General features: G+C 38.6%; 1 protein-coding gene and 1 long non-coding RNA gene across 2 annotated transcripts; one reads left to right on the top strand and one right to left on the bottom strand.

The window, feature by feature from the left end:
- Window positions 1-1774: 1774 nt before the first annotated feature.
- Window positions 1775-53666, bottom strand: CUL1 (cullin 1). Its single transcript, XM_041425200.1, has 22 exons — window positions 53561-53666; window positions 38773-39065; window positions 26308-26482; window positions 25465-25632; window positions 24371-24421; window positions 23328-23418; window positions 22465-22628; window positions 19032-19194; window positions 15282-15412; window positions 12466-12573; window positions 12259-12365; window positions 11071-11119; window positions 10549-10680; window positions 9894-10011; window positions 8872-8948; window positions 7975-8106; window positions 7058-7150; window positions 5856-5903; window positions 5682-5764; window positions 4115-4220; window positions 3250-3363; window positions 1775-2316 (listed from the first exon to the last, which is right to left on the bottom strand). The coding sequence occupies exons 2-22, from the start codon at window positions 38910-38912 to the stop codon at window positions 2236-2238; spliced, it is 2331 nt and encodes a 776-aa protein (XP_041281134.1). The 5' UTR covers window positions 38913-39065; window positions 53561-53666; the 3' UTR covers window positions 1775-2235.
- Window positions 53667-53704: 38 nt separating this feature from the next.
- LOC121346993 lies at window positions 53705-54859 on the top strand. Its single transcript, XR_005954149.1, has 2 exons — window positions 53705-54348; window positions 54583-54859. It is a non-coding gene; the product is annotated as an uncharacterized LOC121346993 (long non-coding RNA).
- Window positions 54860-57554: the final 2695 nt, after the last annotated feature.

Here is a 57554-nt window from a genome sequence, read left to right as displayed (position 1 = left end):
TGGAGTAATGGCTGCAGCCCAGAAACTCCTCCAATTGCCAGAGTAGCTGTACTTTCCGTGACAAACACTACTTTCAAGACAAAGCTGTGGCACAAGGTGCCCTTGCTGTGGCTTCTATGAAGCACCAAACTGAATGATAAATACAACAGTAACTACACCTATATTAAAAACTTAAGAGATGCAAAAGAGAAATGCACAGTTTTCCTTCAGAAACATTTAGACAGCAGGTAGATGTCTGTACAGGACTACCACATTTATTTTTTACTTGCTGGTGGATGTGGACTCTGCAGCCTTTTGTGAAGTAGAACACAATGCTCTGGTCAAACCAGCTGGAGTGGGAGGACAGGCACAGGGTGGCATTACTGCAAAACTGAGTCCATGAAATCCTGTCCATGATGACCAGTTACCTGCTGCACTGAGGGGGCTCCAAGCCTGGGCCTGAGTTCAGCTTTTCTGCTTCCACACTCCATGTACAGCAGGCAGCTGCCACATGCCCTCCACTGTGGTGGTGGCCCAAGTAAGAATTAAGAGCTCATGAGGAAAAGAACAGTCCAAAAGTAAAAACCTGATTTTCTCCCTCCTCAGGTAGAGCACAGCTCCTAGTCTGAAGGATGCACAGTACATAAAGCACTGCTTTAACCAGCGAAGGGCTTTGAAAGGAAGCTCAGAGCAGCTGATTTCTGGCCTTCCAACTAAGAAAGGAGTTCAGGCTGCTTCTTTGTTATCATAGCACATATACCCTGCTGAAGAAATCTATTACCCCTGAACTTTCTGCAAGAAGGTTTTACAAAAACAAAACAGCATCTTAGGAAAAAAAAAATTAAGAGGCATCACTAGGTCCCCCATTCTAAATTTCCAAAAGCAACTTTGAGCAGCAAGATGCTTCTATTGCCCCTAATGGCAGTCTTTAGCCCTTTCAGAACAGAAATAGCAAGCGTACAAAATCTCAAGTGCAGATGACACCCCTCCCTTCTAGTAGTGCTCAGGTTTTTTTTTTAACCCAGAGTTCAACTGTAACCATTTCCCTCAAGAGAGAAACATTAGCAACACAAAACCTGGCTCCTTTCCTGCCAGAAGAAACAAAATCACAGTTTGTATAAAGGGTAAAATGGCTACAGAAGTTAAATTCTTTTCAGGATCAAGATTAGAAAATATAGATTACCAATAGTGAGACCTGTGAGGATGGCAGCATTTTGCTTGTAGCATATGGAAAGCCAATACTCATTTCATAAAATGTTGCGAGAAGAATGGAATGAAGCCTGGTCAATCAAGGCAGGTGTATTAACACTTTTAAAGTATTTTAATTCCCATTCACAGGTTGCATTTAATGGGAATTGTTCTTCAGGAACACACTCAATTTTCTGCTCCAGTCAAAGAAATGGGCAGCCTAAACCTCCTTTATTCTAGGCAGCATTTATGCAAGTGTGATGCACTTTATAGCACAATGAGCAATATTAAAACCAGCTCCAAGTTCAGATGACCAAGCACTGCTATATATTCTGAGCATTTTCTATTCTGCATATCTTGTGAAATCATCACAAATTTCTTTTATTTTCAAAGTGCAGACATTTCCTCTTCAAAAAGAAATAACATGCACATATAATGACAGATGACAATATCTTCAGAGAACAAAATGTTTTTAAAGCACCAGAAAATGGGGAGGAAAAGCAAAACGAATTTCTAATAGCTTTCATAACCATTATACCTTTTATTTACATTTAGAAAGATAAGTCATGAAACAAAACAATAAAACCAAATGCAACTTGTACAGAAATCTTTTAAAATGTTTTTATTATTTATCACACATTAAAAAATGAAACACACTATACAAATGGTTTTTCATAGCAGATTACACATGGGTCCATTCGGACTCGCTCTCCAAGTGCTGCCAACATGTATAAGTGCTGCCTGTGATGGCAGCTGTTTATCATATAGCCAATGTATTGATTTAAATGCAGTAGCATGCAACCCTTAAACGAGAAGGGTCTGATTCCTTTCTGTTCTTAAATTAGGTTAAATGGCATTGGTGTCCATATTTACATACTTGAAATGTATCAATCCTGAGCAGTTCTGATGTAAATCTGAGACTGGCTGATGGAGTCCTGGTCTCAGTCATTAAAAAGGGAGGTCCAAATGGCAGCAGGGTGGCTGCTATGAAGTTCTGTCGCTTTCATTCTTTCCATCACATACCTACTTGCTGAGTGTCACACAGTCAGGTAATTGCTAATAAAAATGCTAAGCCAAGTAACTGTAGGTGTCCTTCTCACCATCTACACGTTCCAAGTACTCCTTCTCAATGAGGATGTCAATGCATTTCTGTGGGAGGAACAGAACAGAGGTAAGCTGTGGGACACAGGCATAAAAGCCCTCTCTGAGGTTTCTCCAAACATTGATTTTGTCCCCTGAGGGAGTTCCCTGCCAAGCAGAGGACGGCAATAGGCAAAGGACACACACCACAGCAGTTCACTCTCCTCTTTCTGACCACATCCAAGCAGAAGGCTCTGCTAATCCACTAAACTGAATTGCACTTACTGCATGCCATTCCAGGGGTGTGACTGGGAGACCATCAGTATGCTGAGCAACTTCACAGCATGACAGCAAATAAAGAATTAACCAAGAGGCAGAGAGCTTATGTAAGGTTACAAAAGACAGCAGCAGCAATGAGGGGATGTCTGTGTAACTGCCCTGCACTGGTGCCAGTTTATGCAACTGCTCTCACCGCCTTTGCCTCACCTACCCCTTGGTTGTGGATATAAAAACTGCTGGTGAGCACACTTAGACAAACTGATGAAGAAATTAGTATACATAAATCAATAATTAATATAATCAATACAATTATGAGTAAATAATTAAATACAATGCCCCCCATCCCACCATTTTTACTGTAAAGGAAAGCAGGAAACTCTTTTATCAAGCTAACCCCAAGGTTGACTGTTGTCCCACAACTGGGACAGCAGGAACAAAAGGTAAGCCTGGATCAAGGGCTATGGTAAGGTGACACTGATGTGAAAAAATGCAATCCAGTTACTATTTTACCACCACTGACAACAATGCGAAACATGGATATTGCCCTAAGAGAAAAGAAGTATTTCTGGTTAAAGTATTTCCTACTTGCAACTCTAAAAGATCTGTCCTTGCCCATCCCATCCCCTTAGCTTTCCTTTTTAATTCAGAAGCATGTATTTTTGTCTGTGTCTGTATCCTCCTCACCTCCTGGAATCCAGGCTCAGAGATGTGGGTCTCACATACCTTAATTACAGGAACTCGTGGCTTGAACCTTGAGGACAGCTGTGTTAGCACTTCTCCAAGCAGTTGCTGGTGTTTTAGAACCTTCCTCATTTTCATGATTCTCACAATAGCAGCCTGCATAGCAAATTTGGGAAGGTGTGTTTAGGAGCAAAGTACTTGTCCTCTGTGTAAAGCCATTTAACTCCCCTAGATCATGTCTGCCCATGTAGAAGCACCACCACAACCAACTCGAGCACCAGACAGGGAGAAGCTTTGCCCACGAGTGTCAGCTACTCACACAGACCAAGAACTCAGTCTCCACAGCACACAGTCATCAGAAGTGGTTTCGACACATGAATTTTTAGAACTGTGCTTACAGTCAGTCAGTCAGTCATAATAATAATAGCACCAACTGGTAACAAGAGCCACACAAAACTACTTGTGTAGCAAAAAGCTTTCTTTATATATTTAACCTTACTGTGACACTGTCTTAGTGGTACATCTGTATTTCCATCCCCTGCCTCTCAAGTGAATTCCAAATGAATTGATATAAAATCACTGTTGATTTCATACTACAAGGGTATTACTATTTTTTAGTTATTCAGTTTTCACCCAGGGCAAGTTCTGGTGAACGTGTATTCAAGGAACCCAAACGCTCATCAACATCAGGTTAGAACAATGTGAATGAACACATCCTGTCTGTAGAAGTGCCTTCCTCCAGTTTCTAGTACAGACTCAAATCACCTTTAAGAATATTTTAAATACATTTTTTGAACTCTAATGTAATTAGAGCATGTTCTCTTCTAGTAAAAATTAGGAAAACCCTACAATAAGCTTCATTAAGTGATTACAAAGATTTGTGACAGCATTCTGCAATAAAACTCACCTGAATCAGTAGTTTCCTGTCTTCCTCTATATTTTTGTGTGTAGTTTCTTGCTCCTGCTTCTGTTCAGTCTTCATTGGCACATTGATGTTTACCCTTAATTTTTTGCTGTAAAGTAAAGCAGAAGTTAATTAACAATTAGATTGTTTAAAAACCGAAGAAATACAGAAAAAACTCCGAACAAAACCCAACTCCAAAATAAAAACCACAGCACCATAATTACTTTACAACAACACAGGACTTTGGCTCCTCTCAAAACTTTAGATGCACTTATTCAAGTTAAAACAAAATTAGAATAAAAATAAAGAATGCCCACAACCAATCAGCGAAACAAAATACCTTTCTGGTGGGTGTCTGTGTATCTCACGGTTTACTGAATCCATCCTAGCGATCTGTGTAACTAGCACTGTACAGTTACATTGTATTCAAAATATTTCTGTGTGTAGTAAGAAGCTTAGAGTCAGTGAAGGGGACAAAGGAAGTCAATGGAAACAGAATCACCCTTCTGATTTACAGACTGGATTCTGACCATAATGGGGAGAATATCTTTGTTCTGTGGAACTGAGCTCTGCCTTTCTTTCACAAGCTCCCTGGCACTGACAGCTGTGCTGAGGTGAGCCCACTGCCACATGAGGCCACTCAAGACAAGGTCCTGTGTCACAAGTGGGGAGCAAACCTCAGCATCAGAGCACCAGGGAGCAGAGGGCTCTCCTCAGACCTGTTAGCTGCCCTGGGGAGAGGATTGTTATTTATTTACCACAGTGCTCTCCATCACAAATTGCGAACCAACAGCTGCACAATGCAGCAACACTGAGCTGTTTCTATCACTGCATTAATGCAACAGATCATGAATTCTCAAACCTTTAATTTGGTAAAGGGGGACAGAAAGCAGATAAAGGGTGAGGTACAAGGAATGGTTTTAAAATGTTTCTTTCACCTGTGATCTTATCTTTGGGAAGTTCTGAACTCCTCACTGAATTTGTGTGTGCTTATATCTATGCTCTGATAAGCATGATAAAAATACCACAGTGCTGTAAACAGCTTAAAATACACAACTGTTTAAAGTAAGTAATAAAACGTACTGAAAATTGTGTTTATTAAGTCTTCAAATCACTCTATACACCGTGGTTATAAAATGAGCCTGATCTTCTCATGTTAGCAGTAGTGGATGAACATTTCTGCCTTTGACCTTTGCTGGTCACTGGACACTTCTGTAACCTTATAAAATATCATGGATTTGCCGAGTGCACACGAGTAACACCTTGGCGAAACAGCAGCACTTGAATCAGTTATCCAAGAATTAGACAGGAATCAAGGAACAAAAAGGACATATGGAAATATATCAGGCCTTGACTTTATTTTATGACAAAGCCAGAGTCAAAGAGCTGAAATCACACCCATTCCCCACAACTCGCCAGCCCTTTCCTTTAATGCTGGTACACATTGGATCTACATTTGAATTGGCACTTGAACCGTGAGGCTTTCATCCCAAGTATATTAGGTTTCACCCAGATTTTGAAAGCAGAGAAGGATGCTACCCATTACATCTAAGTGATGCATGCTGCTTACTTTTTGTAACCAAGATACAGTTTTATTAAAGTATCTGGTTTTAACTCCACTTCATCAACATTTGCATTTTCATCTTCCAAAACCTGCAATAAATAAACAAACAAACAAATTAATTAATAGTCTAACATATTTCCCTGTATGTTAAGCAGGTCATAACAAAGCAAGAGTACTTACAAGCAATTTTGATTTCAACAGTATCTGTAGAACTTGTGCCAAGATATCCTACAAATTTATAGAAAACATTATCAGTGCAGATAGACAGCACCTTTGTCTAATTTAAAAACTTGAACAAGAATGCACATGTTTAGTGTCAGAACACTGCAAAATGAGGGGGCAAGAAAAAGCAGTAAAAACATAGTTCACAGAAATAAAACAATGTTCTTTTTGGGTGTTATACATATCCCCCTTGTGGCTGGTGAAATACAAAATTCTTGAGAAATACTAATTCCAAAGAAGAGATCTTCCCAGTTGCTGCTTTAGGTAATATTTTGCAAGCAGATTTATATGCCTAAGAAATAATTTTTCCTGAACCATGCAAATATATATATACCACGGCAAGCTTAAACTTCAGAAAGCAAGCACTCTGTGCTCTGATTAACATCTTTTGTTTTAACAGGGATCCCTTCTGGTTGCTGTTGCTGGTTGCTCACCCAGAAGGCTACTGGCAATATTCTGTGCAGGCCTGCAAAGCTGCTCTTTTACCACAGTCTGTAATAAATGGCAACCCCTAAGACTTCTGGGTTTGCTGTAATCCATCAGCAACAATAACCTTCTAGGTAGGCATTTCTAAAAGTAAAGATCCTACTGAATAGGAACACCTAACTTTCCAGAAGTCAGAGCAGACTTGATTCAAACCTACTGCTAAAGGTCAAATAAATGTCAAATTGTGGGCCATAAAGCCTGCTTGGGAAGAAAAGGAGGGAACCTTTTCCACAGGAGAGAGTTAGCCAACAAACTGCAGATTTACTATGTTCATGTAAAAAGGCCTTGAGATATAAAAGAATGACAGATGCATAGATCAATCATTTAAGGAAAATGCTGGTTTTGCTAGAATGTTGTCTTTTAACATTAAAATGTATGCATTGAAACACTGAAAACTTCTACCCAGAGCTCAGCAGGAAGCTAGACAATTCACTCCAGTCATGAACAGGAATATACATGCATTAAGACTCTTCAGAAGACCAGGCAGTTATGATTACAGGAAAGTAAACCAGGAAAGTGACTTGACCAAGAATAGAGCACATCTGTCTCCTTTGGGACAGAAACTGGTTCTGGCTCCAAGCATGCGTAATCCAAATTTCTTATGATAGCAGGGAGAGCCCTGAAGACCAGAACACTTGCTCACTAGAGTGTGGTAAAACGTGCAAAGTCACTACCATTTTTATTTGGGTACTGTCTGTCAGCTGCTGCACGGTATAGGCATCTTCTGTGTTGTACTGCAGTAAAATGGCCATCTGGAATGTGGATGCCTGACAGATCCAAAAACAGAGAACAGAGGGGATGGGGGGAAATTAGAAAATGAGAACTTACAAACACTTCCTGAATTTGAACAGCCTGAAACTCATCATTTAAACACATACACTGGAATATTTGGACAACAGAGAATACCCAAGTGGTGCTAATAAAAAAAAAATAAAAATCAAATGTTGCTTTTACAACCAGAACTCCCTCTTCCAGAATTACCTAAACATAAGACCCCAGGATTAAACCCCCAGTTTGGCTTGCTTCAGACACTGATCAAATTTTCTATTATGGCATCAAAACATTATCCTTCTATTTGCTAATATAGTTTTAAATTGTTTTCCTCTGTCACTCCAACTCTTGCCCATTTAATCTTCATTACACCCAATACAGACTTCTGAATTCATCCTCACAACCCTCCCAACTCCAGCAGAATAATGAAACCAAATTTATGCACCAAGCAGCTATCGGTGGCTTATCCATGGCTATCACCACAGTGTTAACATATGTTGATGACAAGGTCAAACTCTGACATTATCTTGTTTCTTCTTGCTGTTGTTCATTTATTTTTTGAAACAAAGCAGACCATAAAGTATAAGCAGCATGAGATCCTAGGCAAAGAGGTTGTATCTATCTCACAAAATGCATTTCAACACCTGTTTAAACCACAGGCAATGTGTTCTGTTTCTTAAGACAACTTTCTTTTAAACACAAATCTTTATTGTATCTTTATTTTATTTACTGCACTGATACTAAAGTTTCTACTGGCCTGCATCCAGTCATCTGAAAACAACTATTACCAAGTGTTTCTACTGGTATGACTTGTCCTTACCTGTAACGTGTATCTATTTTTGAAACAGTTGGTAACCAATTCCCCTTTGGACAGCTGATACAACCATGTTAATTTTCTTCCACTGTGACGACTGGCATAAAATGCAGTAAATCTCTGATAGCTCCGTTCTAACTGTATAAAAACATAAGTAATAAATAAATAAATAAATATTATTTACCTTCATTTACCATTATTAGAACATGTTCTGGAAAGAACGGGGGATCATCAAATCTGATTACCCTCAACCACCCTGTTGTCTAAATAACCCAAACGGAAATTCAAAGTATTCTCATTCGACAGACTGGATGAAAAATTTCCCTCTGTTATAGGTCTCCCCTTTAGAGTATCATTAACAGTACAAATGTAAACAGGCATTTAAGGTTCATTCTTCGTTTTAGGATACATTAAGCATGGCTAGAAAAGCAATTTGTTTTAAACACCTTCATCCTCCAGGTAACAGCATTAATTTTATTTTTCATGTTAAATATTCATGCCTTTTTTCTGGATAAGCACTCAGCAGAAAACTAATGACTATAATATCTAAAGATTTTATTGGGCAAAGCTGAAGCAGTGGTATGAAAAGGTGTCTTAAATTAGGTATACCCAGAAAAATGCACTAACAAAGACGTGCTTTAGTTGCTGTTGAGTATTTTGAAGAAAGATTCATTAACCAGGGAGTTTCATGGGAAAGACATGAAAACATGGATTTCACACAGCTCCCTCCTACTACCTTACTCAATTATCTTGTTCCAAATATCCTCAAGCCAAATAGAAAAATACCAGAGACACTTATAGCCCTCTCTGAAACACAACAGAATGGAAGGAAACACCAGCCTTGTAAAATAATTTCTCTCATGATCATTCCATGCTCAGATGAAGCAAGTGCAAGTGCCTCACCTCAGATGGCAGAGCAAACGTGCAGGACTGTTGGAATGGCCACGATCCAGAACTCAGCACCTGGATGCTGAAATCCACTAAAAGAGAGGTGAAGAGGATGAGTTGCATTATCCCACTTTCTCCTCCCTCCCTCTTCAAACAGTCCTAGTTCTAACACAGACATGTTTCTGGCCCATGGTCAAACTAACATGGTAAAAAATCATTAAGCACTATTTTATTTTTGTCGGAGCATAACCAAAACTATTAATGAGAGATGTCACTGCAGTTGGAGAGCTTTAGATTTAGTGTTACAGGCACTCAATCATCTCTTATTTGGAGAAGTTACTACTCTCTTTCTACCTCTACAATGAGTTACAATTTTCCCACTTTGGTGTTAAAAGAGGAAGTTCATCATCACTCCACAATACTCAACTGCAAGAACAGACCTTTCACACCTATACTTGTAAGGCATTTTGGTCAAGTCAAGAATGAATAATACAAAAACTAAGTAAAATTTAAACCTGATGATACACAACTCTAATTGTAACCCAAGAAATAATCATCAATTCTTGACAGAATTTGGTTCAATGTGCTTCAATTGAAAAGAAAAGTATAAAAAGGTGATAGGGGCATCTAACAACCTGGAACACAATATACTTTTATCCTTAATACTTTCACGTAAGTCTAAGTATTAAACAGCTAACAATCAAAACTGTTTAAAGAAAAACATCCCCCCCATCAAACATGAAAAAAAAAGAAGAAAAAAAAGACGAGACAGTATTCAACTTCATTTAGTTATGTACCTAAATGTGATCTCTAAAATCAACAAGAGGTTACTCAGAAAATATATAAAGAGCTACTTGAAGACAAAGAACAGACCTAAAATTTAAAGACCTGATTTAAACATCCCAGCTATCATGGTCAGAAGAACACTAACTCTAATTTGTGGCACTAAGTCAAATATTTCCCTCACACACTTAGCTCTGCAGAAATAGGAGGGAGCTACACTATGCAACAGTAACTTAGGTAAAGGTGTTACTTACAATCTAATGGTTCTGAATTGGTCAGGTGCTTTTTAAACTGCTCATTCAAATCCTTGCTTACACCAATATCTTGGAACATCCGCTGCAGCTTGGAGGTATATTCAAAACCACAAGCTTGCTGTATTTACAAGCACAGATACATCAGCAAGACACATTTTGGACATTGGATAATGAGAAGAACAAAGTGTTGGAACTTATTTCCTTAACAGAAGATGTACAAAGTTCTGTATTTCCCTTACTCAAAGTGCCGATCCCCCCTGGAATATGAGCTTTAACTGCCATTGAAAACTGAGGAAAATTTTGTTTGAAAATTAAGCAAAACACAATGAAACAAGACTACTCAAAGGGTTGGGAATTGTAATTTGCTTAACTCTGCATAAATATGGGTTAACAAAATTAAGCTACTTTTTAGTACTCATTCCATTGAATAATTAAATCCATGTCATTCATTTGGTTAAGAATAATTAAGCTTAGCTCCATCAGGCAGATATGCACTAGAAGTTCCTACGATTTAAAAAAAAACAAACAAAATATCCATTGTTGTTTCTTTTTCTGTGCATATAATAAACAAATGAAAGGATGTACATCAATGCTTTCCAAAACAGTGTTAAGACCTGCAAGGCAGTAGATTACGGGACAGTCATGAAATACTCACTTTTAGTTTGGAGATCATGCTTGCCTCAGCATCATCACTAGCACTGTTTTGATGCACAAGTCTCTTTGCCAGCATTTTAGCATAGAATTTTTGAAACACATCTTTATCCTCAATGTACTTGAAGACAACCATCTGGAAAAACCAAGATAATTTGTAAGGGAAAAATATTTAAACATTTGTCTTGAAAAAGATGCAGCAGGAACTGCTTAATTTGAACCTAAATTTTAAAGACTGGGGGTTTTGTTTGGCTTTTTTAGGGGAGGGTGGAGGGACTGGTGGTGTATTTGCTTTAAATATGGATACTATTTTAAACCAAGAACTGTATATTCCACATGTAGAGCATATTATATATATGTGGATATATAATGACATAAAAAGATGTCATGGAAATGATACATTTTATATGCATATACAGATTAAGCAAAAGCACAGCTTCAATATAGTCACTTTAAATCTGCTGTAAAGGGTTTTTTAATAAACAAAACAATTTTTATATTTTATAGGTATTTATAGACATCTTACCACTTGATTGAGTGTATCTTCCAATTCTGCTTCTTCTGGATTCTTTGAGCTGCAATTAAAGAAGTGCATTTTTAATGAGTTCCAAACCAGCAGAATTAAACCAACATATGGATGCATATGGAAGCTTCAGAAATAAAAGAATGCAAATTTGAATAGTTCTGGGATCAAAGGCTCTTTAAAGAGAAAACAATGTAATGAAGTGAACAGTTCACTGCCCCACCTATCAGCAATTCTGAAGTTCCCAAATGTCACAGGCTGAAGTCCTGGACCATGACTTGCTTGGGACTTGCTGGTAGCCTGGTACTTCTCAGGATTTATGAGCTTAAACATGGACCTTTCCCTTCCTGATAAATGCTATCTTTATTTCTTACCTTAGATAGTACAAGAAGAATACAGTTAACAGAGCTGGATTTGACTGGGTGAAAGCGCAGATAGCACCACATTGCCCTCCTCCATCTCAAGTTTGCCCACCAGGCAAAGCCCAAATCTACCCTGTACATAGTATTTGTAAAGTAGAAAATAAACCCTTTGCTGAATGAAGGAGGAGATGGGAAAGAGAAAAGTGAGCAAGTTCTCCCATTTTTGCGTTGTTTGATGGTGGCTTTTTTCCCTCTGCCAAAACAACCAGAAATGCTGCCAGGGTCAAAACTGACACCAATCCAGTCCAGTATGAACTGAACTGATACCAATTCAGTGTATGAGCTGCTGAACCACTTAAAACTAAGTGCCTTGAATTAAAATATGAACCATAAAAGGTTAGAAAGCAGTTTTTCTCCTCCTCAATTTCTGCCCAGATAGAAGAAGATACAGAAAAAACAAAAGGAGGAAAGCAACAGTTTTAATGGAGAAAGGGAATGTGCATCTCTTTACAAGACACAATCAAATCTAAGTTTTTCAGTGTAGAAAACCCTACCTAAAACCCCTCCTTCAGTTTTACTGAAGAACAAAAACCTAAGATTCCTATAAGGCAAGAAAGGTTTGCTTATTTCCTCCACTTTTCCTTAAAAAGAATATCAAACAACACAACCTTTAGGAACGGTCCTACTGAAATTTTTGTATCCAGAATTTGATAAAATTTATTTCTTGCAAAGTGAAGTTCTGTTTCTGAAGACAGTATAAAACTTCACAGGCTAAAACCTTTTAAAATAAAAGCCAACATGAAATAATCATTTGTCTTTGAGGACATACCTTTTCTTTAGTAAAGAGTCACAGTATCGTGCCAGTAGCTCTGGGGATTTACTGGATGATTGAGCCATTTTTGTTACTGCATTATTATTTATAAATCGACCACAAGCCTATAAATCACAAAAGACAGTGAAATTTTGGGAGACAATTTTTATTTATTTTGCATGGAAATAAAAAACAAGTCCAGCATCTGCCACAACATGCACTTACTTTGTCTAGTGCAGCCACGAAGCCAGCATCATTGTTGAATGCAGACATGACTAAAGCGTTGTATTTCTTATGGACATCCAACACTGTCTGTACATACATTTTTGGATCCTGCAATAAGGAGAGACTGGTTTTTGCAACCTGTTGACTTTCTGCTTTCTACTTCCTCCAAAATGGAGCTATTCACTGGCCCAAGAAAATTTGTGTGGAGAAAATCTATGAAGTATTAGAAACATTTTAAAGGTAAACTAGTACCCAGACTAGTTCAGGTCCTATGTCCAGGACTGACTAATGTTACTGCAAGCTCCCATTTACAGCAACCAGGGTGCAGAGTGTACCACAGCACACAAAAGACAACAAAGTATTTACTCAACCACTGCAAACATTTTTAAATCAAGTCACACTTGGGAGAGCTGGACAATCATAAAATGGCAACTGCTATAGAGGAAAATCTCTGTGGTAAGCATGTGACTGGTGTACATCCAGTAAGTACAACTTAGTACAGACACCTCAGTCACTGGTAGTTGTTAAAATTTACGTGCTCAGCACTCAGTGGCAGCCAAATGCCAATAAACATCAAGTTTACTGTACTCAGACTGAGTTCTTTGTGCAGTTACTGATCTTTGCTTCTCAATAAGATGGAGTGTAGTCAAGGAGTAGGGACAATGATGGGCAAGTAAATCATCAGGCACACAAGACAGCTACTATACAACAGACTAAAAAAGGCTGGAAATCTTCAGTTTGGAGATCAGAAGGTCTTGTTGGCTAGAAGTGGTGGAATATGGGCAGGGTTTTATGAGGATCCTGAAAAACATTTCCTGTTGCCACTGAAGACAGACACAGACTACCATGGACCACCAATCTAATGCCATGCTTGAGACAAAGAACTGAGATTATTGAGAACTTCTGAGATAAGGAATGCAAATTGATTTGAAGGACATTCAGAAAAGTACTGATTACAAGGGCTAAACAAACAACAAACAAAACACACAAAAAGCAGCCAATCTGACTGAAAAGCAGTTTTGTTAATACAGTTAACAGAGACTAGAGCACAACTCCTTCTGCATTAATGTACAAAATAAGTGAAATGAGTCAGGATGGTATGACTATTTCTCTGCACTGACTACAGAGAAAGTGAGAAGATTTGTTTACTTGATTATCTGTTTAGACTCAGTACGGGTAAATGAAGTTAGGAAAGATCAGTCCTAAGTATGACAGAGGACTAACAATGCAATGATGAATAGCAGTACAGTGGTGTGTGGGATATTGCAAGAAAAGGCAAGATGGTTCCCAAGGAACAGCCAGAGATGCTGCTATGAAAATGAAGAACAAATGTGTGGAATAAGGAACAAAAGAGAAAGATGTGGAAACAAGAAGTAGTTCAGAGGCAGTAAGAGTTTTGTATATGGATGTAAATGGAGTCACCTAATACATACAAATCTTGGACCCCCCCTCTCTGAAAGATGAAATAATTCCTGGAGAAAGAGCTTCCTTTTTTTTTTTTTTTTTTTTGGTGGCCTAATTCTTCAAGGCCTAAGCAGGAAAAACCCTCAAGAGTGATGACCACTAGGGGATGTGCACGGCATCGAGCACATCTGATTTCAAAATTCATGGAGATGTCTACAAATGAAACTGAAGATTCCTGAACTTGCTTCCTGGTTACTTTAAGATTCATAAAAGACCAACACTACTAAAAAGCTATGCACTTAAAACTATAGAAATGAACAACAGACACAACACCCTTCAATACAGATTACTGCTTTTGTATGAAGCTATTTCAAGAACTTCTCAGGAAAGCAACAAGTTAAAATAAACTTTGTCAAAAAACAAAGTTAATCATAGAATCATAGTGTATCCTGAGTTGGAAGGGACCCACAAGGATCATCAAAGTCCAACCCCTGACTCTGCACAGGACCACCCTGAGAATCACACTAATGACCCTGAGAATCACACTAATGATGGTATTATCAGTGACAATGCCTGAGAGCTTTTCCAAGTGCTTCTTGAATTCCACTTTAAATAAAATTTACCAGAATCTATAATCTATCCTGATCTTGCTTTGTGCAAAGTGTTTCATTCTTTCTTTTCCCCTGGAAACCATCATATTGTCTATAGAGAAGAAGGTTGGCAATGGGTTTTAAGAACTTAATGTTGCCAAGATGCAACTCTAATCAATACAAAACTAAGTTTGAAATTACTATTATGGGATAAAAATTGAAAAAGCAGCCTTTACAAAGACCTGAACTCCTCCTTATATTGTGACCTTTCCAACCATTTCAGTTCCTTCTTCTTCTCCTATTTCTCATGCTTTCCCAAACAGAATTAAGATATTATCAAAAAACTCAAACCAACAGAAACTTTACATAATCCCATCCAACTCAGAATTCCTTAAGATGATGAAATAAAATACAGTTGACTGAGATAATGCTTCTTGAAACAGTGGACTTTGAGGTGTACTTGTATTGTAAGTGTTTGGTGTTGTATGTGCACTGTCAGCTTTCCAAGCAGCATCACATCCTGACAACAAAATCTCAGAAGGAAATTCACCCTCCCCCCTCAAAACCAAACCAAACACCCCCACAACCCACCCAAACCAAATGAAAATAAAAAACCACCCAAAAGAACCCCAAAATTTAAGGAGTAGAAACAGAGCAATGTAAATTTTGTTTTAAACCTTCTACTAGCATTTGAGATTCACCAAGTCCTTACAAATTAGTGAGAGGGAAAACAAACAAACTGGAAGTTTTATCAGGAAGCATCCACTATCCTCTAATGTAAAAGTGGCAGCACACACAGACTTGTTTTGATGGGATACTTGCATTTAGTGCAGCTTCTCCACATTTCTCAATTGCAGCTAGACCCTGATTATGAATGTGGGTTTCCAAAAGTTTTTTCAGCTCTCCGAGGCCATCCTGGATTCGAGATACAAGGTTATACATGCGACCCAAGTCTGTAAAAGAGGAAAAAAAAAGGAAAGTTAACATTTCCCATCTGTACTGGCTCTTACTTCAAATTCTCATTTACTAGCTGTCTATAGGAGCTAAACATCCATTGTCAACAAAAACACATATGCAACTGCTCCTGTAAAAAGCCAGAAAAAACTACAGTAAATGATTATCCAATACAACAAACCTTTGCACTTACCTGGAAAGCTAACACTAGTTAAAGAGAAAACAATATGTTACATTAGGATCTATTTTTTACCTTCATAATGTAACAAATCTCAAGAATAAAAACCCACCATTTGAATGGTAGAAAATTTACATCTGATTTTTAGTATTCACAGGTTTAAAGCAATGATTTAAAAATGGTGTTAAACCTCTCTTATTTAAGTAACATTTTGAGGTGCTGCCATGAATTTGAGGTTCTTATTAATGTTACTGCTGGCTGTGCTACAAGTACATTTTCCAGCTGACCACTGTCCTTTAAATCTTATTCTAAACAGGTCAGTTCTCAGACATCTAACATCACTTGTAGCCTTTTGCATATCAACACTTTTACTTTGGACAGCAACAGTAGTAACAGTTGGAAATTCAAGGCAAAATGTTGTATGTTGATATGACCTTAACAGATAAACTGAAACATTATAAATCAAATTTCCTTCAATAAAGCACTGTTAGTAAAAGACATCTCTTTAAAAAAACCAACTTTAAGTGACTGATTACCAGTAGTAATAGTCGCATCTAAAAGAAAAAAGAGGTTCTGAAAAGCATTACGATAGACTAATAAAGGTAAAATTGCATGTCATGTCACACGTGAAGCATATTAAGGCTTCCTATTAAAATCTCACCAGTTTTCAGCCAAGACTTTCCAAATCAATTAGCAATTTTGGAAAGTCTAATACTGAAGAGAGTTTTGGTTTTTATTATTTAGTTTCAACAGGATAGATGCGTTGTATTTTCTGAGAGCAGAACTCTAACAAAAAAAAAAAAAAAAACAAAAAAAAACCAAAAAAAACCAAAAAGCAAACATTGAATTGGCCATAAACCATGTTCACAAACCTGCCAGTCACCTCTTGCAATCTTGCCCTCACTGAACAGGCAGTCCAGTGAAATAGTAAACAATCAGATTATTTACTGTAAACTAAGGAGGATATTTCACCTTGTGGAACACATGTACAGAAGAGCTACATCTAGCTCTTCTGAAGTGCAAGGACTTCAGCTCTGAAGGGCTTGTGAGCAATTTATTACAACCAGATGATTATCAGATTAAACAAAACAAGAGCAATCAATGAGCTGGTACTCTACCTAACTCTGAAATACAACACAGAGTTTGATGCCTTCTAATACTGAAGGTGTGACATTTCAGTTCACTTAGGTTTCTGTATAACACTTTCCTTTCCTTAAAACTTTGTCCAGCAGATTTGAAAACAAAACATTTTTTTTTCTGTGAAAAACCACAATTGCAACCTGATGTTAACTTTTATAAGAACATAACGATACCTTACAGAACTTTAGATAAAAAGATAGGAAAATAAGTCATGCATAGATACAACAAGCTGCTGCTATAATCTACCCACAACCAAGGGTTCACAGGTTGGTCTACCAGGATGTCTGTGTTAGGTGAAATAAGGAATAGATGCTACAAAGTCTCATGGAAGATTTGCATGGTGACTCTGCCTACATCATTACAGCCTTCTCCCAATAAACCCAATTGTTTCCTACAGGTATTATACTGATGGAAGTATGTAACACATGACAAATGTGTCCCACAACCTTTATAACCAGTTTATGCATTAGTTGCACAATGGATTAAAAAGTTACAGAACACCAACTGGAGTGGCCTGTAATATGATATTCTCAAACTCAGTTTGCATGGAAGGACCTCAAAACCAGTGTATTTTCAAGAGCAAAGCAATAAATATTTTAATGAAGAGCAACCTTTTATTGTAAGTTTAGGATAGTCTACCAAAGGCTATGCTAGTATATCACAAATTGGAGAATGAACTGATTACGGTGATTAAAGAGTGAATTATCAGACTGTCACTGAAAATAAATTTTCTAATCTTGAAACTTCATGAATCTTAAAAAGGGCAAGGGAACTGCTACAATTGCCGTAAGTGAAGCCTGATAACAGAAGAGAAAATATTTTGAAAAATAAGAAAAAAATCAAGCATTTTAAAGAAAGTCTAGTTAATCTTAGAAATAATCCACAAGAAAGTAAACCCAAAGACACAACTAGACAGTGCCCAAGACACAAGATACTTCTTTTATTTTTTACCCTGACAAACTTATAGAATTGCATCACTATGGTAAGTGATTGTAATAAGGGTCACATAACCAATGACCTTGATAAAGTAGGAGGAAAACATAAAAGTCTGTGAAGGTGTCCTGAGTCCAGAAAAACTTTCTATTTTGTTCTATTTCTATTTCAATTGTCAGAAGTCCTTTAGTCATTTATGAAGTTCTTTCACAAACCAACACCCATTAAAATCTCTTCCAATTACAGAGTAAATATTTTCAAACACAAACAACATCTGACTCAAATACTAGTACAGATTATTTACATTTGAATCAGCTAACTTCTGACCTACTAATCATGCTCAATTGCCCTATTTGATTTCAAAGCGTCTATTCATTATCAACACTACTATAGATAGAAATAATTCGCAGTTGCTATTTTAATACCAATATACAATTTAAAACTCTCAAATGAACAATTTTATCATTAGTAACTTAACCACAGCATCTCTTTCATTCTGCCCCTTTTCATAAGAGCAGTATTTCAGCTATACAGCCATATTCAGACTTGAAATACAGATTTAATTAGTTCCCCAACTGGGAAATCAGAATCATGATTCATCCTTATCATCTGCATGATCCACAGGAATTAATTCTGGCTGTTATTTTGTGCTGTCTATAAACTCCTGAAGAAACTCATACAAACCAATACAACTGACAATTCCTTAAAGATACCTAAACTCTGATATTTCAGAGGAAGTGTTGAAGAAGTCTTTACTCTATGTATTCTCTATGACAACATAAATTTGATCTATTAGCAACACTTAATCATTTTCACAGCCAAAATTAACTCATCATTTAATAATTTCCACCCTTTCCTAGTGATCTATATGCAATGTTATGTATTTTATATATTTTATTTTAAAAGCTACTTATTTGCATCTATTCTTCTTTTAACATTTCCGATACATACTTCTAAACACTCTGGATTTTAAAATTCTCAGTGCTGATTCAGGAAGATCCATAGATTAAACTGAAAGAGCTGGAAAGAGTACTGGTCTGTTTTTCACCTCCCATCTCTCCCACACAAGCTTCAGCTCCTGCTGGAAAAATGGCTCAAGTGCTCTTGAAACTCTTCCAACCACGTTAAGAGAAATCAAACTAGTGCTGTTCTGCCTTAATATCTGGGATTGGGGTAGGGTCCTTGAAGCAGTATCATCAGCCATCCCAATTTCATTAAAACCTGCTTGTCCATCAGTTTAGTGACTATCTTCTCCCTTAATCTAATTCCTGAACAAAAGACATTTAGCTAGCACCAGATTTTACATTATTCACAATTCATCAGGGAGGAGAGCTCTAAGCCTAAAGCCAGTGTTTGAAACTCCTTACCTTCATTTTTGTCAGCATCCAACAAATTCTGAAACTCTGTATGAAAGATCTCCAGATGTTTTTCGATAAGTACTTGCTCACACTTTCGTGCTAACTCATCCTGTGTGCTCTCATGGAGATATACCTGAACTCTACGCTGCTCCTCAAGAAGGCGAGCTTCAGCCTACAGAAACACAGAGATAAACATGAAACCCGCAGGGAAGGCAGAACACAAATCCAACAGCAGAAAACAGGTGACTGTTAAGTCAATTCTTCTAGAAAACAACAACAAGAAGCAAATTTCTTTCTAGTCTGGTATTGTGAACCACCTGCTTTAGCAGTTATTTTTCCAGGAATCATAATATACGTTTGGAATTGATGTTTATGTTGATGAAAATACAATGTGCTGTTTAAATGGCGGGGGAGAATCACAGCAAAACTGTTTTCCTGTTGCTTGTGAATAAGGAGTTTACAGATGGAAATCTGCTGTCAGAAAAAGAGAAAGCCTTTGACATGAGATGCTGGCAGTTTCAGGATCAGCAAGCTCTCCAGCTAGAGGTAGTTTTGTTTAAGACAAACATGAATGTATTTCATGGCTCCACAAAACTAAAAGGCAGGAAACTACAACTTAACACCATGCCCATGACAAATTTATTTGAATAGTCTCATCTACATTTTTACACAGAAAAGCTTCCCAATAAACTACAGTCATTTAAATTATACTAGCATGTAATTTGGCATAGAAATGCTACATATGCGCATCTTCCTGGCAAACTAAAATTCTAAATGTCACTCAAGGAATAGAACTTATGCTGAAATGTAAAATTGAAATTGTTTACATAAAAATTACCTCTATTTCGTTTGCAGAAGTGTTAAGGATTCGCATTACAAACCATTTGTAACTTCAGCACATTATTAGGGATAAGGGGCGTATGTCCTCTTATTAGCCTGAATTGTTTAAATTAACAACATCATCAAGAAAATGGAATTAGGTTAATTCATTGTCCTAGTATGCCAGAGTAACAAGTAAGCATGAAAGATTGTATTCCGGACAATAAAAAAGGAACAGCTACACTGCAAGTGCACGGCACCACACATAACTTTATATCATCTAAGTCACTGGTAGCTTCACTCATTCTGCAACGATTTTACACTTAGGTCTTGTGAAATGCTCCTGGATACTGTCTCCTAGAGCTAAACCAGTACTGATCAAAATATACGAAATTAAATCAGCAACTTGAGATGGGATACAAGCTCCAGCTCCAGAGTACTTGCCAGTTTCCTACCAGTAAGGAATAACAAACAACTTCCTTACTGACAGCAAATAGCAGAAAATCTTCCTTATGAACATTGGAACTACTTAGCCTGTATTTAATCAATTCTGTATTTCTGTAGTTCAGGAAATTCTGCCACTTCTCATGCTGCTTCTTAAAATATCCTTATACTTTCACTTTTAATGTTAACAGTCAACTCTCATTGTGAGCTCTTCTATGAAAAGAAATATTTACTCTAACTTCACATTTCCTTATACTCTCTGTTTTATTTGGTGTTCTTACAACTCCATTTTCCTTTTAAAGTCATATTTCAGAAACAAGGGAAAACTAACTAGTTCACACAATAGTATCTTTGCTTGTTTCAACCATAAAGATGAAAAGTTCAGTGTAAGACTATATTTCAAGGAACAGCCTTAAGAAATACTGACCTTTTTCCCTACAGCACATCAGGCTATGCCAGCTTTACTCATGAGGTCTGCTCTGAAAAGAAAAATTCATAATCCTTCTAAACTCAGTAAGTCTGCCTATCTAACTACATACACAAATCCTAGCTCTAGTTAAGATTTCATTGACTGTTCTAGAATACACTACCAAAATTCTACTGTAACATGGTAACAGTCATGCTATGCGGGTGTGCCCTAGGGTACTCCAAGGTTTCTTTTTATTTTGCAATGCTATTTATTGCCAGACAGAACTCAAAGTACAGTGTTCCAGTGAGAATGTCAAGTAAGAGTACTAAGTAGCAGATTACTCCCTTCACAGTTCATGCTTCCATCAGATTACTCGTAAGATCTTACAGCCACTGTGTGTAAGGAGATGCCAAGAGAGCCCAAATGGCTTGTATACATCTCTAATATATTAATTTGAGCAGATACATAAGGCTACACACTTTCCTGCTGAACATTTCCCCTGCTGTCTGCTAACTTTGTATGTGCTTTCATCCTCAACATCAGCTTCAAGCAAAGCAAGTTGCTGTTTTGTGGATTTCTGAAGCCTTGAGGATTGTTTGGGTACTAATCAGTTATTTCTGCTTGCTTGTAATCTCTAGTTCTTGAAATAGCAATGACCTTCAGACAGCTTCTTACTGTCCTGTACTAAGGAAGTCTGGATGAGCCAGTCATTCAGGTTCTGAATGACTGAAATTTCCTTACTTTCTCTTTATACATACATAAGGATGAAAGTTAAAACAAGAACTTGAAAGGGAAATAGCAAAAAAGAATTAATTCAACAAGAGAAAAGTAAACATAGGTTGGTCTGGTAATTACTGGGAAACTACAAAAGACACAATTCCTTTTACTGTGTTATTTCTAGGACTTCCCCTCCAATCTTCTTCTTTTCTTTCTGGGTAATTCATTGACTTTAATGCCCAAAGTTAAGAAAGGATATGTTCTGAGGTAAAAAGCATTACACAAAGAATACAGCAGGGAGGGATGTGTATCTGCACATTACATACTTGAAAAGTTCTCTTATTTTTTAACTAAGCTGAAAGGGAATAAACAAGCAGCAATTCAGAAAGTGAAGAAAAGTACTGAGAATAGAATATATGAAGCAGCACTTGTCCAAGGTGGAAGATGACCTATCTACTACCAGGTCAGTAAGACTGACCTAATAACCAGGCCAGAAATAGCCAATGTTTATCCTGCTTGCCCTTAGTTGCCCTGTCTGGGATCCCCAAAACAAGAGACAAGTTAAGAATTTAAACCTGGCCTCTGTTGATGAGAAGTACTTTGTAGGGGTTCACGACACTAAAATATTCTACGAGAATTACAGCTAATTAGTGATGTATGTCCTTAGCCAGCTTGCTCAGGAAGATACTTCAATAAATGTGTCAACACACTGTTCCTTGTACAGGAATGGTAAACTTGTGGTATTAAAGCAGAATTATTGTTTTGGTGTCTTGAAGTCTAAAAAAATCTGAATTTATTTTAACTTAATCTTCTGTTTTGACTGTTCAGAAAGTTCCATACTTTCACTGTACTCACTGAAATGTGGTAAGGAGACAAACTTTAGACCAGACAAACACAGAAGCAAATCACTACAGGGAAAACCAGCTATCTGCTTCTGTAAAATAATCATCATTTTAAGAAACTGATCATAAAAGCCTAGAACTTATATTCCTTTGTCTCTAAAAAAACAGTATCCAGAAAAACAAGACTCACAAAGCAGATTAAGTAATTTACCTTCTTCATGTACTCTGTGACTGGGTTCTGTTGCAAGAATTCAGTACTTTCTCGTGTATAAAATCTCTCTGTGTCAGCAAGAAACTGAGATTCAAAGGATTCTTTATAGACAGTTAGTGTAGGTCCTTTTGCAAATGCATCATCTTCATTCAGCCCCAGCTCCACTAAAGGAAAAAAAATACAACCAAACAGAAAAGACCAAGAAATAAAAAAAAATGGTTTTCATGAAGTCGTCTCCTGCAAATAAACAAGGACACTCCTTCTAACTTAGATGAAAGCAATCAATTGGGACTGCATCAGCACCACTTTAAAAATAAAGTACATTGATTTTGCATTTTAAAAATATCAGCACAAGACATTACTAATGTCAACTACACTTTTAGATACATTTCTTAAATGTAGGATTACAGGATTTGGAAAACTTCAGTATCTCAAATGCTAGTTCAAATTCTCCTTTCATTTCTTCCTCCTAGGAGTTCCAGATTATATGCTTTTGCTTTTATTAATGAAACTAGTCAGTAAATTGGATGGCAATGCTCTCCATATTACACAAAAGGGAAAAGCAACCCCACTCTGCTACGCAAACTACCATCCTTCTCCACTTCCAGATTTAATAACTGATTTGTACATGATGAACACTCTTGTCTATCAGTTGCACTCTCAAGTTTCACAAATACAGTATAATCATCTGTTATTGTGTAAAATATCAATAAAATGTGAAGTTAATACTGCATTTACATTACTGTAAAAAAAGTCTTTATTGGACATATGAGGAGGTGGGATGCTACTTCTGGGCTCTGATAGGGTATATAAATTTATTTATTTTTAAGAAAGTAACAGAATCTTAAAGAAATCACATTTACCATAGGATTGTACAACTCCACTGATCAGCCTTGTATTGATAGTTTCACCATTTCTTTCCTTTTCAATCAATTTCAACACTGCATTTGTTACCTTAGAAAACAGGGATTAAAAGTTAAGTCAAGCACAGAGAAAGCAGCTGGTAGATCAAGCACCATACTTAATTATGAGTGTATTTCCATATTCAAGAAAAGTCAGGCACCTTGAGAACAACATTTAAGGAGATTTGAACATATAAAGTCCATACAGAGAATGATACTCTTTTAAGTCATACAACATAGCTACAGTCTGATTAGTGGTAAGGTGTATATGGGTATTCAAGGGCTTAGTATTTTTCTTTTCTTTAATTTCAAAAAAAAACACATTCAAAGCCAAACTTCTCTTTTTCTATACCTGAAATATAAAACACTGTAGCAAGACCTGAGCTAACCACCTATTCTTCAAATAATCTGCTGCAAGTACTTCGTCATGAAGTACTGGTAAGAAGTGAAATCAATCTACACATGTAACTAAAAATTGTGATGGAATGTCTTGTTTTATATTGTGCTAATTCACTAATTTTAAACATTTGGCTTTGACCCGAGTCTCCCAGGTATCAGTGTAAATGTAACAACTTACAGCAACATTAGGAGAGACCAAAATCCGGGCCTGTTCCTATCTGTTCTCATGCAATCTTGACTCCCAAACTTTAAGACATGACTGCCATCAGCCTGTACCCCTGCCTAGCTTAGTAACCACAGAAATTGCTACTTCAAGTCCCCTTAGCTTTTAGGAAAAAAAAAGCCAAGGGTCCTCTCAGCAGAGAGATAACAGAACAGTCTTGGTATCAAGGTTCAATCACACACACAAAGGCTTATTCTTTCAAATACAGATCTTTTTTTAAGTATCACAAAGGAGAAGCAGAAGGCTCCATTTTATTTTCCGGGTCTGTGCATGCCCCCATGCCTCCCAGGCTCCTTGAAGTAGTTACTTACAATATAAGAAATTAACCCTATAAAATAACACTATAGTTGTAGTGTATTAATACATATATATATATATATACCTGCTTATTTAATGGCCTGAATAAGCAGTCTCTCCAGGTCACCAAGGCAAGCTAGACATAAAAGAAGGGAGAAGAAAGATGGAATAAAGGAAGTATTTACATATACAGATATACATGTAGGGTAACTCCCTTTAAGGAAAGCTGATGTAACATGCAAACTAATGAGAACTTCTAAAACTATATATTGGCACACACATTTCTCAAACAATGAGATTGTTTCACATTAAAATTACAACCGGGTTTACCACTACCTTTACTAAGTTGTTCCTTTTTCTACCAGGGGATCCACTGCCATCTCTGGAAACTAACAAAACCCACTTGGCGTGACTTTGAAAACACACAGCTTTTTTTGTTGGCAGTTTCCAAGCTGACATAGACCCCTGGCATTAGGCTACTAAAGTCAAGAGAAAGGGAACTAAGGATACCAACTGTTTTTCTACCATATGCAGAATTACTCTAGTGAAGCACAAAAACAGCACAGCACTATCCTAATGCTTCACAAGTAAGGACAATAATTATCTTTTATTAAAAAAAAAAAAACCCTTTTAGTTATCTGGGATACAGAAGTACTGTTAAGTTCTTATTTATATTACTTCACATTACAAAAAAATTATCAAGATCACATACGAATCTTTCAGAACTGCACCAAAATAACTTACACTACAAACCAAATGTTGTCTGAATCTTAGCAGCTTGGAAGCTAAAAAATTTGTAGAAATGTATTGAAATTAGAAAAAAATATTATTTACTGCTTTATTTGGTGTTTGAAATGCTTGGCTGAATTGTAAGTGGGATGACAAGACCACGCTGAGGCACAGAGATAACACTAAGCAGCAAATATTCAGACAACCCTCAACAATCTACTGCTGAAGTCCCAATACATGCAAGGCGCATTAAACATCTCACAGACTTAGACCTTGGAATTTTTACAAATATACTGAGGTAGGAGTAGGGTAAGGAGGGAGAATGCTACTTTGACCACTTCTACAAAACGTCTATGAGACTCCTACAAGATTCAAGGAGTGATCTATAGAATGATAATGCAAACGTGGCAGATGGAACGGACAAATCACTCACTTCAAAAAGCTACTTACTGAATAAATTTCATATATTCCTTTACGACCTTCATCGCACTCACGACGAACCCAATGTCGATTGAGGTAGGCACATATCCCATTCAATACTTTGCTTGAAAACCTATAATCTTCCCACTGTTGAGTGTAGAATTTCAGCACACTCTCATCCATCAAATCTTCACCATCCTGAAATTACAAGCTTGCCAGTACTGTTGCGCAATTTTAAGGTAAAACCAAGACGTATCAGGGAATACAAACTGACTGTGCAATGAATCTACACCATGCAATGTACTTACAGGAAACATACTGCTAATGCATTTAGTTCTACATTAGTAAAGCACAAAGCCAGTATGAGATTTTGAAATGAAAAGGCTGGAAAAAAATGCACAGCACAGATAAAGTTCCAGAAGACATCCCTGTCCCTCTGGATGCAAGACAACATCCAGCTCTATTAGTAGTTTATTAAACAAAAATAAAGGTTACCATCAGGCATTTTCAACATGACAGGCATCCATTTTTTCAGCATTCCTAATATGCTGGTTAATTGCTTGGAATGTCTAGCTATTCTTGCTCAAATACAGGACAGCGTAAGATGTCATGTAACATTACTTCTATAAAACACAGGAATGTTGTTTTGGCTTGAAGAGGAAAAGCAGCTCACAGGTACAAGCTTAGGGACTGATCTATGTCTGTGGTAAAGCCAACAAAACATTCTAATGGCTGTGGAGACAAAAGCACCTTTTCAGATCATTCAGTTTACTTCCAGTGGCTGCATACACCTCTAGGCTTATTGATACAGCTTTTCTTCTCACCACAGTTTATGTTACTACAAGTGCAGATTGATCTCATACCCCATCTTACCTTAAGGAGATTAGTCAAGTAGTTCTTCAGAAATTCTTTTAGCCGTTTGTACAATTCCAAGCCAACAAACTGAGCACCTCCAGGTGTCTGGCCCTTTTTCGATTTAGAAGGAGGTACTCCAGCTCCCCGTGCTTGATTAGACTGGTGTACACTGGTACAGTAGTTATAAACATGACTGACAGGAAAGTTAAGGAATACATTTGCCACCATAAGACATTAAAAATACAATTAAAAAATGCTAATTTCAATAAGCTATTATTTATACAACTATGAATGATTTAAACATAATGCATTACAAGATGCACTAGCCCACATCAAATCAAATCACAGCTAAGAAAATTAAGTAATTTTCAGCAGAATTATCTGCAGCAAAATTGTGCCAGACTGAGAGCACTGCAAGTACTGACCCCAACATTAAATTTATTTGACATTTGCTTAACAAGACCACCAAGAAAACAAAGCAGTGGAATTTGCTGATAAGATTATTTAAATGGAATTGATTTGACCTATTATATTGGTTTTCTACAAATACATAAGCTTTTATTTGAACTGGAAGAAATTTCAGTACTAGCCTCAAGCAACATTCAGTAGTTGAAAACACAAGAGAATACTTTTGCATTCTTTGAAAGGATAAAAGATTTGGCCACTTAAGACTGGCACACGGGACGAACCTGGAAAGCAGTAATGGTGAGACACACACACACATTTAAATGCAGACCATAAGATGAGATTCACTAAAACCCCATTTTAGGCTACAAGTTAGTCCCAAAATTTTAGTGTAAAATCACAGAGTCATAGAATTGTTTGGATCAGAAAAGACTTCTAAGATGAGTATAACCATTAATATAGCATCACCAAGTCCACCACTAAACCATCTCCCTAACCACCCTATCTAAGGGTCTTTTAAAATACCTCCAGAGACATTGATTTTACCACCTACCTGGGCACACCATTCCAATGCAGGACAACACTTACAGTAAAGAAAGTTTTCCTAATATCCAACCTACATCTCCCCTGATGCAACTTAGGGCCATTCCTCTTGTCCTGTTGGTTATTACATGGGATAAGGTGATGACCCTCACCTTGCTACAGACTCCTCTTAGGTAGTTGTAGAGAGCAATGAGGTCCCCCCTGAGCCTCCTCTTCTCCAGGCTAAACACTCCCAGCTCCCTCAGCCTCTCCTCATCAGCCTTGTACTCCATGCCCTTCCCCAGCTCTGCTGCCCTTCTCTGGACACATTCCAGCCCCTCAATGCCTTTCCTGTTGTGAGAAGCCCAGAACTGGACACAGGATTTGAGGTGCTAATTATAGCAGGACCATCACTGCCCTGGTCCTGCTGGCCACACTATTGCTGATAGAGGCCAGGAAGCTGTTGGCCTTCTTGGCCACCTGGGCACACACTGGCTCATGTTCAGACAGCTGTCAAACAGTACCCCCAGGTCCTTTTCCATGGGGCAGCTTTCCAGCCACTCTTCCCCTAGCCTGCAGCACTGCCTGGGGCTGTTGTGGTTGAAGTGCAGGATTCAGCACTTGCCCTTGCTGAACCTCTTACCATGGGCCTCAGCTCACAGGTCCTGCCTCTTTGGAGCCCTCTGCAGAGCCTACCCCACACTCCAGCAGATCAGCACCCTCAGCCAACTCAGTGTTCTCTGCCAAATCACTGAGGGTGCACTTGATCCCCTTGTCTCAGTCACTGCTGAACAGAACTGGCTCCAGCACTGAGCCTTTGGAAGAAGGCTTGTGACTGGCAGCCTGCTTGCTACCTTGCTGCATGCGTTCATACAAATGCACTTGGTTGGGCTGTTGATCCCACCACCTTTTTTTGTGGCTAGAAGCCCTAATTCCTATGTGACCAGGCAATTCCGTGGTTTGTAACACAGTGACACTTTTTCCTCTGCCACCACATGGATCTCCATCGCCTACCTCCACTGAGATATCAGACTGAAGGACCTCACTAGCGCACCATCCCTCAAACATTGGCATGCTGTCCCCTGGTTTTATCCCTTCTCCTTTTCTAATCTCATTTAAAGCTCTCTCCAGAAGACCTGGTAACTCTAGCATCTGCAAAGATACTTTTCCCTTTTTGAGACAGGTGTACCATGTCTGTCATCAGCAGGCCTGATGTTATATAAACACAGCACTAATAATAATTTAAAAAAATAAAATCTGCCACTGACACCAGGCTCAGAGCCAAGTATTGATCTGCCAGCTCTTCCTGTTTATTCCTTCATCATTCCTTGGAACTGGAAAGAGAAAGGTTTCTCTTTCAGCTTCTGACCTCTTAACCAGTCATCCCAAATCCCTGAAGTCTCTTGATTACCTTTAGAGCTCTTGTTGCAACTTCACTGCTGTCTACCTGAAAAGTCTCAGAATTCTCCCAGGATAGGAAGTCTGCTCTTTACATCTTTAAGCCAGGTATCAGAGAGGCAGCAGATGACCCTAGCAGCAATACTTTTTCCTCTTATACTACTACAGCCTGGAAGACTTGCTGTAACTGTTAATGTAACATTTCAAGAACACATTTTGTTTTCTGATCTAAAAAACTCAAATTTTCAGAATTCTTCCAAAGTGGTAAGTGGAAGTCACATTGTCCCAAACACTTCAAATAAGAACGCATCCTTAAAGAAGCTGCATTCCACAAGCAAGAAAAATAAACTAGCTAGGTATCACCTAAATTGAACTCGATGAAAACTCAGATCTGACAATAAAAATCACCATAATGACTCACACAAACAACAATCAGCCAAAAGGAATGAAGCTACTGAGCATTCACTCTTCCACTGAAAGTCCAGGGACAGACTTTTGAGTCACATCCTTGTTAGAAAACATTGTATTAACCAATCCAGAATGTTTAATTTGGCTTTGTGTTTTCACAGAATCACTAGGCTGGAAGAGACCTTCAAGATCATTGAGTCCAACCCTAACACCTCAACTAAACCATGGCACTGAGTGCCACATCCAATTTTTTTTTAAACACATTCAGGAATGGTGACTCCACCACCTCCCCTGGCAGACCATTCCAGTACTTTATCCCTCAACACAAGTGGACCCAGCTTTACTCACCAGACAGCCTTCCTCGACAGCACACCATGAACTAGGAAATTAATATATTGCAGAGACTTGACTTGTCTTTCCCTTAACAAAGTCCAGCACAATAAAATGGCAAGACATCCGCACAAATAAATACGTGGAGACTTATAAACTACAAACACATGATGCATTACAGTCATTATAAACAGATTTGCGCCTAAGTAGTAAAGCTCAAGAAGAACATTGTCGCCAAATATTCAGTTAACTTCCTTGTAATTAATTTTATAAAACACTTCATAGACAAAACATACCCTTAAACTGGGTTTAATGATCCTGCATGCCACCAGGAACAAGGCACAGGATCTCCACATCAAACTGCATGGAAAGCCTACTCACAGTCTATATTTACAAGCTTGTTTCTTAGAAAGTCATTGCATTCTATGCAAAGAAGTAACACTTTTTGCCCAGGATTAACCCTTTTTGAAAATACACAGCGTACATTTATTTCTTATCTGTTACCTCACCCAATGCCAAGTAGGTAAATTTCCCACAATGTCAACCAACAACATAAAGACTTCATTTGTACTGAATTGAAGCAATTGAACTTTTACTCAGCCTCTTATATCTATCAGACACTAATTTCCTGGACATTAATGACTTCTTCCACCTCCTAGTTATTTGTTTGTTCAAATTCCCTGGCACTGTTGCTACTTTTACTATCTACAGTTTGATTTCAGAATTCTCTGTTCAAGTGAAGAACAAGACACAGCATAACCATTTTCCTCTAGATATGCAACTTACTTTCTTGCCACAAACAAGAAAAGCAGATTTACCCAACAGGTTAATTCTAGAACAGCTAATATATAAATTTCTCTAAACTGTTTATGGAAAACCCCTCCATCATGATACTAGGAAATCAGGGCTGATTCATAAATATCCCCTTGACAGTCTTGCCTCCTTCTTCCCCTCTCTTATCCCAAGTGGCTTTGAGCAAGCCTGAAAATAGAAGACTGTCCAGATGAAGGGTAATTCTTGCAGTTTTGAGAGTATTGCCTGACAAAAACATTCTATTAATCTCTACAAACAATCACAACCACCTTCAGAAAAATAAAAGGCCAAGATTAGAAGATGTAAGCCTTTTTCTTACCCCATACATTTTACTATTCAATGTAAACACAGAGACTGAGACCTTTTGTCCATGCCTGACAGTAATCACCTCAGAGCTGCAATGAAAGTAATTCCAGTAATGCTCATCTTTACCTTTTATTCTGCCTTGAGATTTGCTAGCCAAAGGGTCCAAGACAGCACTTTTGAAGTGCTCTAGTTTCATTGTTCCATACAAAGTCAAACTGAAGTTAGTTTGCAAGTGTAACTCTTTGACATACTCTACAGAAAGCATGCTCTCTCACACTTTGTTTACAATCTGTCCCCCCATCTGCTAGAGCCAGCAACTGACAGAAAGACTGACATATTCAAAACAAAATCAGATTTTTGTTGCTTACAACAAAGTGTATGACAGTCCATCTGAGAATCACAAGGGGAACGCTATGAAAAGAATTCCTAGTTACAGAAAGTAATATAAATCCCTCAGTGCATGGTATGCTGGAAGCTATATACACACGCAAACAGCTACCAGGAAACATTTTTGGGGTGTTTGCACAATTCTGTATAGCAATACAGAATCTGCATAACATAACAAGCAGAAAAGTGAATTCATCACTAGAAAAGTTTGAACCAGAGTGAAGTAGTGCTGATCCCCAAGCTTCGGGCTGCTGAACTTCAGATTTGGCCCAGGAGACAAACCCCCCTCAAGAGGAAGAGCTCAAGATCAATTTCCTCTAACCTCTACACCTTCCCTACAGGGAAGGAGAAATTTAATTTACTTGTCTAAAATAAATTTGAGGTAGAAAACTGCAAGGAAGTTTATAAAATAATTCAAGATGAAAAATCCTTTTTGGAAATTTGTTCTCCTCAAAAAGTCTTCAAACAAAAAAATAGCCAAAGACTAATTTTACCACCTCTGTCACCAATATAACTTACACTACTTTTGACAGCCTTGGCTCACTTTCTAAAGATAGGCAGCAGAAAAAAAAAAAAAAAATCCCGTGCTGCCACACCCCAATGGATTTATGGCCTTGTACAAGATCACTTCCACTGGAGGAAATGGTCCTAACACACAATCCCACTGGAGAGCTTACTTGGCACCTGGTTTCGTGTAGCATGGCAGTCAGTTATGAGGACTGGGGAGGTAACCAACACTACAACCAGGGCCCCTGGCCCCAGACCCTTTGGTGAGCAGATCTGAACTTCTGTGCCCTCACTGGGGAAGTGAAACAGGCTCTTTCAGCAGCACTGCATGTATTTTTTGAGCAAGTATGCCAACAAAACACAAGCTTGAGCATGCCATGGTGAACTCTAATCTACCATCTGCCCTCGAAAAGTACCAAAGTACTCCATACAGGTTTTTTCCTCTGGAAGCAACTGCAAACCAAAATTATATTAGAAAAACTACCAGTTGTGTAATTCAACACACAAGAAAGCATTCAGACTCTATTATGAGAAGTATAGATCATTCAGTTCTGCATAACTCTTCAAAGTTTTTAAAAGAAAACAGTTCTGCTGAGGTAATAACTGGTTCACCTTTCACCGGCACAGCCAGGTCTCCAGAGTTCTTTTATTTTGCTATGAAAAATTAACATAACTGGAAGAAGTCTGTGTGAGGAACAGGTATGTAAAATTAAAGGAACTGAAAAGGAAGCAGAATTAACAGAACACAGCAGAAAACTACAGCACAGAGATGCCCACAATAACTCAAGCCAAACAACTGTCCAATCACAATTTCTCTTTCATTACTTCTAGTCTCTTTATTATAAAGATCAGTTTTAGGCATAAATTTGCTGTTTCACAGACCTTAAACAGTAATTAACTTCAGGCTCAGTAGATGGCCTGTAGGACTAAATTGAGACTAATTCCACTTTTGTCACAAATCTGTATTTTCCTCGATTACACCAAAGGCATGCAAGAACATCATATAGAGAATTACTGCAAACACTGAGAGGAAAATTGCTAGGGAAGGTTACAGAAGCTTTGTATTACTGTAGAATCACTTCTAATACAAACAACACAGCTTATTATATTTGCTAAAGAACATATTTACATATTTTCTTCAAAATTAAAGCCATTCAAGTCATGCTGAAATCCAGAAGATTAGTTTGGATTACCCCAGACATAAGAGAAGATGTTAAGAGAAATGGACATGCCTACATGACTTTAATGTTTTGTGAGTCAAACGGATGAAGGAATTTTGCATGAGTTTTTGAAATTATAAGGTTGTAAAAACCCAATTGCTTTTCAGAACAAGTTCTTTGAACACTCACTTTAGCTTTGTGAGGAGCAGCAGTAAAACAAACACCCCAGAAACCTTCATTCTTTTCAGGGAGGTATCAGCAAGAGGTTTTATCTATGTTCTGCTCACCATCCAGTAAGGGTTAACCCCACAAAGCAATTCAGAGAAAGCAAACAAACAAAATTAAGAACCTGTACCCAAACTCACATTCACCACTTGTAATTAAGTTTCAATTGATACATTTTGATACATATAAAGTCCTTAGATTTGATACAACTGCTCAGCTAAAACACTGCTTAGACAAACCATTTTAGCCAGGGTAGGACTGAGGCAAGAGATTGAGAAAATATTACAGCATCAGCCATGCAGCTGCTATGAAAATCCAGGCATAACTCAGCTCAAACACGTTTCTACAAGTCTGAGATCAGAGACACTTTCAGCAAAAGCCATCTGAAGACTAACAGATAACTTCTTGTTTCTCTCTCCACAACAAACTCAAGTGCATCACAGAGAAGCACCGAGTTACAAGGAAAACGCAAAATTTCAAAGGTAAATACATAAACAAAGTGTACAGTCTTTATGCCAGGGAGTGTAAGAACCTCCATAACTGAGGCTGCTTTTAAATTTCTTCTTTCTTTGCATTGACAGAGGTTGGTTCTGAACAGAATATTATTGGTTACTATAAAAAGCAAGTAGAACAGCAAGCAATCATTGTGGAAGAGTGTATAAAGAAAAGAAATGATTGCACAAATATAAACATATTCTGCCTTTCTTTCAAACTGAAGATGCAATCTTTGTAAATACACACAAATGCATACAATTATATGTACCTTTCCACACAAGAAAAGGTCTATTACGTACCCTTGAAACATGTCAACAAACACATTTATTTCTGCCTTCATGTTTCACACAACACTAACTGGAACTTGAGAAGTCCTGTGAAATGGGATATTGCATATACGCAGGACTAATACTAGCAGACAGAAGAGGCTGCCTTGATGTATCCAAAGTGACCTTAAACAATTTGACTTTGAAGTGAAAGGATGGTTTAGAGTGATAGAATCTTAAGAGAAAGTGGAACAGTGTCTGAGCTGTAAATAAGAAGTGCATGCCCTAACACCTCAGTATCTTTTCTGCATAGAAAGAGCACAATAATCTGTTCAGAAAGAAAAAAACAAGAACATACCGTGCTGCCTGGTAACAACAGATTCATGTGATTAGAAAATTAAATATTTTCACAGTTTTAATATGCATCTGCTGATCTAAAATCCTACTAAAATACAGAAATTCAACAAGGAAAAAAGATTGCAATAGAAGCAACTACAAAAGATCTTGGCAGAGGATGCCAGGAAAAGGCTTCATCGTTTTGCATGGTCAACATATACTACTGGTGCTGAATCTACTCACAGGGAAAAAAAAAGTTAAATATATTTAGACTTTCTATTTTATGAATGGACAGATTATCCTGAGTCATCGCGTATTTTTGAAGTGCAAGCATACTACACTTTATTTAATGTTCAACACAGTATTTTCCTATATCACTTGCTAATATACGAGGGAAAAAAAATTCCCATTTTATAAAATTATTACAATAACCTTTTCTGATCTACAGTTACTTACATTTGATTCAACGGTTATTCAGTAGCCACTGCTTTGTTAAAATAAGTGAACAAAACTGAATTACAATAATCAAGGATTTTTCATAAAATAATGAAATATGACAGAACAGCATAGCCTTTACCCATCTTTGACAAACTTCAAGCAATTATTTTGAAAATATTTACTAATGATGGCTAATAATGGAATAAAGTATGAAACACATTTGTAAGATCCAACTTACTGGTATAAGACTTGAGCAAATTTTAAGTCATAATAAATTAATTCATTTTCTTCAAATTTCCACATAAGACCTATATGATAATGATACCAATCAACTACTCAAATGTATTCTAGGAACCTGTTGAAATCAACAGTGTAATTTTTATGTATATAGCATTTGAAAGACCTTGAAAGCCAACCTGAACACTAAAATTTATATCTTAGTTAAACAAACACATCATACCTTCCACAGTATTATAAACTCTTTTTATCAGTGACAACATTTTAAGATATCCTCATGCAGATATAAATCTCATTTGTTATAAATGAATAGCAACTGGACTCTTTAATTTTTCTCAAATTTTCTTTAAATATTAAATTTGGACAAAAAGATTAATCTGTCCTGTACAGGCATAAATTAACTAGCTTGTTGAAAAGAATCCCTAAAAATGCTTCTCAGGTTATGTTTTGTAAATCAGGGCAGTGAAAGCATGAATTTATGTCAAAATTTTGGCATTTCAAAGAGTGCACAACAGAGAAGCACACCACTAATCTTTCCATTCAAGAATGATATCTGAAAATAATTGATGTGTGCTTCTAAAGAAAAAGTATTTTAGCAAAGTTACTCTGCTCTTTGTCTAAGTCACTGTGAAAAATTATGCTACTTTGATACAGTGCAGCAAAGTTTTCGATTGGGGATAAAAGCATCATATAGTTAACCCAGGACATTTGACATTTTAGTACTTGGCCTGAGAATCTTCTTAAGATACATAAAACAAGAAAAGTAATAAATCCCTTTCATTCTCTCCATTGGGTTTCAATAGAAATGTCCAGCAAACCCCACTTCATCCTCTCATACCATGAGGTTTGAGGAAAATAAATTGCAGGCTCACCAAACAATTTGTTTGAAAAATGGACATAATTTTTCTGCCAAAAGAGAAGAAAATAACACAAGATGTATGAATATTTTATCACTGCCAAATGGAGTTAAGAAGAGGTGGCTATAAAGACAAGTGGCCTACAGCAATATAAGTAAGTTGAGTAAGAATAATTCTAGTAAACCAAGTAATAAGTTTTCAACCAACAATTCAAGACAGAAACTAAAAACTTGCTATAAAAAAGTACAGTTCTCTCTTGGATAGACTAATTGAAGTTTCCTCCAAACAGACTAAATGCCACCAGGAGATGTTCTGTATACATATACCCCTAAACACTGACTTTTACAAGCGAGTCCTGTGGATCACAGCCTCCAAACTAATAATCACTAAATGGAAAACAGGGTGAACAGGCCCTTCCCTCACAATATTAGTAGTGCTGCTAGGTCTGTTCCTAGAAATCTAGTTAATTTTATTGGCTTTTTCTCTTTTTGGAATAAAGTCAATGTTTGGCATGTAATTCTGAGCTAGCTGGTAATACTGGTTGTCAGGTGATGTTAATTACTGTTATAGGAACAACTAGGCTCTTCAATAGTAGAAATTACATAATATCTGGGTAAGGAACAGAAAAACATCTAAATTTCATTTTCAAGAATCTCACATGTGGGGGACAAAAACAAAACACCAAAACAACAAACCGCATAAGAAGGAAATACGAGATCATCTGATCTCACAAAAAAAGGTACCTTGCAGTTAAAAGCACAAATAAATCCAAATTACAAGAAGTATGGATGAGGAACTTGGTAATCACCATTCAGAAACAGAATTTTTCATTCACCTCTTCAATAATCTCAGATATAGAAAACTCCGGGAATAATCATCTTGTTTCTGCTCCCACTGAAATGAAGGGGAAAAAGCCCACCTTAAGCACAGGCTCCAGCCTGTACTCAAGAGACTGAATTTACTGTTTCACAAAGAGGACCTCTGAACAAAGAAAACAAGTGCAGGTGTGACAGAGGTCTGAACTGCTCGAATTGCATAACTATTCCAATTCTTTTCCAGAGGGACTTGACCAAGACACAACAAAATCTTCTACATTTCCAATCAATTTTGATTGAAAAATCAATACCAGATATATGACTGAAGGTAAGTCTGCTTATATGCACGGTTCCCCTCATAAATTAGAGGGATGAAATGAAATCCACTTCAGGAGCAATACCCCGGCAAGAAGAAAAAAAAAGGGGGTGGATGGGGAAAGAGAGAAAGAGGACAAAAGAGGATGAGGAAAGGCTAAACTGTCAATTGTCAAGACATTCTTGTAAGTACAGCTGATCTTCAGACCAACTGAAACTCATCTGCAGCTGTCCTGCTTTCCAAACTAAGCTGGTTGATAAGCAAAGCTTCCTGAAATAAAAGTCTACCAGACTACAAGACTTGCTGTACACAAGGACTGGGCAAATGTGTCACAGTTACTGCTTTGAAAGGGGTGTAATCTTTTAAGCACAACTTCTGAACACAGGTACTTGGTATAGGACGCAAAATGCATTGCTATCTGCATAGGAGACTAAATACTCAGCCTAATCAGTATCAAATATTCTGAGTTATCAAACTATTATATTAAAGTCCAAAAACTTGGATAAAAAGTCCAAGCTGACCACCAAAATTACCTAAATTAACTCACTTAAGAAATTAACAAAAACAATCCTTATTTTTGTACCAACAACTCCTCAAAGCAGAAACAAGGAGGAAATAAGTAAGTAATAGACAGCATATCCCTTTTACAGCTTCATTCTGAGCATTTTTGAGAACATCAGGAGAGGGAAAAAGCCAGTGTTTAACCATTACCACTATAATCATTACTTAGTCTTCAGCTGTCCCGCTTAATGGACCTCATGAACAAGACTATATTACAGGCACTCAGAAGAAAAAACTCTCAGAGCTTCTGCTGCATGTCAAATTTCTATCAGACATTCAACTACTACAGACTTGTTTCACTGAGTCAAAACCAACGTTGAACCTAGTGCTGGAAGAAAACACTAATTTTAAATCCTAGGAAAAGGACTGACCCTAAACAAATGTTATTCCATCTTCCCGTTGCTATTAAAGAACTATCCTAGAAACACTCAGCAGGCTGCTCAGGACTTCTCCCACCACAGCCTGGAGCACAGATTCTGCAGGCACAGATAGAAGAGATTACACATTGATGCTAAGATTATATGTACAGTGAAACTTTACAGAGAAACTTCTATCTCCTTAGAAAGTCCAGGGAACCACAGAATTGACTGGTTTATAGCCTTGAAGCTCTGTCCTTTCAAAAAAATTAATACATACTAAAATTTTATATGCTGCAATTCCAAATCAGTGCCAGCAACAGCTATAGACATTAGTTCAGAATAATAACTTCATTAAAAAACCCAACTCTAAATACTGATAGAGAAAAGCAGCAGAACTAGTTAATGATACAAAATGTATTTAGTTATCATTTCTATCATATGTACAGCAAAGTGTGTAGACCACCACCTTTTTAAGCAGTGCTGACTTTACTGAGTAATACAAGGTTACAAGACTCAAGGCAGAACAAAAGATGAAAAACAAAGGTCATTGAATCCATCTACATGGCACCTTATAGGTGAAATAAAAAAGAATTTCCTTTCTAAATGAAGTCCTAAAGTCAAACACTGAAGTCATAATACAAGAGACACAATTCTCCTACAGATTAGTTTAAAAAAATCCTTATACACTACCTGATAGAAACAAGTTTCCTATAATCTCCCAAACAGTACCTCAGCGCATTTGAACAAGGAGGCTAACCCCTTTCCAGCATCTTATAACAACATCCAGAATGTATTTTCCAGAGATGCTGGAAAATAACTCTCCAATGCAAGCTAGGAATTAAAGCAAAATCCACTGGAGATATTCTCACTCCAGCTGGAAAATTACACAATCAAGTCAAGAGTAAAGTATTACATAAAGAATGACAATTGAAAAATTTCCAGGTAACTGGACATGATTATCAGTAAGACCTGAAGCATAATACCAGAGACTAACAGAAAAAAAGAGCAGGAATTTCTGTTTTCTTCGTGTGCATTGTGGACTCAAAATTCAACCTAGTATAAAATCTCTTTAAACATGTGCTCTATTAAAGATAACAGTAATCAAACCTGAAATACAGAGGTAGCCTTAATAATTATGGAAGCCAGTTTTCCAGACAACAGAATGTTCCTGCTATTTGCCAGCAATATTAAATAGTAAAGGCCAATTTTCAAAACAAAACCATGCATTCTTAAAAGTCATTAAGTGAAATAGTTATGGAGCCAATTTTCTGTCTAAAAAAGTAAAAAGCTATCTCTAGTCTACCAGCAGTGAGGGCAGTAGCTATCATAGGCACTAGGATACGTGTAGAGTTCCATGTATCTGGATTTTGCCATACTTTGTCTGGTGTACACCTGTTGAATTCCAGCTCTTAGGTCATCCCATATCTGGTCAAGACCAATCTGTTTAAGTCCATGCGGGTTCTGACTCCTATTTGATGACATTTTGTATTTCCTGTAAAGTCTTCCAGTGCAGCAGCCTGAGCTCTTGTTATTCCTCCATCAGAATCACAAGTCAAGTAACATTCTAAACTCAGCTGCAGCAACTCAGCACGATATTCTTTACACACGAAAAGTGATGTTTCCCAGGAGGATAACCTGCAACAGGAAAAGAAAACATACATGTTATATGACAGTCTAAATTCATCCACACTAACGATAAAAAATTATTATTTCATTGAAATATTGTCGTTTACACAGATGAGAAACCCATCTTAAGATGTGAAATACCAAATCCAAGGAACATAATTAAGCAATTCACCACAAAATGAGACAGTACCCAGAGCTATCCAAAGGCTGTAGGTACTTACATCAGTGCAGGTGACAACAAAACTCTAACGCTAACAACAAAATATAACAGTAAAAAGCTTTCCAAACAGCAGACACTATTTACCAGCAAGTGTAAATAGTTCCTTCTCATTCAACAGTAAAACTCCAAAACTTCTGATCAGCTCTGGGTTCTGTGGTAGCTCATTATTTAATAAACATCCTTATGGGTGTCAAAGATTTACCAGAACATATTACAAATAACTTTTTTCTTCAGTTATCAATAACTCTTCCAAACTTGTACTATTACAGGCAACCTGAAAGGCCAAGGCATTTTGGTAGCAGAGAATTTTTCTATCTGGCAAGCATATGCTTACATTAATTTCTTTGCTATGAAGAAGAACACCACTTTCTTCAATGACATTTTACCAGCAAGAGAATATACAGTCAATAATGGGAAGAAAGAACTACTAATAGGAGTACACAGAATAAATATCAAATTAATTGTGAGTGAAGCAATCAGAAAGTAAGAAAATGCACTACTCCCATGAGTTTTAAGCGTACAAAGTTGGGACATAGTGAAAGCATGGCTACCAATTCAGCCTTGTGATACTATGGTGAAGGAACACATTCACCTGAAAGGTCCACTGAAAACATAAAGCAGAGACGATCCATTTTTACACAAGTCCATAAAAATATGTTTGCAATTTTAACATGTCTTATCCTCCAAAGCAACAAAATTAAGAATATATCAGAAAACGACAATGTAAAAAATTAGCCCACAAATAAGAGAGCTGTACTAAGTCAGGACCAACTTAATCTTACTGGAGTCTTTCCATTCATTTAGGGAGCTCATAAGAAAGATGAAAAACTTTTACTAGTAACTGTAGTTACTGGAAAAGGGTCAATGGTTTTAAATTAACAGAGGGTAGGTTCAGAGTGGATATAAGGAGGGAATTCTTTACTGTGAGGGCAGTGGTGAGACACTGGAACAGGCTGCCCAGAAAAGTTGCGGATGCCTGATGCTGGCAGTGTTTAAGGCCATGCTGAAAGGAGCTTTGAGCAACCTGATCTAATGGAAAATGTCCCTGTCCAAGACTAGACTAGATGATCCCTTCCAGCCCAAACCACTCTGTCATTCTACACCCTAGAGCTCACTGACTGGAATACCCAAACCACAGTGAAACTTTATGGCTTTCTATTTTTCTACAGACAATACAGCTTTATGATAAATCTGTCATCCATCCAAGGCTCATATGAACCCTTCTGTAATTTCAAGAATAGTACAGGCTGAGACCAAATAAATCCTGTTATTTGTTCTCGATCTCTGAGCGGCAGAAAATAAAACATATTCTTTCAGGACCTACAGTTAAGTCATAGGTACTTAGTCACAGCCACTTCTAGGCTATTCCATGTTCCACTCCAGGTTTCACAGAGTTCTGCAAATTAAGTATTCTGTTATACCCTCCCCAACTGCCACTCAGTTATCTGAAGTTCTCTTCTGCCTTTTCTCCTGGACCCTAAAAAGACCAGCTGAGATAGAAACATTTTTTCATTCTTTTCGGTCAATAACTATCTTACTAAAGTAACACAGAAATTATCACTCCTTACAGTCCTTTGCTTTCCCATCACCCATTCACATTTAAATCTCCAGCTCTAAGTAAAAACACCAAGAAGTAATTTCATTATGTGAGTCTCAGCAACAAGTACTGTCTCAATACAGTCTGACATACAACTGATTACGTAGCTGATTTTCTTTTTTACAGGTGAAACAATTACTCAGAGGATTAAGTGGAAAAGCAAGAATTCAATCAATGCACATCTCAGAAAACACACACCTAAAATTCAACCCTGCCATTTCTGTTTCTCTAATTACAGCAAGCTAGTTATTAAAGACACGTGACAATCATGCATCACAGTGCTGAAGTGCAATCTAGATCACACCTTGCTTGTATTTAACTTCTTTAATTTCTGGAAACTGAACCTGCTGCAGTACCACTGATGATGGACTTTCAGGACTGAGCAACAGAAGCCAGGAAGAACAAAGGTCCAAGAGTGGTCATTCACCTCCACTGCGGGAAATGCTCTGTACATGCTACACACCCACAGTTGTGGACTGTGATCCTAAGTAGTATCGCAAGAAAAGCAAGAAAATTAATCCCATGTCTACAATCCAGGAGAGCAGAAACCCTTTCATTTCTTATATGTGGTACTAAAGAAGACATGGTTCTGAATCTAGAACACCATGACAACTGCCGTATGCATATGAAATAACTGACTGTCACTTGCTTATTAATCTGCCAATAGCAAGCAGCCTGGGGTTAGAGTGTATTTGTGTAAAACACGTTTTGATGTACCTAACATAAAATACTTAATTGCTCTATAAGAGCTACTAACAAAAGGCCAACCCCTTGCTAGCTAGCAGAAAGCATAACCAGCAGATGTTGAGTTTCCCCCTCTATGATGATGGAAATATTTAACTCTCCTTTCTAATTAAACATCTCCTAGTTTTTATGTACCCTGGTGCATCTATGAATACTACCTATTCCCAGAAACTTTTCAACTCAAGGTGTTCCTCATTCACCCATCCTTTCCTTCAAATAAACCTCTGTATTTAAGTCAGGATGTAGCTATTAAAAACACTATGAAAAAGAACTTAATTTTGGGGTTTTTTTTCACATGCAGTCTACTATATAAAAATATTATTTATAAGTCATAATTCCATCGCAATTGACACTATCTCAATATCCTTTGATTGGCATTCAATTTGAATTTTGCAATTAAACACATGAATATAGAATGACAGTACCATCTTGCTAACTTCCTAGACTCAAACAATTTACTTCTTCCACTTAATTACTACTTAATTATTAATCAGAAAATAGAGCAATAGATTAATAATTCTGTAAGCCACTATCAAATTCTTCCAGATTTATTCATGTCCAGAAAAACAGAAAGGTAATTATTAGTATATTACTTTAACAAGAATAAAATTTCAATATGTAGGAATACTTTACTACAAAATCATACTTATGAGAAGAACTATTAGTACTTAGTTGTTAAACTATAGTATTAAATTTATAGAAAGAGCAGGGGTAACACAAGGCTTTCTTACTTGGCACAGTTGTTATTATACACAAACATATGATATTCGGCTTCATGTGAAAAGGGCTATTATTCTGATTCAAACACAAAAAACCCTTTCCTCTGCAAACAATTCTCAAAGGTCAAATCAAGTCTGCAGCAGTTACACTGCATCTCTTCACCCAACATCCCAACCGCTAAAAAGAGGGAGAAAAGTTCCTAAGCCAGATTTCTCAGCGCCCAGACTGTGTGCAACTGTCTGAATTAAAACCTCACCATTAAGTAATGAGCTTTAAACCAGTGAGCTCTCTCCCTTGCAAAGTGCTCTTGGCAGGACTATGCACAGGCTGGTCTTGAACTGACCATCACTGTGCTTTCTTGCCCAAACAGATCAGACTTGCTGCTGATCTGCTTCAAGGATAAAATCAACTGCCTGAGTTGCACCATTCACTCTGCAGCTTTGGACCAGAGAACCCAAACTTCATTACAGCTTCAGGAGCAGTGGTATTTGCATGAGAAGTATCACCCTTGCAGTTTCCAGACAATATATGCACAATTTGATGCAGCAGGATGATAGTGTTCAATGCCAGCCAATTTTTCAACCCTGCACTCAAGTACTGCAATTAAAACAGTCCAAACAAAAGGAAGTAACACTTCTGCCAAAACTTTAAAACAGCCTTGAAAGACTTAAAAGAAATGTTACTCCCTCTTTTTCATTACTTGGGGACACACATCATGATAGATAAACATCATATGCAAAGAAACACACTGCATTAGAAAATACTGGGCTTGTTTTTGTTGATAATCTAATAATAAAGAGTATTTTTTAGATATCCCACCTCTTTGGAAAATTATGTGCATGCAGGAGGAGGTGGTCAGGAAAATGCGAAAGTTAACCCAGCTTTTATCTAAAAAACATAACAGGCCCCCACCAGATTTTCAGCATCCCAAGCCATCTGCTAGAGCAAATACCTAATTTTTACATCCTAACACAATACAACTTTCAGCTTCACAGCTCCAAGGCCTGTGCATCACCTGTTGCTCTCCCCCAACCCCTTATTTCTAAATTACATACTTAAGATAGTTTACTTCAGTAATTACAGACAGAATTTGAACTTGTCAGCTTCTTGCACAGTAAGAACTCAAAAGGTTCAGAGCAAGGTTTCCCAGCTGACACAAGAGCCCAGATAGCACTGTTTTAAAGATGCAATAAAGAGGCACAACCTCTAGACTTATTTTATCTCTTGTCTAATTTCAAATGTGAGGAAAGCATTCTTGTCATGTCGAATAGCATGAGTTTAAGTGACTGGATTTAATCATATGAAACCCAAACCCATCTGGGAAGAGAAGCAAGTTTCACTAACAAGTTATGGTGGAACAAACGTCACTAAAAATAAGTTCAAAAACCTTCAGCATTATGAAGCTTCCAAAGTATCTTGACTTCAGCTGATGTGTTAGCATTATGAGCTCTGTACACTGTAACATTGCTTAGCTGAGCCATGGTCCTGCATGCAACATTATATAGCACTCATATTTCTGTCCAGAATTATTTTAGGCCACTAAATATAAAGGCTATGAGCTAGGTAGACAATTTATACACTTCACATGACACAATTCTTAAAGCAAGACAAGCATAATGTCCTTAGCACTTCACATGCTACAAATGTGTAATTAATAAACATCTGGAGAATCTGCCTATAGTAGACATTTTCACTGTGCCCCAGCAAAATTGACATAACTATTGTATAAAAATGGCTATTCTAGAAATCGATACCAGAAGAGAAATACTAGAATATTTTCTCCCTTTTCAATAAAGATATTTAAGAGAAAAATGACAAAAATTACAATGTTCAGTTTCTCTGTATTATTATAAAACACTGAGCTACATGTAGTGTGAAAAGCTTTAGCTCATCTCATTTTCAAGGGAGTTAAATTCAGTTCATTGAGAAAAGGCAGAGATGTATGCATGCAAAAGTTGTCTTTGTGTGGTAAAAAATTCTGTGCAGCATTTAAAAAAAAGGCAGCAGCAAGCATGCGTAATTTGGCAGTAATTTAAGACCAAGTTGTGTAAATTTGGTGTAAATTTTGGGTGGTTAATACTGTACCTCCCTAACTATGACTTCATTTTGGGCTCCAATGTTCTCCCCACGCCCCCTCCTCTGTGTTTTACAGCTCTGATCAATGATATCTAAAGCACTGTAATTAATACACTCCTACATTACTTCATGTGCCAACCATACAGTTGCCAGCTGAACAAATAAAACAAAGCCTGGACATGTTCTTCACAGCTAGAAAGACTCTAAAATTCAATTTTACATTCAAATTTAAACACAATATATGTAAGTAACTTGGAATTGCAGTTTTCACACCTTTCTTATTTACTTAAATTATCCATTATTGTCTTCACTAAAAGCCTTTTTAACTCATGTGGTTTATCTGTATGCCTGAATACAAGTATTTTTCTAAAATATCAGTAACTATTAATCAGAATAAACCCAAGAAACTTGGAGTGTGCCACTTTTTCTCTTTGCCTATTCTTTTACCAGCTCTTTAACATTCCTTATTTCTTCCTTACAGCTTTACCTTTGTCTTCCTTGAACAAACAATTCCAGCAGCTTTTGACAGGTATCTCCCTACAATAATGCCACAGCTAATACAAAAAACCCCAAACCATACTCCAACGTATACATGCTGCTTCATGAACAAAGGCCAGATCTAGACTCAACAAGGTTTGCTGTTGTATTCTACACAAGCAAACTCTCCCTTTTGCAACTCCAGCCAAAGTAAACTCCGGTCAATATTTAGAATCCCACAAACAAGAAGTTTTATGGTTGTTTTACTGCATCAACATCAATCTGGAAAACAGTGCAAGGGACTACATCCTTAAGTACTATATAGGTAAAACATTTCAAGTTTTGCTTGGCCATCTTCAGAGTTCACCTTGCTATTGATGAAATAATCCTTATGTAGAAAGTTTGTAGATTGCTCCTAAACTGAAATGTCCTTTCTAACCCAAAGTCTTCCATATTCCTGTGTCAAAAAACAGGACACAGACATTACAGTATTTTTTAACTGAGCCTGCAGTTAATGTGCTTCATAGCTTCTTCAAACACTCAGCTTTTACACCTTGGAAAAAGGAATGCTGCAGATCAGGAACAGAACAAAAAGAATCAAGTCAAGATATGGGCGCACTGAAGAGAAGGGAAAAAGTTTTACAGAAGTGTAGTAGGTTTGTGTGGCAGGTTTTGGTAGTGGCAGGGGGTGGCTACAGGGGTGACTTCTGTAAGAAGCTGGCTGTAGCTCCCCCCAAGTCCAAGAAAGCCAATGCCAGCCAACTCCAGGATGGATCTACCACTGGCCAAGGCTGCGCCAACCATATATAGCAGTAACATCTCTGTGAGTACATACTAAAAAGGAAAATAAATTATTGCACAGATGTAATTGAGCTCAGAGAAAAGAGGAAGTAGAATATGTGAGAGAAACTCTGCAGACACCAAGTTCAGTGGAGGACAAGGCACCAGAGTGGAGATTCCCCTGCAGCCTGTGAAGACCATGGTGAAACAACCATGCCTCTGCAGCCCACAGAGCACCATAGGGATGCAGATTCCCACTCGCAGCCCACTGAAGTCCACAGGGGTGCAAATTTCTACCTGCAGCTCATGGAGGAGACCCATATCAGAACAGGTGGATGCCTGAAAGGAGGCTGTGAGCCCATGGGAATCCCATGCTGGAGCAGGCTCCTGGGGGGCCCTGCAGACCCATGGGGAGAGAAGCTTATGCTGCAGCATATGACCCTGTGGGGAACCCATGCTGGAGCAGGCTGTGCCTGAAAGACTGCACCCTGTGGAAAGAGATGCACTTCAAAGCAGTTCATGAAGAGCTGTAGCCCATGGGAAGGACTGATGCAAGCTAAGTTTATGGAGAACTGTCCCTCATGGGAAGATCCATGTCAGAGCAGGGGAAGGACTCGTCTCCCTGAGCAGTGGTAGAAACAACCTGTGGTGAACTCACGATACCTCAGTCCCTGTCTCCCTGCGCTGCTGGTGGGGAGCAGGTAGAAGGAGAGAGAGGTTGGGGGAAGGTGTTTTAAAAATTTGTTTTACTTTTCATTAACTTGCTCTGATTTTGATTAATAATAAATTCAATTAATTTGCCCAAGACCAGTCTGTTTTGCCCATGACAATAATGAATGAGAGATCTGTCCCTGTTCTTATCTCAACTCAAGAGCCTTTCATTGTATTTTTCCTCCTTTGTCTACTTGAGGGGACTGATGGAGGGGCTTCAGTGGATACCTGGCAAGCAACCAGGGTCAAACCACCACAATAAGATAAAGAGTCTCAAGTATTCCCACCTTCTCTCTGGCTTAAACCATATATATGACACAACCTGCATAAACCCAACAAAAACCAAAACAAACAAGAAAGGAAAAGACTAAACAAAGCCCAATGAAACCCAAAGAAACATAAATAATGAAGGATAATACACATGAAGATGCACTTCTTGAATCAGTCAGGAAGATGCAGAAAAGGAAAATGAGGGAGGGCAAGCCATGAAAATTGCTAGATACCCAACATTCCAAGCAGAAGACAGAGTAATATGCCTTGTTTCCTTGGAAAGGGGCAAAAAAACACCCAAAAAACCATACCAAAAACCCCCCAACCAAACACCATCCCAAAAAACCCCACAAAAACAAAACAACAGCAGCAGGGAGTTAAATCAAATCCAATTAAGAAAGAAAAAACACAGAAGGGCTAGAAACTCTGTAATATCTTGGGCCAGTTTAGAGACCTTAATGATCCTGCAAGCACAATTCTTACTCATAACTGTTTTCCCAAAAGACCTTACCAGACATCAAAACTTCAACTAAATCCAACTTAATAATCTAAAACATCATAATCCTACTGATCTCCACCAAGAAAACAGTTGTCTCACAGTTTGCTTCAGACACAGCATGCCTCCACCAGAACATCCAGGGCAAGTCTCTAAACCCTAACACAAATCGCCCAACATTATAGCAGGACTCAATGCACCACAGCACGCACTTTCACACTGCCCTGTTAAAGACACAAACAGGAATTTTCACCTGCAATAATATTTCCACACAGAGTTTTTCCATGCTCTTGGAAGGCAGCAATTCTTACCAATAACTTTAAAAAAAAACATTCACATGTCGCTAAAAGCAAAAACCAATTCTGGCTGGAATCTCTTCCCAAGAGCTTGTTAACTTTACAACTTCTTCCCGCTTGTTATTTGTGCAAGAGCTCAATTGATCAAGGCAATCCAGTTTGCCACTTCAATTTATAAATAAAGATGACGGTCACACCAATTAATCTTGCAAACAGTCTGATATTTTCAGACATTTGAATGTACTACAAGAGCACAGCTTAAATACTGAAGAGTTTCCTCCCATAATCACCTTCATATTAATGTTTCATTCTGAAGTGACAAATAATGGATAAATCAAGAACTGTTGCAGTTACTTACATTCATTTCCTGCATGTGACAAAATCACGACCTGTGAAAGCTGCTCCCTCTTTATTTTCTATTTTCCTTTTAAATCGTGCCTCCATTATGTGCATGGATATATGTGCTAGTGATCTTGATTCCTACTGTGGTGTAATGCTGCAAACACTGCTGGCAATGAACAGTACACCTCTCATATATTTCATTCCAGATGCCTAAATACAGTCATGCCAAAAAAGAATGAGAACTGTCTCATTAAAATCTAGAAGGCGATTTGTATGTAATTCTTCTGGTTGAACTATAAAGTCTGAGTTCTAGCAGCCTTAACTTACAGCAAAGAATTTACACCTCACAAAAAGTTAGTTCTCCTTAAATTTAGTATCATTTTCAGCAAATTATTAATCAGTTTTGATCTCTAATGACTGCAACAGGCACCCTTGTTATAGAAGTGAAACAATTTAACTTAATTTTGTAAAAGTTAAAATTGCCACACATCCCTAACACCCACATTTAAATCCTCCTTCTTTATGATTAAGCTTGCACCATTAAGTTTTAAAGCTAAGGCTGCATTAGAATCTTACAAAATCAATTTAACTACTTAAGGATATAAACTTTGATTTTATACAATTCCTATTATTGACAGCATCCTAGCACAGGCACACTTTCAGAAATAACAAAGCTTCTTCAATGTTATCCTGAAAAAAAAGAGAGTAAGAGAACAGTTGGTTTTCTTAAAAAAACCCCAAACATTCTAAAAAAGCATTTTCAATTGTACAGTGTCTATCCTTTGGCTACCCAGAAGCAAGCAGAACATTTGCCCATGAAATTATTACCATGAAAAGCAAGATTAAAAGACTAACAGCTTACAAACTATGAACTATTTCCTAAAATTCTTTTTGTCCCTAATTCAGTCCTCCAAACTTTAGATAAAACTTCCAAGTGACAGTCTCCACTGCCTGTGAGACCGCAAGAGCTTGCAAATTTACATATGAAATTAAGTTTAAATTACAGAGCAAAACAGGGTGAACTAAGGTCACACCATCAGCCTTAGTTCTGAGCTCTAATCCACATTAAGATATTGTCCAACCTGAAACACAGAGGAACAAAAAGCCAAGTTACATCAAGTGCATACTAAAAATATAAGAAGTTTCTGACTTCAGTTATGGCTGAAATTGCCTTACTAATAACCTAAATTTTTGTAGCTAGCTCCCTTCTTCAAATTTAAAAACTTCACTTTTTTTTCTACCTTGTATGAATCAAATACATCTGGGTCCCAGTAGCAAAGTCTCTACCAGGCTCTAATAAAATAGGAGAAGCATGTCCATGTCTTCAAAAGATAAGTACATTATCAAAGCAGAGCGAGGAGCTCCCTGCACTGCAGAAACTTTCCATCACCATGATCCCCACCATCCTACATGTAAATCCATTTCTTCTGCACAATAACACCAAGCTTGAAACATACTGCAACATAAACTAGAGCAAATCTAATGAAATCCAAAGACAAGGAGAATTTTATATCAACTTTAGGTACTTCTAATTTAAAGAAAAACAGAAGTCAATGGTATTGAACTGATATTCAAATCTAGCACATAACTACGAAGATGTCAGAGAAAAGGTATTTTCTTAATCCTTTATTCTTAGTCCTGCTGTCAAGCAATGCCTTGTATTCACTAGACCAAACTAAAGCAGGGAACCTTTTGATTCCAAAACCAGAACATTCCAAAGGGGAAGAGAATGAGAAAATTTTTTTTACTGAGATTTTGGAAGAACATCACATTGAAGTTACACTGTTTATTCAAGAACCATAAAAGGGTTTGGGTTGAAAGGCACCTTTAAACATCACCTAGTAACCACCCCTCTGCCACAGACAAACATCTTGCACTAGATCAGGATGCTCAAAGCCCCATCCAACCTGGCCTTCAACACTGCCAGAAACAGAGCAACCACAACTTCTCTGGTTAACCTGTTCCAATGCCTCACCACCCACCAAAGTAAAGAATTCCTTCCTTGTAATCAATTTAAATCTATCCTCTTTCCATTTAAAATGTCTGTCCTTTGTCCTACCACTACAGGCCTTTGTAAAAAGTCTCTCTCCATCTTTCTCATAATCCCCCTTCTTTATACACTGAATGAAAGCCTCAATAAGGTCACCCTGGAACCTTCTCTTCTCCAGGCTGAACAACCCCAACTCTCTCAGCTATAGGAAAGCTGTTCCATCACTCTGATAACTTCTGCGGCCCTCCCTGGACCTGCTCCAATAACTGCATGTCTTTCTGGTGCTGGATGCCACAGAGCTGGATGCAGTGCTCCAGGTATGAGTCATCGGAGAACAGAACAGAGAGTGAGAATCACCTGCTTCTTTTTACAAGTTCAGGATACTAGTGGCAAAGAAAGTAGAGAAAATTTGGAGAGAAAGACACACCACTCTGGCAAAAATTTACATATGACTTTACACCCATTTCCTGAAGTACAAAATGAAATTACTACTTTCCTATTTTTACAGTAGCCTTCATTCATTTTTCTAAGGTTTACAGATAAATAAGAGGTTGAAAAACACTACATTAAATAAAGTGGAATGTAATCAATGCTTGGTTTAGCTAAAAAAGTATGTATTTGATTTTGAGTTGTATCATTTACAAGAAGAGGTAAGACAGCAACAGGAAGAGGTTCTCTCTTGTGACATCAGAGGTTCTGTGGGTAAAGAGAAAACTGACAAAGAACTACCCACTGGGATACAAATAACTTCCTAAAGCAGTGCTCTTTACAGAAGCTGGGATAACTAACGCAAGGAGTGTTTAAATCTGTGGTTACATTAAAGGTTACAAGTTACAGCACTGTATCAGGGCACATCAGCTCAGAGCAATTTTGTTACCAAGTCATTTAGTCATGTAACAGGTCTGGACTGCAGCGCTGTAGGAACATGAACAGCCAATCTGTTCTTGTTCTAGTAGTTCTTCTACTGAAAAACCTACAACCCTTACAATAAAACAGTAAGTTACTCATGTAGACAAGCTCAACATGTCTCCATAATTTTGCAATAATTGTATTTTCTTACTGAAAATTCTCCTTTATCAAGCAAGGGAAACTCAGTGGTCTCCACAACAATCAAAAAAAACCCACATTTGTTTAAGTTTGCATGCTGAATAGATTATAATTTGTAACCAGGCCTCTAAATGTTGGTTCCAACAGCCACTTTGTATATGGAGATAAGCTTGAAAAATAAAAGCAGTACTCTGAGATGTTAACACACAAGTTGTAGGATAACACTTCTTAAGCTTAGTATCTGAGAACTTTCTCTAAGGACTAAGTATTGTTTTCATAATAATACATCTAAAATCCAAGAGCTTGCACCAAGACTACAAATAAGCTAAATCAAAAAAGAGGCACCCCCAAAGCAGTACCCAAATAAGGGTGTGCATCCATTTACCTCAAATGAATTTAGGTTATTTAATAAAGCAACAAAGCAATGTGATTTTCTCATGCCAACTGTCTGAGCAACAGGCCCAAGTTTCAAGGCCAATTCAAACCATCATCCAAAGGAGCAAGGTGGAAGAAGAATCATTTTGCTAAACCACCACCACTATTTTGTCAGCCAAAGAGCAAAACTCACATGCCTAATTTAGGAGGCCAAACTAAGACTGTTTTCTACATGATCCCTGGACAAGCAATGGAAAGTTTCCTCCAGAGACGTTGTTAATGCAAGGCACTGAACTGGCATTCTAGAGTTAGGTGTACGAATTAATCCTGAGATTAAATGTGCTCACCACACCTCCATGGGACAAGTGTGTCCAGTGTTTAAACTGCATCTGAAACATGTGGTCATGAGCTGACTGTGAAACGTAACCAATCTTCAGAACCAAAGCAACTAAGACACACACAAAATAAGAAGCTGAACAACAAATACTGAAAACAAGAAGCCACAGAGCAGATGGAAAAGACTTCTTTCTGCTGAAGTCACCATCAGAAACACAAAGTGCCGATGCCACACAGACACGTAATCATCAACACACAACATTACAGCAGTTCATTGTGAGTAAAAACTCCATACCGTGGTACCTGTATAGTATCTTGCTACTTCCTCAAAGAGGAGGCATCCCAAATACACTCCATTTCAAGTACCAATTCACAATATGGTATCACAAACATTATTTGGCCTAACTCAGGCTATGTAGCCACCAAGTATTTCTGGCCCCCATGGACTATTCCTCCCAGTCCTGCCAAAAGGATTTCCAATAGAGAATTTTTTCTCCCCGAGTAGCATCAGGGCACATGTCTGTATTAGGGCTGAGGTACATGATTATATATGAACACACACACCAAGGGAAAAGTTGCTGAAGAAGTCAGTAAAAAATAAAAACAAAATAAGGTAAATCAAGTCATTAATTTCTACCCTTTCAGTGTTTAACTCTATGCCAGCTGAAACCAGAACACAAGTATTCAGATAACCTAAGGTAAAATTCCTTTCTCCTCAAAGGCATAGCTAGAGGATTTAAATACAAAGTGGGGGAGACAGCATATGAATCTACACAGGAAAGGAGTATGTGCAAAGAAAAGAGTATTAGGTGAGATGACGAGGAAGGTTTTAATGACAGGAAAGATCAGAAGGGCAGAAAAACATGAAGAAGGAAATGGTTACTGGGCAGAAGAAAATTGGAAGGGGAAAGGTAATAGAGAGGTAATGACAGTACTGGAATATTACTTCAAGAGGAAACAAGAAGGATGGGGAAAGGATCCTAAACAGGACACACTTAGCTTGCAGTGGCAGTGTTACTGGGAAACAAATGAGTTGGTTATTTGAAACAAAAAAAAATGCAAGACTAGTCATCTGGATAGAGACAATAAGTATACAAACAGAAAAACAAAAGGTTACAGGGGCACCTTCTCTGGTAAGGCCACAACAGTAGGTGGCAACAAGGGGAAGCCTGGCGCACACTCCTTGAGAGCAAGAGAAACCTAGAAAAATTGACCAAGATGAACTGTGGCAAAAATCCCCCAGCCACAATGGTACTGAGAGCACTAGGGAATGTCTCTAGGTACAACCAAAAAGCTCCCAGACAGACCTGAATATCACTAGGGCTATGGGTATTGCTGGGATGAACAGGGTGAAAGGAAGCAGCACAGGAAAGGACAGGGAGGGCAGAGAGCAGGTGAACTCCCCAAAACAGTGTCCGGTGAGGTTACGGACAAAAACTCACAGGGAAAAAAGAGGGCAGAGGCGTGGGAGGAGCAGGGCCTGGGATGGCTGGGGTGGACAGTCCCGGGGCCGAGGAGGACACAGCGAGGGCTGCGGGAGGACGGGCCCGAGGTCTGAGAGCCGCCGGGGCGGGACGGAAGACTGGGGCAGCCACCGAGGCGCCCTGGCCATGCGGGGGCCGCGGTCACGGGGGAAGGCCGGGGTCGGAGGGAGGGAGCAGGCAGACCCCCGGCGGCCGGGCAGATCCTGCGGGGCCGGGGCAGCCAGCGGGGCGCTCCCGCACCCCGACGGGGGCGATGCGTTCTGAGTGCGCAGCTCGCGGCCTCCCCGCTCCGGCCGGGCCCGCGACTCCGGGGCCGGATCCACGAGCGGGCCGGGCAGCCACCACCGCCGCCCCCGCGCTCCGGGGCCGGGAGCGCGCCCGGGAGAAGAAAGGCGGCCGGGCCGGACCCGACCGCCCCTGCCCCCGTTCCCCGCGGCGTGACTCAGTGCCGGGCCCCGCGCCGCCGCCTTCGCGTCCTGCCGGGCCGGGCCAGGCTGGGCCAGGCCTCGCTGCGACACAACGCCGCGGCCTCCCTGCACTCACCAGCATCGCGCGTCCCGCAGAGTCAGGGCCACGTCCGCCCGCCCCTTCCGCCTCCACCGAGCCCGGATCCGCCACCGCCTCCCCCCGGCGCGGCCCGGGGATCGCGGAGGCACCGCCCCTCGCAGCCGCCCCGCCCCGGCTCACGGCGGGCGGGGGAACCGGGGTTGCGGCTGCCCGTGCCGGCAGGGCCCGGTGGGGCTGGGCCTTGGCCTTGGCCTCGGCCTCCGGCGGAGCCTGCCCGCGGGGCAGGCTGGCCGACCGATCGCCATCTCGGCTGCCAGGCCCTGCCCTGCCCGAGGGGTCGTTGCTGCGACCCCTCCCCAAGTTAGTCCAGTGCCAGAAGAGCTGAAGGATGAGCTGAAAGACTTGGAAGTGATGGTTGATGGAAAACTCAACATGAGCCGGCAAGTGTGCGCTCTCAAGCCAAAAAGCCAATCGAACTTGGGCTGCGTCAAAAGCAGCATTGGGGCCAGCAGGGCGAGGGAGGTAATTCTGCCTCTCTGCTCTTCTCTGGTGAGACCCCAGCTGGAGTGCTGTGTACAGTTCTGGTGTCCCCAACATAAGAAGGACATGCAGCTGTTGGAGCAAGCCAAAAGGAGGCCTCGAAGCTGATAAAAGGACTGGAACACCTCTCCCATGAGCACAGGCTGATAAAGCTGCAGCTGTTCAGCCTGGAGAAGAAAATTGTGTGGAGACCTCAGCAGCCTTGCAGTGTCTGAAGAATCCTAGAGGGAAGCTGGAGAGGGGCTCTTTGTCAGAAACTGCAGTGATAAGACACAGAGTAATAGGTACAATTCAACAAAGGGAATTTTAAGTTAGATATTTGGAAGAAGTTCTTTACTGTGAGGGTGGTGAGGTGCTGGAACAAGGGAATAAGTTGTCCAGGGAGGTTGTGGATGCCCCAGTCCTGGCAGTGTTTAAGGCCAGGGAAGTATCCCTGCACATGGCAGGGGGTGTTAGGACTAGATGATCTTTAAGGTCCATTCCAAACACTTAACATTCTATGATTCCATGTGTTTCAGGATGACATGGTAAGACTTTCCTCCATCCATAGCTAAGCAGCTGCTTCTGTATTTATGAGAAGCACAGGTTTCTAAAGTGTCCTGTACACAGTGAATGACACCACACTAAGTCTGGGAGTCCGAATGGATGGTACAGCTGTGAGTTAACAGTGTGTCTTTGTCTAGCAAATGTTAAACCAAACTGTGAAGCTCCTCTGAATTATTCACATCAGGAATCATTGCCTCTAAGTGCATGAACATTGCCTTGAAAACTTTGATTGAAGTGTGGCTTTTGTAAGAGCATAGAAATATTTCTGTAATTGTCAGTTTCAGAGTAGTAAGAAGACAACTTGGAAACAACACTGCAGAGAGAAGAGGGTAGAAATTGAAAGAAAGGAAATTACATTGTTCAGCTGTGAGCTGCTTGGAAGATGTGTGATGGTATTTGATCTGACTTACTGAGGGATATTGGAGTTACATGAACCTGTTTGCAATCTGCAAACAAATTAAAGCAGAACTACCTACTGTAGATAACTTTAATGTATGATACTAAAACGTAAACCTCCTAGCAAATTTGCATCACTTATATGTGGATTGGAAGTGGGGCAGTTATATTTTCTTTCTAAGAGTACGAAACTGATGGAACAAAATCATACTAAAATTAAGAGAGGTTTCAGAAAATTAATATTTTGGAGTCAGTTCTGTCTTATTTGTTCCTGAAGACTGGAGTTATATTGCTGGAGCAGTGTTGTGAAGAAAAAAACCCAAGGTTTGTAAAAGATGTTATAAAAAGTGCTTATCTTTTATACTAGTATCGAGAGTTAAACCCATTAAATTCAGTAGCTTCCTGGGAAAGGAAAGAGAAATGGGGAAGCAATAGGAAGAAAGAGAAGATTTCTTTTCTTTGCAAAATGCTTCACTTGCATTCTGGTTCTACCAGCTGTTCACCTTTTCTGAAAATTTGCCTTCTCAAAGCTAATGGTCCTTAGTCATGTTGGTGCTGGAAAAATTACTTCCCTGTATAATAATGCCTTCCCATAGCCCAGCCTACTGAAGTGGACACAAGCAAAGTCAGTGACAAAGCTCTTCCAATGAGACAGTGCTGACTAAGGAGCACTGTCTGAGGAACTTGTTTAATGTGTAGCAGGGACACTGTCTCAGTCAGCTGGGTGGCATCACGACGCTCATATTTTGCCTATGTCGGTATACTTTGCAAATACCATTCCTGGGCATGACTAAATCTCTGGTTTGCTGACATACATGAGTTGTAGTAGAAGACAGTTTGTGTGGGTTGGCATCAGCATGGTGTGCTAAAGATTGGGACAGTGAGGGCAAACAAAATAGTCTGGGGAACAGGAACCAAATCCAAAGGAGGGTGGTCTGATAATGAAAAATAAGGACTGATTTTTCAGTCTTGGAAAGTTAGGTCTTGGTGCTGTGTTTTACAGCAACTCGCTTTGTGAGAGGTAAAGGCATCATTGTTTTAAAGCCTAAAACAAGGGGACAAGAGAGCTACAGACAGCAAGAAAGGTGAAAGAGAAATGACAGGAAGGGAGCAAACTAAGGGGAGAAGAAAGACCAGAATTGTCACCATCTTGCACTAAACTGTTTTTTTTTTTTTTTTTTTTTTTTTTAGCTTTTGTGATTAACTGCTGTACAAGCCTGAGATGTGACAGTTTGGAATATCGAAATTTGTTTATCTTTTTCCCCAGGGCTGCATTATGATTTGTGCTCACTTTATAGAGACAAGGCACAGTTCTCTGATTTTATTCATGGTAGTGGTAGCTGAGTTGACATTCTGAAAAGGTAGGCCATAAAAAAAGGTTCACTAGACAATTCGGACATGGTGTGTAACATGGCTCCTTCATACAACCATTGAAAGAATTCCAGCAGCAGGGTAAGTGATCACAGAGAAAAAAGGGAACTGAATGCCAAAATACCTATTACCAAATTACTCATAGCAGGATGGCTCATGCATTTTGAATTGTCCAATGGAATTTATATACTTTGCGTGAAAGGACAGAAGCTTCTCTTAGAGACTGAGGCAGCCAGAATTTCAAAGACAGACTTCATGAGAGAAATCCAGGTTTTTTTTTTTTACTAAAATGAATTTGCGGTGCTGCTGAGAGGGGCCTGTTTTCAAAATAACTTGCAGGTCTCACACTTGTTGCATCAGCAGTGAATCAGCATACACTAAGCAAGAAAATTATCATGACAATGTTTGCAGTCAGTTTAAGTAGGTAGCTCCCTCAGCAAAGAAGAAAAGCCTGAGTCATTCAAAGACACAAAGTTGCAGCGGCTGCTAGTTTATTACTACCGTCAGGAGTCGGGGCTGATTTGGAGGGATACTTTCCCTGCTAGTTACATGTGCAGTGGTGGTCTGAAAACAGTAATTAATTACACCACGTCTTCCATACATCCCGGAAGACAGGCTTGGTATAGGCAGGGTAGATGACAACCAGATTTGGTAAAGGTTGCATAGCTGTATTGAGCATCTCTTGCTTTTTTCTGGCAGATTTGTTTTCCTTGGTGCTTTGGTAAAGAATGTTTGGCTAAGCTCCTAAGTGATCATTCCCCATTTAAATACTTTATTCCTGATTTTGAGTTGAGCCCCGTGTGCTCCCTAGCTCTGAGAGCCTCTGTTTTTGAGCTAGTGAGAGGTTGCAGTCATGTTTTTCCTTACTGTTTCTTCTTGGGAGGGTTGAAAGCTAAGATACAGGAAATAAAAAACATGTTTGGGAAAGTTCTGTACAATATGTGAGCAATACTACCAATTTCTTCAGCTTTTTTTGTTGAGTAGAACATTTGAGTTTCAGGATTTTCCATGATTGCTTGTAAATCAGTCTTGGGCTCAGTCTGTCATGCACATTTGTATAAAGTAACTGAGAAGAGATATCTTCGGTGCTTCCAAATTCAAAGGTGCCCAAAAGAATCTGTGAATGACAGATGATATTCCACTGCTCTGCTGCTTCTTGTGCTGTGAACCTTTGCGG

Source organism: Onychostruthus taczanowskii, unplaced genomic scaffold (assembly GCF_017590055.1).
Source record: "Onychostruthus taczanowskii isolate IOZ18803 unplaced genomic scaffold, ASM1759005v1 scaffold88, whole genome shotgun sequence".
Lineage (NCBI taxonomy): Eukaryota > Metazoa > Chordata > Aves > Passeriformes > Passeridae > Onychostruthus > Onychostruthus taczanowskii.
Note: the sequence above shows the minus strand (reverse complement) of the source record. Positions and strands in the feature narration are given on the sequence as shown.

Excerpts from the sequence above, each read along its gene's own strand:
- CUL1 (XM_041425200.1), bottom strand. The coding sequence starts at position 38,912 with ATGTCATCAAATAGGAGTCAGAACCCGCATGGACTTAAACAGATTGGT. Across the intron at positions 15,413-19,031 it reads GGATGCTGACAAAAATGAAG|ACTTGGGTCGCATGTATAAC; the intron begins GTAAGGAGTTTC and ends CCTCTTTTACAG. Across the intron at positions 5,904-7,057 it reads ACAGTACCCAAATAAAAATG|GATATCTTGGCACAAGTTCT; the intron begins GTAGTGACTTTG and ends ATAAATTTGTAG.